Genomic DNA, 72089 nt, shown 5'->3' with positions numbered 1-72089 from the left:
TACACAATCTAGGTGCAGCTGAGAAAAGCTGCGCTCCTGGCTGGTGGGTCTTACCAAAACCCTGGTAAAGGTCTGGCTGCTGGAGCAGGGAGTATTGGTGTCTGTACTCCATTCAGCTACTCCAGGTTTTGGGATATGTGGGGTTAAATCTTTGCACCATACTTGTCTGGATTGAACTTTCATTTTGCGCCAAAAAGTGGTCAAGACAGCGATCCCTGAGCTAATCCCGTTACACCGTCCATTGCCAACTGCAGCACTGAAGTTACCATCTCTGGAAGTGGTACACCTTCTTTCTCTGCATTTAGCCAGGCTCGATGCTATGGTAGTTGGCTACAGTTGGTTGCTCCAGGGTTCTCTTAACGCTAATTGCCAAGGGAACTCAGATGCGTTTTTCAGAACTGAGGCCACCTCCTCTGAGATCCCAAGGGAACTTCACAGGATTTGTGTATTGCGGAAAAACTGATGAGAAAATAAGTGTAGGCCACAGAGGGATCAGAGAGGACAGAGCTGGGGTCAGCAGGTACTCCCACAACACTGGTGACAGTAGGCCCCTCAGTGGCAGTAATTTGGCCGGGGGGGCCATTAACGTGTCCCTCCTGGTGACAGTAGGCCCCTCAGTGGCGGTAATTTGGCCAGGGGGACCATTAACGTGTCCCTCCTGGTGATAGTAGGCCCCTCAGTGGCAGTAATTTGGGCAGGGGGGCCATTAACGTTTCCCAGACCTAGGAATAAGTCTTGAAACAGGGTAGAGTTTTGCATGCCTTTGCCTCTACCCACCCTTTTTGCTGCTTAGCTTCCCTCCACATCTACACTGCTTTTGCCCCTAGACATCACCCCAGTTTATGCCTCTGCTTCTAGCCACCTTATTGGTTGATTTAGCTTCCCTCCACATCTACACTGCTTTCGCCCCTAGACATCACCCCTGTTCATGTCGGGTCAGTGGCCTCGTCGTCCACCAACTCCTCTTCCAATTGCTCACTGTCCCCTTACTGCAAACCGCACATGACCACAGCTCGGGCCTGGTCTGCGTTGTACCCTGCACTCTGCTTAACACAGCTGCCATATCCGGAGTTGTGATGAGCGCATGCTTGCATGTATTAGACGTTATTGTATTATTCTCTGTATTAGACATTATTGTATTATTCTCTGTGTTAGACATTATTGGATTATTCTCTGTATTAGAAATTACTGTATTCTCTGTATTAGACATTACTGTATTATTCTCTGTATTAGACATTATTGGATTATTCTCTGTATTAGACATTATTGGATTATTCTCTGTGTAAGGGTGCATTCACACTGAGTAAACGCTAGCTTATTCTGAACGTAAAACACGTTCAGAATAAGCGGCGTCTAAAGCAGCTCCATTCATTTCTATGGGAGCGGGGATACGAGCGCTCCCCATAGAAATGAATGGGCTGCTTCTTTCACTCCGTGCAGTCCCATTGAAGTGAATGGGATGTGCCGGCGTGTACGCTCCGGCATGAGCAGAGCTTGCCGTACACGCCGGCACTCCCCATTCACTTCAATGGGACTGCACGGAGTGAAAGAAGCAGCCCATTCATTTCTATGGGGAGCGCTCGTATCCCCGCTCCCATAGAAATGAATGGAGCTGCTTTAGACGCCGCTTATTCTGAACGTGTTTTACGTTCAGAATAAGCTAGCGTTTACTCAGTGTGAATTCACCCTTAGACATTATTGTATTATTCTCTGTATTAGAAATTACTGTATTATTCTCTGTATTAGACATTATTGGATTATTCTCTGTATTAGACATTATTGGATTATTCTCTGTATTAGACGTTATTGTATTATTCCCTGTATTAGACATTATTGTATCATTCTCTGTATTAGACATTATTGTATTATTCTCTGTATTAGACATTATTGGATTATTCTCTGTATTAGACATTATTGTATTCTCTGTATTAGACATTATTGGATTATTCTCTGTATTAGACATTATTGTATTCTCTGTATTAGACATTATTGGATTATTCTCTGTATTAGACATTATTGTATTATTCTCTGTATTAGACATTATTGTATTATTCTCTGTATTAGACATTATTGTATTATTCTCTGTATTAGACATTATTGTATTCTCTGTATTAGACATTATTGTATTATTCTCTGTATTAGACATTATTGTATTATTCTCTGTATTAGACATTATTGTATTATTCTCTGTATTAGACATTATTGTATTATTCTCTGTATTAGACATTATTGGATTATTCTCTGTATTAGACATTATTGGATTATTCTCTGTATTAGATATTATTGTATTATTCTCTGTATTAGACATTATTGTATTATTCTCTGTATTAGACATTATCGTATTATTCCCAGCATTAGACATGACACTGAATCCTGGTGTATAACCAGATGACAGGTCAGACCTGCAGTCCCAGCTTTCGCCCTCCGCTCCCCCTCCCTCACTACATGGATAAATCTGTAATACATCTCGGAGTCAGTCACCTGGATACATAATTATACAGGAGCCACAAAGAATCAAAGTCTATAGTAAGAGTGACTGAGGTGAGAGGAGCGGCCCCCTCCTCACATCTCACAATGCCGCCCAGTGTAGAATTCCCCCGCCATATGCCGTCATTCACTATCATAATTACAGGGCAGGAACCGTATTGTCTCCGGGGTCAGGACTGGAGAGAACAACGAGAAACTTTTACTTATTTACAACTTTCTGCAGATCGGGAATTACAGACTGAAATATATCTGAGTGTATTAATGTTACAGGAGAGAAATTCATCATTGAAAAATGTTCAGAGTCATGTCATGTATCCGATATCACATCTATGTAATGGACTGCTAATACAATATACTGTAATGTAATGTATAATATAGCATTGGAATGAATATAATGTAATACAATAATAAATTATACAACATTATTACTACTAGCATAATAATAATAATAATAATAATAAATAGCAGTAATTGTATTTTTGTTATTATTTTATAATCATATATAACAAAGTACACATCTTGGTTAACCCTTTAGTCAATGAATAGTTTTGTTTTATTTTTATTGTTTTTAAACGAATTGTTGAAAAAAAAATTGAAATGAATATAATAAATAAAATTATAATAATGAAGTACACATCCTTACTAATACTACCATAATAATAATAATAATAATAATAATAATAATAATAATAATAATAATAATAATAATTATTAGAGATAAGCAAACGCCGTTCGATCAAATAGGTATTCGATCGAATATCATGGCATTCGATTCACAATTGAATACAAGGCCGCATACGCAGTAAAAATTTGTATCCCCTCCCACCTTCCCTGGCACGTTTTTTGCACCAATAACTGTGCAGGGGAAATGGGACAGGAACTACGACAACGGAGGCAGTGAAAAAAATTGAAAAAACCCATTGGCTGCCGAAAACATGTGACCTCCCATTCATAAGAACGGCCGCTTGCATATTCGCCATTTTTGTGGTCAAACATAGGGAGAGAAACGTATCTGCTGAGGGCTAGATAGCGATTAGCTTCCGATAGGCAGGGAAGAACTAAAGAAGAAAACCAGCAGCTCTTCTCAGAGCTATACACTGTAGGGACATCAGTCCAGCTTTCCCTGGACGGTGGAAAACAGGGATACAGAACAGATACAACTTCATATATAGCGGAGAAGCAGCGTTCATTCTTGGCTGTCCGCATACAGAATAGCCAGAATACACAGCAGTGACTAGATCATATAGAGCTGGAAAAATCCTTGAATTTTGGGGGGGCCTGAGACATAGCATTAAGACAGCGATCCCTCAGCTAATCCCGTTACACTGTCCATTGCCAACTTCAGCACTGAAGTTACCATCTCTGGAAGTGGTCCAAAATCTTTCTCTGCATTTAGCCAAGCTCGATGCTATGGTAGCTGGCTAGAGTTGGTTGCTCCAGGGTTCTCTTACTGGTACTTGCCAAGGGGACTCAAATGTGTTTTTCAGCACTGAGGACACCACCTCTGAGATCCCAAAGGAAGTTGACAAGAGATGTGTAGTACAGAAAAAAAGATGAGAACATAAGTGTAGGCTGTAGAGCACAGAGGGATCGGAGAGGACACTGCTGGGGTCAGCTAGGTATTCCCACAACATGCGCCTATACTTGTCCCTCCTGGTGACACTAGGTCCCTAAGTGGCGGTAATTTGGCCAGGGGGGCCATTAAAGTGCCCCAGACCTAGGAATAAGTCTTGTAACATGCCTTTGCATGCCTTTGCCTCTAGCCACAGTTTTTGCTGCTTAGCTTGCCTCCACATCTATACTGCTTTCGCCCCTAGACATCATCCCAGTCTATGCCTCTGCTTCTAGCCACTTTTTTTTGCTGCTTAGCTTGAGTGTACATCTACACTGATTTTTTTCCCCTAGACATCATCCCAGTCTATGCCTCTGCTTCTAGCCACCTTTTTTGCTGTTTAGCTTGCCTCCACATCTACACTGCTTTCGCCCCTAGACATCATCCCAGTCTATGCCTCTGCTTCTAGCCACTTTTTTTTGCTGCTTAGCTTGAGTCTACATCTACACTGATTTTTCCCCTAGACATCAGCCCAGTCTATGCCTCTGCTTCTAGCCACCTTTTTTGTTGATTAGCTTGCCTCGACATCTACACTGCTTTACCCGCTAGACATCACCCCTGTGCATGTCGGGTCGGTGGCCTCATCGTCCACCAACTCCTCTTCCAATTGCTCACTGTCCCCTTACTACAAACCGCACATAATCACAGCTCGGGCCTGGTCTGCGTTGTACCCTGCACCCTGCTTAACACAGCTGTCATATCCAGAATTGTGATGAGTGCATGCAAATTTTTCGTGTCCAGTGGAAAGGATGGGATAGGATTTCACATAACTCTGCCACCTATGGAAACTAATGGTGCTGAAACTGAGTGAGCTGACTTTGATGAACCCTTGGGTTTTGGAGATGGAACTCCATCAATGGTCTCTGCAACTCACACACCCTGCTCAACATATGGTATCTAGGGTTTCAGCGTGTGGGGACATCACACAACAGCCGGTGTTCGGGCAGATGGAGGCAGGTGGAGGCGTTGCTGGAGTGTTTTGAGGCTAGCAGCGGCTCCTGTAGACTTGCGAAAGTTGGCACACAAGTGCCACACTTTCACCAGTAGCTTGTGTACATTTGGGTATGTTTTCAAAAACGTTGCACCACCAACTTAGACGTGGGCCAGGCATGAAACATGTTGGAGGCTGGCAAGCTCCAGAGCCGCTACCAGGTTCCTGCCATTATCACACATGACAAACATGCCTGGCCCCAGGTACAGCAGGAAAAAAACACATTGCCATCTCAGCCAGAATGGCATCCCTGTCCTCGGAGGCAGTGTGCTGTCTGTCCCCCAAGCTGATGAGCTTCATCGCGGCCTGCTGACGTCTCCCCATGCCAATATATGGGGTTGATTCAACGGCGGAGGAGGAGGAGGGTGGTGTTTCAGCACTCCTTCCAGGAATATTGGGCGGGGAGACAAAGCAGGCCGCCAAATAATCTTGTGTCTTGCTTGAAGAAGAGACCATCTTAGTCTGACTGCTGGTTGCTTGTGCTGCAGCATTTGGAGTTGGGTCTGTCAGCCTTGTGATGAACTCCTCATTCTGGATCCCATTACTTTCAACAGTCTCTAAAGTCTTTTGACACTTTGAATTTTGTTCAGTTCCAAAGGACTCTGTGCTTAGATTTGGCTCAGTCGCAGCTCCAGGACAGGCCTTGGAAGGCAAGGTTTACTTTAGTGGCTCCATCTCAGCAGGATGATGATGGTGAAGCTTGGTTAAATCTGGAGTCGGAAGGGAAAGTGGTTTCTGATCTACATCTAAAGTACTGGAGCATGTTGTTTGGACTATTAACACCTGATCAGAACCCTGTAGAGGTAATGTAGAGTCCGATATTAGAGGACCATTACCGCTAGTAGTGGCTGCAGCCAATTCTCCCCCTTTGCGGCCCTCTAAAAAAAGTTACCCCCAGGACTTGATGCCAAAATGTTATCAATTTCACAATCAAAATCAAGGTCAATGTCTGGGTCCTCAGTCCAATCCACTGCATCAATCCCACACAATGAGAGTGATGGTTCTGGAACCACTGTTTTAGGGGCTAAGAAATTTAAAGGGGCTAACACTCTGCTGGTGCAAGGCTGTACTCACTCCAAGGGCCAAAAGCACTGTATTTTAAAGGCTCTACTCACTCCAAGGGTCAAAAACTAAATCTCTGCTGTTTAAAGGCTCAACTCACCCAAAGGACCAAAAAATCTCTGCTGGTGCAAGGCTGAACTAAGTTAAAGGGCCTAAAACTCTGCAGGTAGAGGCTGAAGTCACCTAAAGGGCCTCAATCTCTGCTGGGAGCTCAGCTTAGGGACCTGTAACTTCATTTGTACGGGCTCATGTTAAGGGCCATAAAAGTGAATTTTAGAAGGTCTTATCACATCACACACACACACACACACACACACACACACACACACACACACACATCCACAATAACAGGTCAGGGTGGGAACTGAAGGATTTCCCATTGCCTACTCCATCTGTGGTTGTCATGGGCAACTTGATTTAAAGGGGTGCTTGGTAATGTTTGTTGAGCTTTAATTGGGGTTTGTGTCCATCCATTTGGAGAGTAAAGAAGGTTTCCAGGTATTTTCCCAATTTGATAGAGGTTGTAGTGAGTGTGTATAGTGTGTAGTTGTTAGGCTGTGATGTTGGGGTAATAGAGGGGCTTTGGTGTGTTAGATGCCCCCAGACATGCGCCCCCTGCTGTCCCAGTTGCATTCCAGGGTGTTGGCATCATTTCCTGGGGTGTCATAGTGGACTTGGTGAACCTCCTGAGTGGAATGGTGGGATCCCCTGAAACAAAGCATTTTCTTCCATAGACTATAATGGGGTTCCATATTCGTTCGAATAGTCGAATATTGAGCGGCTATTCGAAACTAATAACAAATATTGAATATTTTATTGTTCGCTCATCTCTAGAGGTCACCTGATTTCAGCAGCCAACGGGGTTTTTAATTTTTTTTTACTACCTCCATTGTCGTAGTTCCTTTTCCCACCTCCCCTGCACATTGGTGCAAAAAACGCGCCAGGGAAGGTGTGTGTGTGTGTGTGGGGGAGGGATACGAATTTTAACTGCATGTGTGGCCTGGTATTCGATTGTGTACGAATACATCGAATGCCTTGATGTTCAATCGAATACCTATTCAAACAAACGGTGTTCGCTCATCTCTAAGTATATCTATAAGTGTTATGGTGACCAAGATATTTCCACACACGCGATTTAAGGGTGTGATTCATTCTTTCCACTAAGGCAGCTTTTACAGAATTTGTAGTAAAGATCTTCTCTATCACGTAAATTTTGCAGAGCTTCTTCAGGGCCGCATTCATAAATTCTCGGCCTCTGTCCATCTGTAATTTTCGTGGAACACGTCCGTCATTTTCCAAAATTAATTTGAACGCTTTTGCAAAAAGAATGACCCAACTTTTCATTCAAAGCTACACACAATGCGTAACGAGATAGAATGTCTATGACTGTCAATAAGAATTTTACCCCGTCATTGTCTTTTGAATAATTATTCATGCATACAAGATCCGCCTGCCATTGATGATCCACGTCCGACACGAACACCTTATTTCGCGGAAAAGATTTCCATACTGGTTTAAATAATGAATAATTATCTTCATTATTCAGATATTGAACAATTTCTTGGTAAGAAACGTTTGCGGCATTCCTATATAAAGCATCAATCCCGCCATAGGACCCCGCCAGCCTGGGGTTATAATAACGGTCCGATACTTCCATTTCAGTCAATTTAGGAATAGCATTACATCTATTAAGGCGTGGTTTGTGAGTGATGTGTGGTTACATTACAAAATTCTGTGCGGGGTATTCCGCCCCTACTATTCTTTGGGCGGGGTGTCCCGCCTGGCCAATCAAATGTGATGGTATTTATCAGAAGCATTGGCCATCTGCCGGTCACAGAAGCTACTCAACCTCAGAATCTGCCTTGCCAAAGAGCACACTTTAGTAACACGTTTCACTTCTTCACCATTTTCCTCTAATTGAACGTGGGTTTTATTATTAGAGCTCCTAGCTAGCTAATTTGTGCTCAGATACAATTTTTGGTCATTATATTGACACATTGTTTTTATTATTTGATGGAGAAGAAAAATGACGATAGTGCGAGTGCAGCAATATTCTTACTGCCATGTACGCAGTGCCGCACCTCCCATGAGGCGACCTAAAGCAACCGCTTCAGGCGGCGCTATGCCAGGGCCCCAGGGAGGGCGGCATTTTTGCTTACCTAAGCCAGTCCAGGGCAAGCAACGAGCAGTGGATTGGGGAGGCCGCTGGAGGAGCACTGCTCCAGCGGCCTCCACTCATGCTCAGGCAGAGAGGAGGTCCTCTCCCTGCCTGCTCTCTGCCTGCGAACGCTGCTTCGCCCCGCCCCTTCGCCCCACCCCCACTCACTCCGCCCCTCCACTCCACCCCCTCCTCCCGGGTTGGGGGTAGGGGGCGGCTTTCTGTCGTCCGCCTCGGGCGGCGAAAAGGGCAGGTTCACCCCTGCATGTACGGCTGATAACTTTTTTCTATTTCAGTGTATAAAAATGCAAAAATGCAATTCTTTTAACCCTAATTAGCTCAACTCTGTGACGCGTTGTCAGGGGACGTATTTCAGCAACCGTCGACAGTCAGTCGTTGTGACAGCCTCAACAAAAACTTAAGGAACGAACATAACGGTATTCTGTTTATTTAATCTCGGTTAATGCGAGCAATTACAAATAGAAAAATGTGGAAAAGACCAACGAGAATGTGTTCTACTAATGATGTATACTTTTTATTGAGACAAATAATGTGAATAACAACCCTTAATTTAGATTTACAGAACAAAATCAACAAAAATTAAAGAAAATGTACCGCTTACGAAAGTGAAGGAGACCTGCGAGTCGGCACCCTGCAGACCGGCTGTAATGACGAATGATGAACTCGAATCCATGTCCACCATTGTATATGGAGTCTGTAAGTAGAATAAGAGCTGTGCTGCTATTTTGAAAGGTAGAATTCCTGTAAAAGAGAGACAGAAGAATATACTGAAGAAATGGCGTAAGGCTATAAGACAGCTGGGGGATAAATGTATAGACGCAAAGAAAAAGAAGCACATAGTGAACCAGCGCGGTGGATTTATAGGACCTCTGCTGAGTTTTATTATACCGCTAATAGCGAGTCTCATAGCTAACAAGTAATGGAACACGCAGAGAAAATGTACCCGGTGCCTAAAAGTGACCTTAACAAACTAAAACAGCCTAATACACCAACCCCCACTATGCGCCAAAATACCCTGCACACTCTGGAGGAGGAGCTTAACAACATGTTACTGCATAGAGATCTCCCTGATGATGTGAAGATTAAGAAATACACAGAGGTGCTAGCGAGGTACTTGGATCTTGTAAAACAGGAGATGAGCGAGTTATCTAGTCTGAACCTGATTCTGCCAACTCTACCCGAGCACCAGCAATTGTCAAATACATTACCTGATAAAAAATGCCTCAATCCGTGAAATTGTGGACAGCGTCAGCCCGCGCTTTAAAAGGAGCGCCAAAATTATACTAAGCAAAATGGAGCAGAAATCTGATGTCACAGCCGGGAATGACAAAGGTGAATTTATTTACAGAGGTGAGCCGGTTCTCGGATCTAACATACTGGACCTCATTAAACACGTCACGCAGAGTCATGGCTTGGTGAAAATGAATACGCCTCCGGGATGGGACGTATTCTTCAGCTCGATGGTAGAATTAAATATACCGTCCACTGTGGTAGGTAATCCTATGAGGAGAGAAATTCTGGACAGTTTAAAAATGAAACTGATTCACCCCTCAACTTCAGAGCCTCCTCGGGCCAGAGTGCCCATTTTTCCCTCATCTCCCTCAGTGTTGACCCACGGGACTTTATTGCCTAAAGTGAGAACTATTCCAAAATTACAGCAAGCGCGGTTAACATTGTAATAATATCTATTGTATTTTGGCGTTCTGAATAAAAACTTTTAAATAATTGTCTGTGTGTGCGGTTCGCTCTGGAAAACAGAGGTTTGCAGCATCACCTGTGCTATACATGTCGGAGCATGGTTTTTTCGTAGTTTGCATATGCTATGCATGTCGGGACATGTTTTGCCCGTACGGACATGCCCCAGCGCCCTCGCTGAGGACCCTGGATTGATCAAAAAGAAATTTAAAAAAGTATATTATTTTATCTTAACTATCCTATAGACACTTTGTGATGAAATAATTGATATTCCTTTCTATCAAAGAAATATCATTCATGCCAGCGCAAAAATAAATCTGGTTACCCTATATTACATCAGCTAAAGAATTGCTAGTAATATACTCCTGATAGAACATGAATCAGGACGGGAGGAGGGAGAAATCACAAAAGGGGCGTGGTCTCATCATAAAATGGGTGTGGTTACATCATAAAAGGGGCGGGGCACCTGTCACTTTCTAGTTTGACGAGAAGTGGGTCTGTATCACTACTGGCCTTCATGATATATCTTATAAAATGACGAGGGTTGAGCCAATCTTAAGATTTCAGGATAGTTTTTAAAATCCAATTTCGATCATTTTCCATCCGATCCCGATCGCTCAATCCTAAAAATAACTTGAAAAAGCAGGGAAAGGAAAAGGTTAAAGTAGTGGGAAGAAACAATGGTGCTACTGTTGGTGGTGGTGAAGGGAGTAGTGGAGGGGAATGGGCTACTGGTATCTGTCCTGCTATTAGGAATTTTGATGCCATGATGAGTCAATAAAAAGTGGAACAATAGGAATCCAATGATGATTCTATTGCAGCTAAGACCTGGTAACTGAGCTAGGATGACAGGGTGACATCAGAGGAACAGGCTGATTGCAGCTACAATAGTAACAATGTTATCCAAGGTCGCAACATCCAAAAACTGTTTGAGATACATCTATAGCAATCTCAGGTGGTGCAGACATCACTCAAATGGTGTTGGTGACAGCAGCTACACATGGTCATCTCTTTTATATTCATGACAAGGTGAAAGTTCTGCAAGCAGAAAATTAGTAATGGCCGTGCAGGAACACCCGTAGAAACTAGGACTCTCCATACTTACATGAAATGGCGTCACCAGCTCATAAAATAAGAATAGAATTGGCATTGGCAGCAATAGCCAAAGTGAGCGAGACTAATCCCACACAGGTTCAGTTACTGCTATCTCTCATATCTACAATCTCTTCCTGGGACTAAAAATTTGGCAATGAGCCAGCACTAGAGATGAGCGAACAGTGAAATGTTCAAAGTTCGATTCGAGTAGCCGCTCAATACTCGACTGTTCGATCGAACATCGAACCCCATTATAGTCTATGGGGAATAAATACTGGTTTAGGGGGAAACCACTATTCGACTCAGGAGTGTCACCAAGTCCACTATGACACCCTAGGAAATGATGCCAACACCCTGGAATGCAACTGGGACAGCAGGGGAAGCATGTCTGGGGGCATCTAACATGCCCAAGTCACTGTATTATGTCAGGATCCCTGTCAGCTTGCGGTATGCGAGAGCTGACTTTTTCCCATAGGAATGCAATAGGAGTCCAATAGGACTACAGCATTTGGCCAATCAACGCTAGTTCTGCCGGAGGCTCGTCTGTGAGGAGGCAGAGTCTAAGATCGGACCAGAATGGAGACTGCTGTGGACCGATCTTAGACTCCGCCTCCTCCGGCAGAACCAGCGTTGATTGGCCGAATGCTGTACTCTGTATGGCATTTGGCCAATCAACGCTGGTCAATGCTTTTCTATGCCGAGATGTAGCAGTGCTGGCCGTGAACTCAGCACTGCTACACCGGACATGAAGCAGAGCTGAGTGTGCGCTGAACCCTGCTGCACACTTAGCTCTGCTGCATTATGTCCCATAGTGGCCCCTGCACACAGTATTATGTCCCATAGTGTCCCCTGCACACAGTATTATCCCCATAGTGTCCTCTACACACAGTATTATCCCCCATAGTGACCCCTGCAAACAGTATTATGTCCCATAGTGGCCCCTGCACACAGTATTATGTCCCATAGTGGCCCCTGCACACAGTATTATGTCCCATAGTGACTCCTGCATACAGTATTATGTCCCATAGTGGCCCCTGCACACAGTATTATGTCCCATAGTGGCCCCTGCACACAGTATTATGTCCCATAGTGGCCCCTGCACACATAATTATCCCCCATAGTGGCCCCTGCACACAGTATTATCCCCCATAGTGGCCCCTGCACACAGAATTATCCCCCATAGTGCCCCCTGCACACAGAATTATCCGCCATAGTGTCCCCTGCACACACAATATTATCCCCAATAGTGTCCCCTGCACATTATGCCCAACTGTGGACACCCATAAACAATCATTATACTCTGGGGTCTTTTCAGAAACCGGGATATGAAGGTGTCTGGGGTCAGACGCCTATTTAGACAACCTGATAAGGCAGCTATGTGTACTTTCAGTGTACCTGGTGTAAGGCCTTTATCCAAGCCATCCTGCAGGAATTCCAAAATGGTCTGTATGGAAGGGCTATCCTGAGATACCCATTTCTTTGTACACCAGAACTTGAAGATATTCAAGATCCTGCGGTAGGCCTGGTTAGTGGCTGGAGCTCTAGAGTGAGGTATGGTATTCCTGATGGCTGTAGGTAGCAACTCTAGTCCAGGTATGGACCGGTCAACTTCCAGGCTGTCAAGTTGAACCTGTTGAGGTCTTGGCATACTCTGGCACCCTGAGTGACCAGGTTGTGCCGTGGGGGGAGCCTCCAATATATCCCTCGACTCATCTGAATGAGCTGGGTAAACCATGCCCTCTTTGGCCAAAATGGAGTTATTGCAATCACAGATGCCTGCTCCTGTCTGACGTTCATCAATACCCTTGGTATCATGGAAAGCGGAGAGAAGATGTACGCCAGCCTGAACCTCCATGGAATCGACAGGGCATCCACTGCCAAGGGATTGTCCTCCAGATAGAGGGAGCAAAATTTCTCTACCTTGGCATTGTATGTGGTGGCCATCAGGTCCACTTCCGGAGTTCCCCACATCTCGGTTATTTGGCGAAATACCTCTTTGTTCAGGGACCACTCGCCTGACACCGTCAGACCCTGGCTCATCTGGTCCGCTATCACATTCAAGGCTCCCTTGATGTGAACTGCCATGAGATGGGTAACATTCTTCTCTGCCCAGGAGAAAATGAGCTCTGTCTCTCAGAAAGGCGAATGACCGGGTACCTCCCTGCTTGTTCAGGTAGAGGACTGCGGTTGAATTGTCTGAACGTATCTTCACTGCCCTGCCCCGAAGGGAGGGAGCAAAATGTAGAAGTGCTAGGTAGATGGCTCTGATTTTGCGCCAATTGAAAGACCTGGTCCTTTCTGACCGATTCTAAACCCCTCTTGCATACATCTCACCTAGATGGGTTCCCCAACCGGTAAGAGATGCATCCGTTGTCAACAGGATCCAGACCGGCTGGATCGTGGACCTTCCGCCTTTCAGATGGGCCCAGCACCTGAGTGACTGACTGGTATTGAGGGATAGATGGATGTATGAATCCAGACGCAGAGGGCTGCGGTTCCACTTCTTGAGGACCTCGCTCTGAAGAGGGCGCATATGCCACATTGCCCATGGGACTGCCTCCGCAGAGACGGACATAAGCCTTTGCGGCCACCTTTACCTGATAAGTGGCTGCTTCAGCCAGGAACTCCTCTGAGTGCGCCTTTAGCAGCCAATCGCTCAAGTACGGGACTATAACCAGTATAACCAACCACATTCGGCTGTATTATTAACATCAATCCGCACAGAGAACTAAATGATCCTGCAGTGTGTCTGTGTTTCTTTCTTTTTTTAGTTGCTATTATTCCTAGGATTTCTCTATCTGCCATGAGCTTGTATGTGTTTTCTCTCTTGTTATATACTACTGTACCATCTATGAAACTGTATCACTGAAATTTCCCCATTGTGGGACTATTAAAGGAATATCTTATCTTATCTTATAAACAGCCCTTGGACCCTGAGACAGGCGGCGAGCGGAGCTATGACCTTCGTGAAGATATAGGGTGCCGTGGAGATACCAAACGGTAGAGCCGCAAACTAGAAGTGACACAGCCGGCTGTGTATTAAAACGGCTATCCTCAGATATTTCTTGTGAGGAGGAAAAATTGGGATGTGAAGGTAGGCATCTTTGAGGTCCAAAGTGGCGAAAACGTCGCCGGGCTGGAGAAAGGTGATCACAGACTTTATTGTTTCCATCCGGAAATATATATATACCTGGCGGGGGAGGCGACACAAAATCTATGTGATAACCGTGTTGAATTAGTTGTAGGACCCAAGGGTCCTGGATGTTTTGACGCCAGGCTGGAAGAAACTTTTGTAGGCGCCCTCCGACAGGTGGGTATCTCTCCCTTGGAGGGATATCATAATTGTCAAAAGGATGGCTTCTTTGGCCCCTCCTTGGAAAAACGGCGGCCAGATCCTCTGGACTGAAAGCCTGACCTTCTATATTGTGGCCTGGATGACGATTGGCGCTGGGAGCCTCTGCCATGAGATGATGTTGCTGGTCCATTCAGCTTTCATAGCTTTGGCCAGGGCGGGCTCCACTTGGAAGGTCCTGGACCTTCTATAGGTGGAGTCTGAGGCTTCCCCCTCGTCAACATCACACCCGCCTGGGTGGATGGACCTGAGGAGTTTTGGCATCTTCTCCACAGGAAAAGCAGTTCTGGGAGTGTCAGAATCTTCATCAGAAGAGGCATCCACGGTATTAGAACTTTCCTCCGAAGGATATGATAAGGGCTGTGGTTCTCTGCGAGTTCTCTTGGCAGAGCTGACAAAGGCCTCCTTCATCTCCAGCATGGACTCAGTGACAAATTCTTTCAACCACGCGACCATGTCGCGGAGAGCGGGTTCTTCAGGCGGAGGGGCACTCGTACCCATCAGGGAGTGGGATGTCGCAATCCCTGCAAGCAAGATGCCTGCATTTAGATGACCCCTTACGCCTGGGAGGCTCGTCCTCTTTGGGAGAGGAAGACATCTGTAAAAGAGAAGAAATAAACTAAGTATTTCAAGGAAAAAAACACCATAGCCTAGCTAGGGTTAATAGTACCGTAGTGAATAAGCACTAGTCCTTAGAACAAGGCAACAAGGCAACACAACAAGGAATGCTAGCAGCAGCGGAGCTTGGTCCAACAAACAGAGCAAGCACTGTCACCTTGTCTTGGCAAGGTTTAAATACCTAAGGAGGAAGAGGAGGGATCACAAACTCCTCCCACTCTTCCTCCCTTCCACTCCCCTTTTTTTTCGTTTTTTCTTCTCTCCCACTAGGGGAGCAAGAGCAACCCCTAATGCGGCCTAACCCTTTATATCTTTAAAATATTGGTAGTAATTCCACTCTCCCCCCAACAGGGAGAGAGAGGGTTAAGTGTTCGGCCAGGAAGCCAGGGAGGGACGCCTCCTCCTGGCCGAACACACACCAGCAGAAGCACCGGCCAGAGGAAATGCCGGCCCGGCTTGGAGCAGGAGCGAGGAACAATGAAGACTGTTCCCCACACCAAGGTAAGTAAAAAAGTAGGCAAGGCGGTAAGAGAAACCTCCTTCCACCTATCCTGCACACAGGACAGAAAAAAACACAAGGGGAGGAGGTTCCTCTTACCTTCTTATAGGGAGGGGTGGTCAGTGTGAAGTTAATTAATTAAAAATCCACCTATCCTAAACCACGCACAGGGGTAGGAATACCCCATTTATTGTGCCGCAGTTTGGACGTGGGGGAATTGCCATTTGCCATAGTAATTGCACCCTCCTGCTAATTGATCTTGTTATTTCAGCAGAGAGTGGAGGCTGAGGTCAAATGGCGAAGTCTAATTACCTGTTGCAAGTTGCTAGGATCAAAGCCTATTGTCATCTCCTGGCCAATGCATTAACCTACCTGTGCAAGCTCGTTAGCTCCACAGGGGGCTTTCCTGCAACCCAAGGGTTGAAAGGAATCCTCTTAGACTTTGCAGTTCCAAGCTTGAATCATAGGTAACTTCCAAGAGTTATGGTTTTATGGTGATATTGCGACAGGGGAAGATGTTACCATTATGACAATTAGTTCCTCAGGTGCGCAGTACCAAGACGCACGTTTTTAACCCAAAAACCGTATGGGCCTAGGAAGAGCCAAGACACTGATCTCATTACCCAAAGGGGTTTGGGGTATCAGGCTTGGTGTCTATGTGTTAGGGACCTCGCTGTGAACCCCATCATGCCCCTGGTTTGACAGTATGATCATGTGATGAGGGATTATGACCATTTATAGTTATTTGATGGTTAATATGGAGGGTAGGTCTGAAGCCCTGATGACATCACTCCAGGGTGGAGCCCGGGGGTCAATATATGGTTGACCTGGGGCGGAGCCTCGCTCTCCCTGGTCTGGCCTGTACACATGTGAGCGAGTCGGCTCTGTGTGTGTGGCCCCTTCCCCCCCCCCCCTGTGATGGGGGGCAGGGCGGGGTCAAAGAAGCTATATGGCTCTGGAAGAAGATGTGCTTACAGACTCTGATCATGGACTTATGGATTATGATGGAACCCTCTTGGATTTATGGATTATGAGGAGCTATAATGAACTGATCATGGACTGATGGACTGTTATACCAGTATGGATTAAAAACGCACTTTATTGCTATATGTTATGGGGTGGAGCTGTATGTCCCACTACCATGGACACTATTGGGCCGTAATCTCTTGCCTTATGGATATCGTGCGCTGGCTGCAGAAGTGTCATGTGCCTAAGGACTGTTTCTGTTTCTAATCTTTTATTCTTTTTATCTTACTGCACTGTATTATACCTTTCTGTAACCGTATAAGCTTGTATCCGCCAGTGTATATCTCTATGTATGCTGGCCAACTAGTATCGACCCCCTTGGGTTAATAAATAAGATAAGATAAGATAAGATAATCCTTTAATAGTCCCACCTTGGGGAAATTTCAGCGTGTTACAGCAGCATAGTAATACAGATACAGGATAATACAGAGTAATATGTTACAGACATAGACACAGATAAGCTGAGAAGAGAAGATATACTAGGAGTCCATGGCAGCTAAGGAAAAACAGAAGAGAAAGAGGAAGACCTCATGGTCATCCTCATAATCATTAGTTCTCTGTGCGGAGTGCTCTTCGTTTGGTCTGATGTAGATTATACAGCCTGGTCGCAGTTGGAAGGAAGGACCTGCGATAGCGCTCCTTCTCACACTTGGGGTGAAGCAGACGGTCGCTTACAGTGCTGCCAAGTCCCATCAGGGTCCCATACATGGGGTGGGATTTGTTCTCCCGCATGGAGGTCACCACAGACAGTATCCTTCTGTCACCCACCACCTGTACTGGGTCCAAGGGGCTCCCCATTACAGAGCTGGCCCTCCTGATCAGCCTGTCAAGTCTATTTCTGTCCCTGGTTGATATACTGCTTCCCCAGCAGGCCACACCGAAAAAGATGGCTGAGGCAACCACAGAGTTGAAGAAGGCCCTAAGAAGTGTCCCCCGGACTCCGAAGGCCCTCAGCCTCCTGAGCAGGTAGAGTCTGCTGTGGCCCTTTCTGTGCAGCGCCTCCAGGTGATCAGCCCAGTCTAGTTTATTATTGAGGAGCACACCCAGGTACTTATAGGTCCTGACTATCTCAATACATGTTCCTTGGATCTCCACCGGGGTCGGAGCACCTCTCCGTTTACTAAAGTCCACCACCATCTCCTTGGTCTTCCCAGCATTAATCCTGAGCTGGTTCTGCTGGCACCATTCAACAAAATCCCGGTTTAAGTCTCTGTATTCCCTATCATCGCCATCAGTGATAAGACCGACTATAGCAGAGTCATCGGAGTACTTCTGTAAGTAACAGCTGGATGAGTTGTGCCTGAAGTCAGCAGTGTACAGTGTGAAGAGGAATGGGGCAAGAACTGTACCTTGAGGTGCCCCCGTACTACAGATCACAGTGTCAGACACACAGTCCTGGGCTCTCACATACTGAGGGCGGTTTGTCAGGTAGTCTAGGATCCAGTTGGACAGGTGATGGTCCACACCACCAAGGTTCAGCTTCTCCCTCAGTAGCCCTGGCTGAATGGTGTTGAACGCACTGGAGAAATCAAAGAACATTATTCTCACAGTGTTCCCGGGTTTCTCCAGGTGAGAGAGAGCTCTATGAAGAAGGTGGATGATGGCATCATCTACCCCAATGCCTGGCCGGTAGGCAAACTGGAGGGGGTCCAGAGCGAAGCTCACTAGGGGGCGTAGGTGTGTCAGGACCAGTCTCTCTAGGACCTTCATCAGGTGGGATGTCAGTGCTACAGGTCAGTAGTCATTGTAGCCCATCGGGTTGAGTTTCTTTGGGACTGGTACCACGCAAGATGTTTTCCACAGTTGAGGTACTACCCCCAGCTTCAGGCTCATATTGCTCAATATAAAACTTTAGAAGGCTCGTCTCATATTAAAGGTTAGAAGGTGATCGCGGTTTTGCCTGGGAAGGCCAGGTAGGTCAGAGGCTGCGCCGAAGTGGCGTGGGCGGAGGCATGATCCTTCACACTAGAGTTTTGCAGGTTGTACTTATTATCTACCATTATCCTCTATCGATTGTAGATCAATGTGCCAACTGTTATCCCAGAGCATCTTGAGGTGTCTATAGGCCTGATTTTGAAGTTGTCACCTAGTCGATAAGGAGAAGCTTTCCATGCAGTAAAAGTAGCGGCTGCATTGCCACTTGTCCTACAGTGTCAACTTGGGAGCCCGTATAAATATCTATACACAAAGGACCAATCCGGATAAAACCGGCAAAAAAGGAACTGCGCTCTTCTTATTGGCAAATACAGATTTATTGGCATCAAACTCACACACAATGCGTTTCGGGCGTATAACCACGCCCTTCTTCAGGTGTAATAGTTTCTACAATCAAAATACATAAAATATAGTGTGACATCAACAAACAAACAAAAGAAGTATACCCAGCATCTATATGCGCCATAGAACACATTTGAACGTTCAAAAAATCATGATATACACACAGTAGTGTTAGGAGATGACAATCTCTATCTTTTAAGTTTTAAGTTTTAAGTCCATGTCCCAAATACACTGACCTTCAAAAAATTCTTTTATATACTAACCAGTCCCTTTTACTTATTCTATTAACGTTTGCCTGATATAATACTCCCCAATGCCCAAACAAGGGGGTTATGGAGGCCTCAAAAACAATGAATAGGTATGACCCATAATTCAGTTATTAATTATAATTATAATTATTATTATTATAATTATAAAAACGCGTTGTGTGTGAGTTTGATGCCAATAAATCTGTATTTGCCAATAAGAAGAGCGCAGTTCCTTTTTTGCCGGTTTTATCCGGATTGGTCCTTTGTGTATACGCTTATCCACCCATGTGGTGTTAGGAACATGCTGCCTCAACCCGAAGAATAACCCTTCGGCCTCCTTGTAGTGCGATTTCAGAGTTGTGACTTGGGCTCACAACCCTACAAGGTGAGCGTCTTTCATCTGTTTAAACGCTCTAAACGCTTGTAAAAATACTACACTACGGTCTGCTCGGTGTCTATATTCCCTTTTGTTTTTGAGGTATAAATATCTATGGACTTGTAGACACATTACGTAAGTAGCTTGAGCACCACCATTGGTGTCTGGTGAGAAGATGCAGCTTAGGGTAATTTCCAGCTTCCAGCCAGTGTTACCAGACTATATTACTTTAGAGGTCCCAAACTTACTGTCAAATGTAAATCTGTGTTCTCCAGTTAGACAAGTTGCACATCACCAAGGACCACTTCTGAATTTCTTCCACCAATCTCAAACAGGTGGATATTAGACTTTCCAGCCAGACAGTTCATAAGTCTACATCTTTCAAAATTGAAATACTACATATTCCTGAATTGATTTTGGAGCTGGATGTTACATCCACCAAATCTTCTTGAACTACCTGGTCTATACAAGCCACAAAAATTATCATCCTGTGAACCTGGAAAGACACAGACCCATCTATAATCCACCAATGGCGGAAAGACATTAAAGTAACGAGGAACTGATTGACTAGAAATCTAATATTCAAACACAAAGTCATTGTGTCAGGACACGGAGTCGCCGCAGTCTCCTTGCTGCGCGGTGTCTCCTTGGGAGACGTGTTAGGAGTTCTATTGGGTGTGCTTTGTTAGGAGTATTTAGGTTCTTTAATTTCTATTTTTCTTACCTGGGGAGTTTTTGGCTGCGCAGTGTCTGGGGTGGCATCCTGGCGCTGCGGGGTTGTCCTGTCGTGAGTATTGGTGCACACCTTCTGACTTGCACGTGCGCACTGATGGTAGGCAGCTTTATTTCCTGGTTGATTAGTCTGTCCTCCCATTTGCACCTGGGAGGAGTGGTCTCTACTCTGTATTTAAACCCATGCCTCCCATGGTTCTGTGCTGAGTGTCGCTTTTACAGAGCTAGGCCTTAGCAGGAGGAGTAGGTGGTTATCTGGGATAGAGGAAGTTCCGTGGTTGGTTTTTGGGAGGTTTGGGTGAACAAGTTGGTTTGTGTGTTTTCCCTTCTGTGTTCACCAATCCTCCCTCTGTGTATAATTGACTGTGTGAGTGAATTGCCTTATCCTTTGATTTCTACTCAGTTTCCCTGTGTTTGTTTCCTAGTGTATGGTTCCTTCCCATATTGGTTTGGGCGAATCCTTTCCCACATTTTTCCTGTGTGCTGCTTGTGTTGTTAGTCAGCGCACACCCTTGTCAGTCCCTGTCAGTAGCAGCTTCACTTGTTCGTTAGGGGTGACCCCCTTTAGTCTCCAGTCCCTAGAGGTCTTATAGGGCATTCCTTCTCCCACTTCCCTCTAGGCCTACGGAATCAGTGAGAGAGGAGCTGTCGGGGTCAGGCTTAGCCTGAGTACAGCCGACCCACACCCGTGAGGCAGGGACCGGGATAGCTAGTGGGAGTAGTGCAGGGCGAGATTCCCTACTGCTATCCCTTAGCCCCGTTGCAGCTACCTGGACTGACATAACAGTACACTCAGCCGGTAAAAAAAAAAAAAAAAAAAAGGTTCGTTTGCATTATGACGGACCTGAAACAGTTGTACCAGGCGGTGCAGCAGATCTCCACTGAGATGGAGGGGATCAAGCTACGAATGGATGTCATCCAAGCTTCTGGCGTATCTCAAGTACAGCAGTTGGCTCAACACACAGCCTCTCAGGTGGAGGGCATACAGAGGCAGGTGAGTAGCGCCCCTGTGGGTCGGCCTCTGGAGCCAAAAGTCAGCTTACCTGAACCCTTCCGAGGTAAGAGGTCAGATTTTTTCCGATTTCAAAAGGACTGTCTTTTGTATTTCCGGCTACGGCCGTTTTCCTCCGGTTCTGAGGTACAGAGAGTTGGGATTATTATTACTTTATTGACAGATGATCCCCTCATCTGGGCACATTCGTTACTAGCCGACTCAGCTTGCTTACTAACTGTAGAGGCGTTTTTCTCCACAATGGGGTTACTGTATGACGACCCAGACAGGGTACGCACGGCTGAGTATAACCTACGACGTGTGGTGCAAGGGGATCACGCTATAGAGAAATATTGCACAGAGTTTCGTAGGTGGGCAGCAGAAGTACATTGGAATGACCCCGCTCTACTTAGTCAGTTTGAGACAGGGCTCTCGGACCAGGTTAAAGACCATCTAGTTTCTCACCCTGTTCCGGGAGATCTAGATGAGGCCATGCAGCTGGCAATTAGAGTTAGACGGCGCCTCCGGGAGCGTGGAGACAAGAGTCCTGGGGGGCTTAGCCCTCCTCAATTCTCTGTTTTTAGAGAGGACCCGGGGGACCAACCCATGCAGATTGGGGCCACTGTGCGAAGTGCTAGACCCAAGAGTGAAGGGTCCCGCACAGTACGCTGTTTTGTGTGTGGAGGGATGGGACATGTAGCAAGGGTATGCCCCTCCAGAGAATGATTCGCCAAGGAGAGTAATAACCCCAGGTCTATTGAGGGTAAAGGGAGAAAACCTACTAAGGAGGGAGGTGTGCATATTTCCTGTACTCAGACTGCCGGGTTGACCCTTGATGGATGGGTAAATGGGCAGAAGTGCCGGATTTTGGTTGATTGTGGTTCGGCAGTCAACCTTATTGACTCAGAGTTTTGTGAGCAATTAAGGGTGTGTCCTTTGGTCTTGGAGTCTCAGATACCGGTGTGGGCTATTGATAAGACCCCTCTACAGCAAGCTGTCATCTCCAAACAGGTGGAGGGTCTGGAGTTTATTGTGGGTGGCCACAGGGAAGAGATTGACTTGTTCTTGTTGTCTAAATTACCAGCACAAGTAGTTTTGGAGTGGCCCTGGCTGAAGCAGCATAACCCTATTATCAACTGGGAGACCGAGTCAGTAGTTTCTTGGGGGCAGGGGTGTAATGGTCGATGTCTGCCCATATCCGTTATGTCTTTGTCTATAGGCAATTTGCCTCAAGAAATATGTGAGTTCAGGGAGGTCTTTGAGGAAAGGGCAGCCAAGACATTACCACCACATCGCACCTATGATTGCTCAATTAAATTTATACCTAATGCAGTGTTACCCAAGACAAGGTTGTACAATCTCACTATTCCGGAGAGGGAGGCGCTCAAAGAGTATATTGAGGGGAGTCTAGAGGTGGGGCATATTCGCCCATCTAAGTCCCCAGTAGCAGTGGGGTTTTTCTTTGTAAAGAAGAAAGATGGAGGGTTGCGCCCTTGTTTGGATTTTAGGGAGATTAACAAAATCACGGTGCGGAATCCCTATCCCATTCCGTTGATCTCGGATCTATTCAGCCAGATTACGGGAGCCCGCTGGTTTAGTAAAATAGATTTACGTGGGGCGTATAACTTGCTGAGAATCAAGAAGGGGGATGAGTGGAAAACAGCGTTTAACACACCCCTAGGACACTTTGAGAATCTTGTGATGCCTTTCGGTCTAACCAATGCGCCTGCGTTTTTTCAGAATTTTATTAATGATGTACTAAGTGCCGTCATAGGGAGGGGGGTTGTGGTCTATCTGGACGATATACTCATTTACACCCCGGATTTGGAGACTCATTGGGAGAGAGTGAGAGAGGTTTTAGATCTCCTGAGGGTTAACCAATTAAGTGCTAAGCTGGAGAAATGTGTGTTCGCGGTCAATAAATTATGTTTCCTTGGCTATATCCTATCGGACAAGGGGTTCGAGATGGATCCTGAGAAGGTCAGGGCAGTCTTGGAGTGGCCGCGACCCGAGAACCTAAAGGCGGTCCAACGGTTCTTGGGGTTCTCCAACTATTATCGCCAGTTTATCAAGGGATTTTCTGAGGTTGTGAAACCTATCTCGGACTTGACTAAGAAGGGGGCTGACTGTGCTAAGTGGTCGCCAGAGGCGCTAGCTGCGTTTGAAGAACTGAAGAAGCGATTCTCGTCCGCTCCCATTTTGAGACAGCCAGATGAGAGGTTGGCCTTCCGAGTGGAGGTGGATGCCTCCTCGGTGGGGGTGGGAGCAGTACTTTCTCAGGAGTTCGAGGAGGGTACGCATCCCTGTGCCTTCTTTTCTAAGAAATTCTCTGCCTCTGAACGGAATTATGACATCGGAGATAGGGAACTACTAGCAATAAAACTAGCGTTCGAACATTGGCGTCATTTCCTGGAGGGGGCCAGAAGGCCAGTCCAGGTATTTACTGACCACAAGAATTTGATTTATCTTGGGTCGGCGAAGAGATTAAATGCACAGCAGGCCAGATGGGCTCTATTTTTTGCGCGGTTCCATTTTAACGAGACTTATGTGCCGGGTTCAAAGAATGTTAAGGCTGATGCTTTATCCCGGTATATGTCGACTGAGGAGGAACGAGAGGCGCCTGCCACTATTCTTGGGGATGGAGTGGTGGTAGCAGTATTGGGCGCAAAATTGGAGAAGGCCTTGATCGAAGCGCAACACGCTGCACCTTCCAAGATACCTAGAAACAAGCTTTTTGTCCCAACTACTCTCCGACAAAGTCTCCTGAGGGAGTGTCATGAGTCGGTTCTTGCTGGTCACCCGGGGGTTTCAGAGACCATGAGATTGGTGTCTAGGAATTTTTGGTGGCCAGGGTGGAGTAAGGAGGTCTTGCAGTTTTTTCAAAATTGTTCGGTCTGTGCAAGAGCCAAGGCGTCGCATACCCGTCCCCACGGTCTTCTACATCCATTGGAACCTCCTAAGGCACCTTGGACTCATCTGTCTATGGATTTCATCACGGGCCTTCCGGTGTCTAAGGGTTTCACGGTCATTTGGGTAGTCGTTGACCGCTTCACGAAAATGTGCCATTTGATCCCGTTTTCCAGGCTGCCATGTGCCAAGACACTATCTGAGGCGTTTATTAAAGAGATTGTAAGGTTGCATGGTCTTCCTGAGGAGATCATTTCGGACAGGGGACCGCAATTTGTGGCTAAATTCTGGCGGGCTTTTTGCAGCAGGTTGGGAGTTACACTGTCGTTTTCCTCCGGGTTTCACCCAGAGTCTAACGGACAAACAGAGAGGAAGAATCAGGATGTGGAACAGTTTTTGAGGTGTTTTGTTCGCGAGAACCAGAATAATTGGGCTGCCTTTCTCCCCCTGGCAGAATTTTCCCTAAACAACCATGATTCCAATGCCACAGGTACCACACCTTTTTTTTGCTCCGGTGGTAGGCATCCTGTTTTCGGAGTATTTTCTTCCATTTCTTCCCCAGTTCCGGAGGAGGAGCTATTTTCTAAAAAGCTGCAAGGGGTATGGTCCCGTATCCGAGAGAATCTGGTGCGGGCGTCGCACCAGGCTAAGGTCCAGGCGGATCGGAAGAGAGGAGAGTTGCAGTTCTTCCCTGGTGAGATGGTTTGGTTGTCCACCAAGAATATCAGGTTGAAGGTTCCTAGCAAGAAGCTGGGTCCCAGATTTGTGGGTCCTTTTAAGATCATCAAGATGGTAAATGAAGTGGCGGCGCAGCTGCAACTACCTAAAAGGTGGAAGATAAACCGGGTCTTCCATGTCTCCTTGTTAAAGAAGGCCAAGAAGGGAACGTCTCCAGTTAAGGTTCCACCAGTTTCTGAGTCCGGGGAGTATGAGATATCCCGAGTTCTGGATAGCAAATATGTTCGGGGGAAGCTATGGTATCTGGTGGCATGGAAGGGATACGGTCCTGAGGATAATTCTTGGGTCCTGGAGTCGGATGTGTCAGCTCCCAGACTCGTGGAGAAATTCCACAAGGAGTTCCCGAAGAAGGATGCTCCTAGAGAATCCGGAGTCTTCTCCTTGAGGGGAGGATCCTGTTGGAGTATTTAGGTTCTTTAATTTCTATTTTTCTTACCTGGGGAGTTTTTGGCTGCGCAGTGTCTGAGGTGGCATCCTGGCGCTGCGGGGTTGTCCTGTCGTGAGTATTGGTGCACACCTTCTGACTTGCATGCGCGCACTGCTGGTAGGCAGCTTTATCTCCTGGTTGATTAGTCTGTCCTCCCATTTGCACCTGGGAGGAGTGGTCTCTACTCTGTATTTATACCCATGCCTCCCATGGTTCTGTGCTGAGTGTCGCTTTTACAGAGCTAGGCCTTAGCAGGAGGAGTAGGTGGTGTTCTGGGATAGAGGAAGTTCCGTGGTTGATTTTTGGGAGGTTTGGGTGAACGAGTTGGTTTGTGTGTTTTCCCTTCTGTGTTCACCAATCCTCCCTCTGTGTGTTATTGACTGTGTGAGTGAATTGCCTTATCCTTTGATTTCTACTTAGTTTCCCTGTGTTTGTTTCCTAGTGTATGGTTCCTTCCCATATTGGTTTGGGGGAATCCTTTCCCACATTTTTCCTGTGTGCTGCTTGTGTTGTTAGTCAGCGCACACCCTTGTCAGTCCCTGTCAGTAGCAGCTTCACTTGTTCGTTAGGGGTGACCCCCTTTAGTCTCCAGTCCCTAGAGGTCTTATAGGGCATTCCTTCTCCCACTTCCCTCTAGGCCTACGGAATCAGTGAGAGAGGAGCTGTCGGGGTCAGGCTTAGCCTGAGTACAGCCGACCCACACCCGTGAGGCAGGGACCGGGATAGCTAGTGGGAGTAGTGCAGGGCGAGATTCCCTACTGCTATCCCTTAGCCCCGTTGCAGCTACCTGGACTGACATAACATGCTTAGGTCATTAAGGGTTAATCTTTTTACAGAATCAGATAAGCCTTGTCTAAAAAGGGTTAACAAAGGTCTGTCTGTCCACCCTGACTGAGAGCTCCACTGACGAAACTCCGTACAATAGTCCTCGGCAGTTCTAACTCCCTGCTGAATAGACAACAGATGGGACTCGGCCAAGGCAACTCTATTAGGGTCATCATAAATCTGACCTAATGTTTGAAAAAACTTATTTAATGAATTCCATTCAGGAGCTCCAGCAGGTAGAGCCAAGGCCCAGTCTTGTGGTGATCCTCGTAGAAGGGACACCACCAGCGCCACCTGCTCTGCTTCAGAAGAAAGGAAATTAAAACGAAAAAATAAATGGCAAGATTCCTGAAATGTTCGGAATCTGTCTGGTTTACCGTCAAAACGGTCAGGCAAGAGCATTTTAGGATCCTGATGGGTATTCAATATAGGAAGAACTGGCGTTTGAATAGAAGAACCTGCAGCGGCTGATGCTGGATCAGGCAAAGCCTCCAGACGCTGCGAGACTTGGTGAATTAACCCAGCCATGCCCTGCACCTGCCTTGACAGTTCGTCCAGGCGGTCAGTTACAGAGTGTTCGGCATCCACACTAAACCGCCGGGCGGTCTGCCTAGGGTAAGGGCCAGCCATTATGTAAGGATTGGAGTCAGGGTCAGGCAGTGCAAAGTGACACAGCTGGAAAGCAACACTGTGCAACTAATGACAAAAGGGGTCGTAGGCCCTGCAGCTATAGCTATGCTGTAATATCTGAGATGAGACAGACCAATGCACTTCCTAATTGAAGTGCGCCTACCACGGCTCCTAACCTTCTATCCGGCGGCTAGGATAAGGGGAGAGGAGGCCCTGAAAGTGCTAGGGACTGGAGTCACGGGGTCACACCTAAACAGAAAGCACAGTGTAACTGCACTGCAAAATAAAAGACTAAACAGCATGGAACCAGGGAGGACCAGAAGTCCCAGCAAGAAACAGAAGAGAAGGCGAGGTCAGACGAGCAAGAGGTCAAGCCAGGAGATATAATAAAGGTACCAAATCAAAAGACAAGGGATAGTCAAAAATACAAGCCGGGCATACAAACCAAGGAACAGACCGAATACAAACAGACAGGGAATCAGACTGAGCAGGGGGACCAGGAAACACAAAGTGAATGGCTGGCAAGGATCCATGCCTGGGTGGGGTTTAAATAGCAGCAGAGAACACACCTGATGGCTAACGGCATGGAGACTGAAGGCAAGGAAAAGATTAACCCTTAATGACCTAAGCACACCCAATAGAACTCCTAACACGTCTCCCAGGGAGGCGCCGCGCAGCAAGGAGACCGCGGCGACTCCGTATCCTGACACATTGAATCACTTCTCATGTCTCCAGAACAAACCCATGACCTTACCGGCCTCGCACTGAGCTCACGTATTCCTGGACCTGACAAATAATAATAAAGACTTATTCTATTCCAAGAAATAACAATGTCACAGAGACGATTCATTATAAACTATCAGGAACAAAGAGGAAACTGGACAAACCGGACATTGACAGTGGTTTTGTTATGTTTTATTCTCAGGTTTTGGTTGAAAAAAAAAAAACATTTCTGATGGTGTTAAATACAGATTTTACCTAAGTGTTACAATATATAAAAATTACATTAAGACACTCGAAGAAAAAAACCAAACACTAGAGATAACATTCCTGCAATTGTAGCCTCAGCAGTGTCAGGGGTTAATGTGAGTGATGGCAATCTTTGTACAGGGCGGTGGAATATGTCTGTGGTATATTCTGTATAACACAAGGACGACTGGGACCGGTTATTTCTTCTACAAGTCTCTATAGTAAGGACGGTTCAGAGCACAATCCTCGGAGAGCAGATCCAGAATGATGTGCGGTGAGAGCAGAGAATGTAACATCTATCCCATCATACTGTATAAAAGGAGGGGAGATGAGAGCAGTCACCATATAGCATGTCCTGATCCTGGGGGCCGTGCTGTCTGTGTCACTGCTTCTATCCATCAAGTCTTACTGATGACAGGAGATACGTCATCTCATCATCATCATCATCATCATCATCATCATCATCATCATCATCCTACTCTTATAAGGAGATGTGCAGTTTCCTTACTACGTTCCTTCTTCTTTGGTTTCCTGTAACACAATTAGTCTGTGATCTCAGGATAAAAGAAGTTCATGAGCATCTACAGAAATGTTCCCAGGATGGAGATCTCATTATTGGGGGGTTATTGACGCTGTATAAATCTGCATATTATCATCAACCTCCACTCTTCAATTACACATGTTTTCGGTGTTATGAGTAAGTCCTTAATTAGAAGGCTAGCGCAGAGACCCGGACAGGCAGTGACGTTACATATAGCAGAGCCCTAGGAGCCCTGACAGTGCCATACACTATGTATTATAGATATATAGTCCTAGGAGCCCTGACAGTGTCATACACTATGTATTATAGATATATATAGTCCTAGAAGTCCTGACAGTGTCATACACTATGTATTATAGATATATAGTCCTAGGAGCCCTGGCAGTGTCATACACTATGTATTATAGATATATAGTCCTAGGAGTCCTGACAGTGTCATACACTATGTATTATAGATATATAGTCCTAGGAGTTCTGACAGTGTCATACACTATGTATCATAGATATATATATATATATATATATATATATAGTCCTAGGAGTCCTGACAGTGTCATACACTATGTATTATAGATATATATAGTCCTAGGAGCCCTGACAGTGTCATACACTATGTATTATAGATATATAGTCCTAGGAGTGTCATACACTATGTATTATAGATATATATATATATATATATATATATAGTCCTAGGAGCCCTGACAGTGTCATACACTATGTATTATAGATATATAGTCCTAGGAGCCCTGACAGTGTCATACACTATGTATTATAGATATATATAGTCCTGGGAGCCCTGCCAGTGTCATACACTATGTATTATAGATATATATATAGTCCTGGGAGCCCTGCCAGTGTCATACAGTCACAGAATAAGCTTTCTAGGGCCCCCGGTAGAGTTTATTTTGAGGGCCCACTATACAGCTATAAGTACAAATATTATTTTCCTCCCATTCACTTTCCAATTCATTAAGCAGCACCCGCACACTATTTTCCAGTATAAGCCTTGTACCCAGTCCATACCTTGTACTGTTTCTCTCCTGTGGCCCTCACAGTAACCTCCTGGCCCATAGTTACCTCAGACTTGAGCCCCTTTACCTCTGTTATGAATATTATTGGCAATATGGCCCCCACACAGTGACAATAAGGAAACAGGAGCCAGAAGGAGGATAATGAGCGGCCGCCTCTAGTCAGGGGAAGGCTATTAGCAAATCAGTAAGGGGGCAAATACTGTTACCCTCAATGTATGAGAAGAAGGGAGGAAAAACTCAACAGGTCTCTCTCATATTACTGAGGTTATGAAGTGAGTAAATGGAGTCCAGATCTCTGGTCAGTTCCTCATCTTCATATATTTTTGTCTATTTACAGGTTGAATTTTGAGGGATTTGTGTATTCTCTGATTTTTCTCTTTGCCATTGATAATATTAACCAGAATCCTGTCATTTTACCCAATATTACACTGGGATATGATATTTATGACACATGTATGGATGAGCGTCTGGCAGTATACCGTGTATTACATCTTCTATCTGGCCGGGGTAATGTAATACCTAATTACTCCTGTAGGGGGCATGGCCAGCTGGCCGGTATCATTGGAGACCACCACTCATCTACCACTATTCCTGCAGCACAAATCCTTGGACTATATGGATATCCTCAGGTATTGGACACTCTAGACATTGTCTATTAGTGTAATATGAGTGAGATGGGATATATGTGAGTGTATACCTGACCTATAGAAAGCCACAAATCTACAACAATCACAAAGTGTCTTAGATAATGGAGAGATATTACTAGATGTATAGTGAATACTAGAGATGAGAGAACTGATTCGTATTGAGCCGGATTCAACACAAATTTTCCAAAAGTTTTTTTATTGAAAACAAATCCTTTGTGTTTCATTTTCTGCAAACTAAAGTGGCCGCAGTGACATTCATTGCAGATCACATCTGTGCTGTGACGTTGGCCGGCTTCTGGCATCACCTGACAGACTCTCAGCCAATAGTGTAAGGTAGATGGCGGCTTTACAGTCACATACACAATATCAGATGCTGCAGGCAGCGAGGAGAAGAGCCATTGTGTCATATTGTAGCGGCCAGTCTCATCTATCAGTCTAGACGCTACAGCGATGCCTCGGGTCTGTGCCGGTCACTAAAGCGAGGCCTCTGCTCTGTGCCGGTCACTACAGCGATGCCTCAGGTCTGTGCCAGTCATTACATTGGCTCCAATTCATTATAGAATAAAATATAAAGTTCTCCCCCTCCCCCACAAGGCTCTCCACAATGCCGCACCTCCGTTCATTTCCTCCCTCATCTCTGTCTACCACCCAACCCGTGCCCTCCGTTCACTCAATGACCTAACACTTATATCCTCTATTATCAGAACCTCCCCCGCTCGTATACAAGACTTCTCCCGAGCTGCACCACTTCTCTGGAATGCTCTTCCCCAGACAATCAGATTAACTCCCAATTTCTGCAACTTCAAACACAAACTAAAGAAGCATCTTATCAGACAGGCCGATCACAATGTCTAACGTAAACTCTTAACCCTCCTCTGTCCCCGTTCCCACATTTCCCCACATGATATGACGCCATCTCATGATAACTTTATAGGTCCAAGCTCCATCCACATGTTACAGGACACGACTAGTGACGGCTCATAAAGTCTTATGTTTGTGTAATGACAGTCACCTCTATTACAGAAGTGTCTGACCTCTGTATAAGCAATATCGCCCCTGCTACCTCCAATGCCGCCCCTGCTACCTCTTGTGTCACCCCCTTTAACTCATAGATTGTAAGCTCTTGCGAGCAGGGCCCTCAGTCCCATTGTGTGAAATGACTTTCTTTGTAATGTATCTTTCTGTCTGTATTTATACCCTACAAATTGTACAGCGCTGCAGAATATGTTGGCGCTATAGAAATAACATTTATTATTATTATTATTATTATTATTATTATTATTATTATTAGGGGAAGCCTTGTTATCATCACTGCATGATCCAGAGCAATAGCTGCAGTTTGTACTGGATTATGTCTCTGCACCACATTGTTCTTGCCTGACATTTCTCATTTTAACAAAGGGTTAAAGAATAAAAGACACCCCCCAGTTTATTACACAGAAACCCCCCATATGTGATGGTGAACACCTGTACGGGCACATAACAGGCCTGGAGCATAAAAGAGCTTTATTTGGCTTTTGGAGGGCACATTTACTGGAATAGTTTTCAGGTAGCGGGGGCGGAGCCTGACTGCGCGCAGTGATGGACGCTTATTAATAGAGCTCCTCCACACTTAGCCCAAAAGAAGCCGTTATTGCTGTCTTATGTAAGCTGCCATGGTCAGAGCTAGTAGAGAGTGGACGGGAGACTCACCGGGCACACCAAGAGGTGCTCATCAGCAAGGAGACATGCAGAGATTTCTGTTTGAAAACAATTTTTATTGAAAAGTACAGAGGATAAAATAGCAAACACAATTCACAATCAAATATACAAAGCACAATGTACAACATTTTTGTTTTTTTATAACACAATACGCAAACAGACCATGTATAACACAAATAAGATGTCAATTTGGCTCTAATGAAATGGTGAGTTCTACAGATGAGCGAACAGTAAAATATTCGATGTTCGTTATTTGTTCCAAATAGCCCCTCAATATTCGACTATTCGAACGGATATCGAACCCCATTATAGTCTATGGGAGAAAATGCTTCGTTTCAGGGGATCCCACTATTCGACTCAGGAGGGGTCACCAAGTCCACTATGACACCTCAGCAAATGATGCCAACACCTCTAAAATGCAACTGGGACAGCAGGGGGCGCATGTCTGGGGGCATCTAACACATCAAAGTCCCTCTATTACCCCAGTATCACAGCCTAACAACTACACACTTTCCACATTCAAAAAAACCTCTATCAAAGAGGGAAAATACTTGGAAACCTTCTTTACTCCCCAATTGGATGGACACAAACCCCAATTTTAAGCTAAAGAAACATTATCAAGCACCCCTTTAAATCATGTTGTCCATGACAACCACAGATGGAATAGACAATGGGAAATCCTTCACTCCCCACCCTGACCTGTCATTGTAGATGTGTGTGATGTGGTAAGACCTTCCAAAATTCACTTTTATGGCCCTTATTGTGAGCCTGGCTGAATGTAGTTAAGGCTGGGACCGGGTCGCAAACTGTGGTGGCCTGCTTTGTCTCCCCCGCCCAATATTCCTGGCAGGAGTGCTGAGACACCACCCTCCTCCTCCTCCTCCACCATTGAATCGACCCCAGCTACTGGCGTGGGGAGATGTCAGCAGGCCGCACTGAAGCTCATCAGCTTGGAGGACAGACAGCACACTGCCTCTGAGGTCGGGGATGCCATCCTGGCTGAGATGGCAATGTGTTTTTCCCTCCTACACCTGGGGCCTGGCATGCTTGTCTTGTGTGGGGCCAGTCTCCAACACGTTACATGCCTGACCCATGTCTAACTTAGTGGTGCAATGTTTTTTGAAAACATACCCCAATGTACACAAGCTACTGGTGAAAGTGCGGCGACTTTCGCAAGTGTACAGGAGCCGCTGCTAGCCTCTGAAGCCTCCAGCAATGCCTCCATCTGCCAGAACACCGGCTGATATGCGATGTCCCCACACGCTGGAACTCGACGTACCACATGTTGAGTAGAGTGTGTGAGCAGCAGAGACCCTTCTGCTCCTGCAGATTCTGCACCGTGTGTTTCCATGGGTGGCAGACTTATGTGAAATCCTATCCCATCCTTTCCACTGCACATGAAACATTAGCATGCGCTTATCACAACTCTGGATATGGCAGCTGCGTTAAGCAGAGCGCAGGGTACAACGCAGACCAGGCCCAAGCTGTAGTTATGTGCGGTTTGCAGTAAGGGGACAGTGAGCAATTGGAAGAGGAGTTGGTGGACGACGAGGCCACTGACCCGACATGAACAGGGGTAATGTCTAGGGGCAAAAGCAGTGTAGGTGTGGAGGGAAGCTAAATCAACAAAAAAGGTGGCTAGAAGCAGAGGCCTATCTCCTCTCCCAGCCCAAAATTCATGGCAGGAGTTAACTGAAAATGCTGTAACACTGGCATGAGGAGATGTCAGCAGAACGTGCTGAAGCTCATCAACTAGGGGGACAGACAGCACACTGCCTCCGAGGTCAGGGATGCCATCCTGGCTGAGATGGCAATGTGTTTTTCCCTCCTACACCTGGGGCCAGGCATGTTTGTCTTGTGTGATAATGGCCGGAACCTGGTAGCAGATCTGGAGCTTGCCAGACTCAAACAAGGTCCACACATGGCCCACATTTTCAACTTGTTGGTGCAAAGGTTCTTTGAAACCTACACCATTGTGCCTGATATACTGGTCAAAGTGGGGCCATTTTCGTAAGTGAGAAGTAGCCTCTGCTAGGCAGAAAACATTCAGAGCACACTCCTGTCATCTTTGCACCGTTGGCTGGCGGAGGAAGACGAGGGGGATGGAATGGCATTTGATGTCACTGTCCCACACGAGGCTTGAGGGTGCACTTCAGTGCATCCCATTGCTTCACCAGAGATGGTGTGAAGGGGAGTGGAAAATGGAGAGTGACCCTTAGAAATTGGATTGAGCTGATATAGCTTGACTGAATTTTTGGGTCTTCCACTGAGCTTTAGGTGGTAGACCCTTAAAAATTGGATTGAGCTGATATAGCCTGACTGAATTGCTGTGTATCACACTTAGCTTTAGGGGGGAGACCCTTAAAAATTGGAATGAGCTGATATAGCCTGACTGAATTTCTCGGTCTCCCACCTAAGTTTTGGGGTTACACACCCTGGATATCTGGATTGACCGGACATAGCCTGACCTAATTGCTCTGTATCCTTGTTTTGGGGTTACAAAGTCTGAAAAGCTGCTTTGCATGTATATAGCAAGAAGTAACTGCAGTGGATTGATGCAATTTTTCAAGAAACAACAAAATTCAACGTTTCTTTTCAGCTATATGGACTTGTAAATGCAGTGGATTGCTGCTATTTTTCTGGCTCCCCCAAAATTCAAGCACGCCCCCTTGCTTTTCCAGCAGCCGGTCAGCCACTACCTGCAGTCGTGTTCATACCCAAGAGTCTGCCCCTCCTTCCTCCCAACATGCCCAATCTTCCCAACAGAGTCATCCCACCCTTGCCCCCTCTCAACCTTTCACCCTCACAAGTTTCTTTCCTAAAGTATAAGGAAACTTTAATGAAGGACAATCCGAACATCTGGTGTGACCATCCATTGGCAACTGCAGCACTGAAGTTACTATCTCTGGAAGTGGTACACCTTTTTTCTCTGCGTTTAGCCATGCTCGCTGCTATGCTAGCTGACTACACTTGGTTGGTCGATGGTTCTCTTAATGCATATCGCCAAGGGACATCTTATGTGTTTCTCAGCACTGAGGCCACCTCCTCTGAGCTCCCAAAGGAACTTCAGCAGATTTGTGTATTACAGCAAGAGAAGAGAAAAAGCCTTGAAAATATATCAAGTGAATGGTGCGGGTTTCCTCAAAAGGGCAGAGAAGTAATGGCTGCAGTTGTACTACATTTATAGAGCAGTTTTCATTGTTCTAGTACCAGTGTCCGGTGCTTGTACTGCTTGAGTTATTGGTTGAAATAATGTCACAGGAATAAATGAAAAATACAAGGGGTAGACCCTTAAAATTGGATTGAATTGATATAGCCTGACTGACTTTCGGTGTCTCCCACCTAGGTTTTGGGGTTACACACCCTGGATATCTGGATTGAGCGGACATAGTCTGACTGAATTTCTGTCTCTCCCACCTAGGTTTTGGGGTTATACACTGTGAACAACTGTATTGAGCGGACATAACCTGACTGAATTTTGGTGTCTCCCACCTAGGTTTTGGGGTTGCATACCCTGGATATCTGGATTGACCGGACATAGTCTGACCTAATTTCTCTGTATCCTTGTTTTGGGGTTACACAGCCTGAAAAGCTGCTTTGCATGTATATAGCAAGAAGTAACTGCAGTGGATTGATGCAATTTTTCAAGAAACAACAAAATTCAAGGTTTTTTTTCAGCTATATGGACTTGTAAATGCTGTGGATTGATGTTATGTTTCAGGCCCCCCCAAATTCAAGTTTTTTTCCTCAGCTATATGGACTTGTAAATGCTGTGGATTGATGTTATGTTTCAGGCCCCCCCAAATTCAAGGCTTTTTCCAGCTATATGAACTTGTAATTGCTGTGGATTCTGGCTATTCTGTGTGCGCACAGCCAACAATGAAACCTGTTTCTCTGCTATATATGAAGTTGTAACTGTTCTGTATCCGTTTTCCACCGTCCGGGGAAAGCTGGACTGATGTCACTACAGTGTGTTAGGAGCACAAGACCCCTGAGTTATGTTGTCTGTACTTAGATATCAGGCCTGGAGAAGTCACCCCCATCATCAGGCCTGGAGAAGTCACACACACACACACACACACACACACAGCTGATAGTGTATTAAGTGAGTTCTAATTTTAATGAAAGGAAAAGGTAGCTTAAATACAATACAGACAAGAGCAGGTTGGACTATAACATAACATGATTGGTTGTAGAGTTGTAACATAAACCTAGCATGTGACTATTGGCTAAAGCCTGATGTAATCTCCATCTCATTATTACATGGCAAGAGAGATAATGATCACATGCTGGTCAGACCACTCCAGCCTTGGAGCTAACGATCAATAGGCTATAGAACCTGTTTCTACACACCCAGTACATCTTCAATGGTGAGGCTTTAAAGACAAACAGAGTGATAAGGATTCATAGCCCATTCACTCATCTTGGACTCTCTTCTTTGATCTTTTGTATTCTGCAACACAAACCCAGCCTAACTGGCTCCTTGTGTAACAGATTGCTCATCTCTGAGAGACAGAGAGAGATCGAGAGAGATAGAGCCAGATAGAGCAGTCTCGGCCACCACCCGTGTTCATACATAATTTTTCAAGAGATATTATTGGCCCCCCACAGTGTATAGCTCTGAGAAGAGCTGCTGGTTTTCTTCATTACTTCTTCCCTGCCTATCTGAATCTAATCACTATCTAGCCCTCAGCAGATATGTTTCTCTCCCTATGTCTGACCGCAAAAATGGCGAATAGGGCGGCGGCCGTTCTTATGAATGGGAGGTCACATGTTTTCGGCAGCCAATGCGTTTTTTCAATTTTTTTTCACTGCCTCCGTTGTCGTAGTTCCTGTCCCACCTCCCCTGCCCAGTTATTCGTGCAAAAAACGTGCCAGGGAAGGTGGGAGGGGACACAAATTTTTACTGCGTATGCGGCCTGGTATTCGATTGTGAACGAATACATTGAACGCCATGATATTCGATCAAATACCTATTCGATCGAACGGCGTTCACTCATCTCTACTCCTAATTTATTTACTGTAGATGTAAGCTGGTGTTAGAGAACACGGTAGAACTTAGAAGGGACAGAATTATATTTGGAGGGAAGATTTGCTGTTTTTCAGTGTGCCATGTGATATTGTCAGAAACCTTGAGGTACCAAAACAGGAAAAAAAAAAAATTAAGGAAAAAAAGGATTCTTCCCTTCTTTTCAGATTGGGGAACTTCACCAGAGAATTGTTGCCCTGGAATAATACAGGGGCCCTCACTCCAAAAGTGCCAGGTCCTTCCCCTTCTTGCCCTCCAAAAATTAGGATCTTGCTGACCAACACAATGAAGGAATGTTCCTGTCCTGTCTGCACATCGGAATAGCACATAAGGGCTCGTTCACAAGGAGTAAACGTGCCGCGCAATGTGGCGCATTTACGGCGCGTGTACGCCGCATTTTTTTTTACGGTGCGCGATTACGTCGCGTTAACGCTGCGTAAACGCGGCGTAATCGCGCACCGTAAAAAACGCGGCGTACACGCGCCGTAAACGCGCCACATTGCGCGACACGTTTACTCCGTGTGAATGCACCCTAAGAGTTCTACATCGCCATCCGTACAATGTGCATAGCCAGGATTTTCTACCATATCTTCATTTTTTTTCATGGCACTGTCTGACAGATCAACCTCTCCCATGTCCATATTGTAGGCCAGGGTGCAGTCTGTCTTGTATCAATACCACTTACAGGGATAGGGGTGCTGATGTTACCACACGTTGTGGTCAGTATAACAACATATCTCTTGTCTTTACACTTGACAAGTAATATGTTCTCACTACATAGTGCCCAGATTTCACCCCTTCTGAGCGGTTGCCCAAGCAGGGACCGAGGGAGGCCGTTCAGTGTTTTGTGCACAGTGCCGCATGCTACAGTAGCTCTGGCAGAGGGTTATAGAGTGCAATGCCGGTGCAGAAGATATCCACATAGAGGTGGTGACTCTGGGAACTGCCTGGTCTAAGGTCACACTGTGTGAATATTCCATAGGATTAGTAAATCTGCCCCAATGCTTTCTGTTCTCTTGTGTCTTGTACAGATCAGCTATGGAGCCACCGACCCCTCATTATCTGATAGACTCCTCTATCCACATGTTTTCCAGTCAGTCCAAAATAGCCACATCCACTATATGGTGGTCACCGAACTGTTGGAGCACTTTGGCTGGACCTGGGTTGGGATTTTAGTATCAGATGATGAAAATGGAGAGAAAGAACTTCAGATACTGAGAAAGTCCATGAGAGAGCACGGGATCTGTGTGGCCTATACCATAAAATATACAGATTATGCACATAAGACTATAGAATATAATGATCAGATATTACAGGTATTAGACAATCCACAAGTCCGGGTCATTATACTGTGTGGTCCCTTCACCCATACATTAACTAATATGATACGAGACCCTGCACTTGTAGTTCTGGATAAGACTTTCATCCTTCCACCATCCTTTGCCTTTAGTTCTCTCATTTCTGACAATTGGTATCCAGAATTTAATAGAAGTCTAGTCGTGGACTTTTCATCACAATCTTTTCAAGGAATGGAAGATTTTTTGAAAAGCTACAGGAAATTGCCCAATATATTGAAGGAAGAGATCTACTGGGAGGAATTGGATAAATTGGCAAAGGCTGAGGAGAAAAATTTCTTTGTTTGTATTAATTTGATAAGTGAAGAAGATAATTCTAGTTATCAGTATATTATGCCAAGTCTAAGATATTACCTCACATCGGGAGTCTCTCCAAGACTGTACGAGTCCATAGAAGTCCTGGCAAAAGCTCTCCATGAAATGTTCTTATATATAAAAGACAAATCTCCAGAAAATCCAATAACCGGACTTACACAATACACACAGAAGTTACAGCGCCACCTACAGAGGATGAAGAGTCCACTGGATCCAATGGGACCTTCCTATTACTTTAATGAGCGGGGGGAAGCCATACATGGATATAAGATAATATACAGGATATATATAGAAGAGGGCACATATAAGGACATACGTGAGGACATAGTAGGAAATGTTACCCCATGGGCTGTCAGTGGTCAGAAGCTTTATATAAATACCTCGTCTATAACCTGGAGACACACACAGGAGGTGAGAAGCCTTCCATTATACATGTGACTATGTAACGCTTCTGTCTGCCCTTATACATCATTATATAGGTTACATATAGGATTCCTCTACATCAGCTCTTCTCTTACTTTGCATTTACATTATTGGACATTACTTACATTTTTCAGTTTCTTTTTTGTGAATTACATTCTAATAAAGTCATTACGGTAAAAAAACAAACAAAAAAACTGGTTACACTAAAACAGATAGAAGAACTATAAGTATATAAATCCCCAAAACATCATCTATAGTTCTGTATATACAAAAGAGGAACAATAATCTGCAGTGGAGATGAGCGATTCAACATGACACCAACCAAATTCAGTCCAAAATTCCCAATTTTTGGAATAAATAATTTTTGGAATTCATTTTGTGTAGAGATGAGCGAACAGTGTCCTATCGAACACATGTTCGATCGGATATCACACTGTTCGCCATGTTCGAATCGAATCGAACACCGCGTGGTAAAGTGCGCCATTACTCGATTCCCCTCCCACCTTCCCTGGTGCTTTTTCTGCTCCAATAACAGCGCAGGGTAGGTGGGACAGGAACTACGACACCGGTGACGTTGAAAAAAATAGGAAAAACCCATTGGCTGCCGAAAACATGTGACCTCTGATTTAAAAGAACAGCGCCGCCCAGCTTCGCGTCATTCTGAGCTTGCAATTCACCGGAGACGGAAGTTTCCGTCCAGTTAGCTATGGCTTAGATTCTGGGTAGGCAGGGACAGGCTAGGATAGGAAGGAGAAGACAACCAACAGCTCTTGTAAGAGCTAAATTCCAGGGAGAAGCTTGTCAGTGTAACGTGGCACTGACAGGCTCAATCGCCGCAACTCAGCTTTCCCAGGATCCTGAATGGAATACACTGACAGTGTATTCCCGTATACCCTATATACCCCCGATCCACGTTCCGACGGTGTGCCCCCCCACCTCCACCCCAGAAACTAACTTGAATACACTGGAAGTCCCCTAACAATAGAATTGGGGCTATATACACCCTCAATCCTTGCTACTGGTATATAGTGCCATTTTCTGACTGGGAATTCAAAGAATATATTGGGGTTACATACACCCTAATTTCCTCCATTTTTCACTCCCCTTCACACCATCTGTGGTGAAGCAATGGGATGCACTGAAGTGCACCCTCTAGCCTTGTGTGGGACAGGGACATCAGATGCCACTCCATTCCCCTCGTCTTCCTCCGCCAGCCAACGGTGCGAAGATGAGAGCTGAGAGCTCTGAGAGCTCTGAATGTTTTCTGCCTAGCAGAGGCTAGTTCTCACTTACGAAAATGTCCCCACTTTGACCTGTATATCAGTCACAATGGTGTAGGTTTCAAAGAAACATGGCACCAACAAGTTGAAAATGTGGGCCATGTGTGGACCGTGTTTGAGTCTGGCAAGCTCCAGATCTGCTACCAGGTTCCAGCCATTATCACAGGCCCAAAAATGCCAGGCCCCAGGTGTAGCAGGGAAAAAAACATTGCCATCTCAGCCAGGATGGCATCCCTGACCTCGGAGGCAGTGTGCTGTCTGTCCCCCAAGCTGATGAGCTTCAGTACATCCTGCTGACATCTCCCCACGCCAGTGTTACAGCATTTGCCGCTAGTAGCTGGGGTGGAGGTTGCAGCGTAGTAGGCTTTCAGTTAACTCCTGCCATGAATTTTGGGCTGGGAGAGGAGATAGACCACCCCAGTTTGCACCCGGGGACCAGACTCCACCACATTCACCCTTCCTGTCATTAAAGATACGCAGCATCCCTGACCACAGGCGCTTGTCCATGTGTCGGTGGTCAAGTGGACCTTGCAACAAAGCGCAGAGCTCTGGGCCTGACTGATGTTATGGTGCAAGGTGCAAGGCAGGGACAGCACACCAAGAGAAGTAGTAACGGCTATGCCCAGCATAGGGAGGTGCCCCAGCTGCCATCTGCTGACGAAAGGCCTGGGTATCCAGAAGCCTAAACACCAACATCTAAAGGGCCAGCAGTTTATCGATGAGGCCATTAAAGGCTTGGGGGAATCAGATGTGTTTCTCAGAACGCAGAACACCTCTTCTGAGATCACAAAGGAAGTTGGCAAGAGATGTGCAGTGCAGAAAAAAAGATGAGAAAATAAGTGTAGGCTGTAGAGCACAGAGGGATCGGAGAGGACAAAGCTGGTGTCGGCCAGGTATTCCCACAACATGCGCCTATACTTGTCCCTCCTGGTGACACTAGGCCCCTGAGTGGCAGTAATTTGTCCAGGGGGGCCATTAACGTGTTCCAGACCTAGGAATAAGTCTTCCAACAGGGTAGAGTTTTGCATGCTTTTGCTTCTATCCACTGTTTTTGCTGCTTAGCTTCACTGCTTTTGCCCCTAAAACTCACCCCAGTTTATGCCTCAGCTTCTACCCTGTTTTTTTGTTGAATTAGCTTCCTTCCACATCTACACTGCTTTCGCCCCTAAACATCACCCCAGTTTATGCATCTGCTTCTACCCTATTTTTTTTGTTGAATTAGCTTCCCTCCACATCTACACTGCTTTCTCCCCTAAACATCACCCCAGTTTATGCCTTTACTTCTACCCAGGTTTTTTGTTGATTTAGCTTCCCTCCACATCTACACTGCTTTAGCCCCTAGACATCACCCCTGTCCATGTGGGGTGGGTGGCCTCATCATCCACCAACTCCTCTTCCAATTGCGCACTGTCCCCTTACTGCAAACCACACATGACCACAGCTTTCCCTGATGGCAACTGTGTCTCATCATCCTCACTGAGGTCCAGAAACGTCAGTGGCGGGTCCACAACCACAACATTGGAAGGAAATGGTGGATGCTGCAGTATTTCTAACACCTGTTCCTGGTGCTCGGGCCTGGTCTGTGTTGTACCCTGCACCCTGCTGAACGCAGCTGCCATATCCGGAGTTGTGATGAGCGCATGCTAATGTTTTGTGTCCACTGCTATGGATGGGATAGGATTTCACATAAGTCTGCCACCCATGGCCACTCATGGTTGAGCAACTGAGGGAGCTGACTTTGACAAATCCTAGGGTTTTGCAGTTGGAACTCCATCAAAGGTCTGTGCTGCTCAGACACTCTGCTCAAGAGATGATATGTTTAGTTCCAGCAGTGTGGAGACGTCGCACAACAGCCATTGTTTGGGGCAGATACCGGCATTGTAGGAGTGCATAGAGGCTAGCGGCAGCAACTATAGACTTTCAAAACTATCCGCACAAGCGCAGCACTTTCACCAGTAGCTCAGGAACATTGGGGTACTTTTTTAAAAAGATTAGCAGCAATGAGTTAAAAACGTGGCCCAGGCATGGAACATGTTGCAGGCTGCCAAGCTACAGAGCCGATCCCAGGTTACGGCTTTTATTATCACACATGACAACATGCCTGGGCCCAGGTGCAGTGGCAAAAACCACATTGCCGTCTCATCGAGGATGTCATGACTCACTTTGTAGGCAGTGTGCTGTCTGTCCCCCAAGCTGATGAGCTTCAGCACGGCCTGCTGACGTCTCCCCACAGCAGTGTTGCAGCGTTTCCAGCTCGTAGCTGGGGTCCACTTAACGGCGGAGGAGGAGGAGGAGGAGGGTGGTGTTTCAGCCCTCCTCCCAGGAATGTTGTGTGGGGAGACAAGTCAGTCCACCATGGTAGTTTGCCCAGGGGGTGCCATTAACGTGTCCTATACCTAGGGAAAATTCTTGAAACAGGGGAGAGTTTTGCATCTTTGCCCTTGCTGCCTCTGGACATCCCTTTGCCTCTAGCTACCTTTTTTCCCTGCTTAGCTTGCCTCCACATCCACACTGCTTTTGCCCCTAGACATCATCCCTATCCATGCCTCTGCCTCTAGCCATAACTCTGCCACCTCTGGAAATTCATGGTGCAGAAACTTTGGGAGCTGACTTTGAGGAACCCTTGGGTTTTGTAGACGGAACTCCATCAAAGGTCTGTGCAGCTCACATACTCTGGTCAAGATATGGTATGTAGGGTTTCAGCGTGTGTGGACATCAGGCAGATGTAGGCCTTGTTGGAGTGTTTTGAGGCTAGCAGCTGCTCCTGTACACTTGCAAAAGTGGGCGCACAAGCGCCGCATTTTCACCAGTAGCTTCGGTACATTTGGGTATGTTTTCAAAAAAACGTTGCACCACTAAGTTAGACGTGGGCCAAACAAGGAACGTGTTGGAGGCTGGCAAGCTCCAGAGCCACTACCAGGTTCCAGCCATTTACACAGGCGCAAAAATGCCAGGCCCCAGGTGTAGCAGGGAAAAAAACATTGCCATCTCAGCCAGGATGGCATCCCTGACCTCGGAGGCACTGTGCTGTCTGTCCCCCAAGCTGATGAGCTTCAGCACGGCCTGCTGATGTCTCCCCACGCCAGTGTTATAGCGTTTGCCGCTAGTAGCTGGGGTGGAGGTTACAGCGTAGTAGGGTTTCAGTCTACTCTTGCCATGAATTTTGGCCCGGGAAAGGAGATAGGGTACCCCAGTTTGCACCCCGGGACAAGACTTCACCACATTCACCCTTCCTGTCATTAAAGATAAGCAGCATCCCTGACCACAGACGCTTGTCCATGTGTCAGTGGTCAAGTGGACCTTGCAACAAAGCACGGAACTAAGGGCCCACCTGATGTTGAGTGACACGTGCTGGTGCAAGGCGGGGACGCCACACCAGGAGAAGTTGTGACGGCTAGGGACGGCATAGTGAGGTGCCACAGTTGCCATCAGGTCCAGGAAGGTCGGAGTTTCAACAAGCCGGAACGCCAACATCTCCTAGGCCAGCAGTTTAGCGATGTTGGCGTTCAAGGCTTGCGTGGGTGGGTGGTTAGCGGTGTATTTCTGCCGCCGCTCCAATGTCTGAGAGATGGTGGGTTGTTGTAAAGAAGCGCCTGATGGTGCCTTTGATGGTGCAGGAGAAGGAGATAAGACAGGAACAGGGGAGGATGAGGGAGAAGTCAACAAAGTGGCGGAGGCAGATGAAGTGATGTCCTGGCTCATCCTCTGGAGTGCATCGCCAGCACTGTGAGCAGAGGCAGTGGCATGAACGGCGGGCGACGTTTGTCCTGCCGTTGCTGCCTGCCATGATTCCAGTGCTTGGATTCCAAATGACGGTGCACTGAAGTGGTGGACAGGTTGCTCTTCTCAGAGCCCCTACTCGATTTCGAGAGGCAAATTGTGCAGACAACACTATATCTGTCCTCGGCGCATTCCTTGAAAAAACTCCACACCTTCGAGAAATGTGCCCTCGAGGTGGGAGTTTTTCGGGGCTGGGTACAAACTGGAACATCTTGGGAGATTCCGGGTGTGGCCTGGCTTCGCCTAAGCTGCTGACCTCTGCCTCTGCCTCTAGCTACCCTTTTTGGTGCTGCACCTGCCTCAACATCCACACTACTTTCCCCGCTTGACATCCGCCCTGTCCAGGTGAGGTCAGTGTCCTTGTCGTCCACCACCTCCTCTTCCAACTCCTGTCTCACCTCCTCCTCCTGCACAATGCGCATGTCAACTGGCTGCCCTGACAGCAACTGCGTCTCATCCTCGTCGATGAAGGTGGGTTGCTGGTCATCCGCCACCAAATCGACCGGAGATGGAGGAGACTCTAGTGTTTGAGCATCTGGACACAGATACTCGTCTGTTAGGTCTGTGGAATCGCGAAATGGAGGGGCAGGTTGCGGTACAGTCAAAGGAAGGGAGAACAGCTCTGGGGAGCAGGGACAGTTGGGGTTATTGTTCTGGGAAGATTGGGAATTTTGGGTGAAAGGAGGACAAGACTGTTGGGTAAGAGGAGGAGAGGAGGTAGAGGCTGACTGGCTGGTGGACAATGTGCTTTAAGCGTTATCTGACAGCCATTGCAAGACCTGTTCCTGGTTCTCGGGCCTACTAAGGTTTGTACCATTCAGCCTAGTTAATGTTAAACTTTTGTGCAAAGCGCAGAACTGATGTTAACCGCCTGATGTTAAGGGACACACGCTGGTACAAGGCTCAACTCACCCTAAGGGCCAAAAACACTGCTGGTGCAAGGCTCTACTCATGCCAAGGGCCTCAATCTCTGCTGGTAGCTCAGCTTAAGGTCCTGTAACTTTGTTTGGAAGGGCTCATGTTAAGGGCTAGAAAAGTGAATTTTGGAAGGTCTTACCACATCACACAGACATACACACACACACACACACACACACACACACACTCAAAATGACAGTTAAGGGTGAGGGCTTTTGGAATTCCCATTGCCTATTCCATCCGTGGTTGTCATGGGGAACGTGATATAAAGGGGTGGTTGTTACTGTTTGTTGAGCTTAAATTGGGGTTTGTGTCCATCCATTTGGGGAGTAAAGAAGGTTTCCAGGTATTTTCCCACTTTGATAGAAGTTTTTTGGAAAGTGTAAAGTGTGTAGTTGTTAGGCTGTGATGTTGGGGTAATAGAGGGTCTTTGGTGTGTTAGATGCCCCCAGACATGCTTCCCCTGCTGTCCCAGTGTCATTCCAGAGGTGCTGGCATAATTTCCTGGGGTGTCATAGTGGACTTGGTGACCCTCCTGAGACGGATTTGGGTTTCCCCCTTAACGAGTATATGTTCCCCATAGACTATAATGGGGATCGAAACCCGTTCAAACACTCGAACAGTGAGCGGCTGTTCGAATCGGATTTCGAACCTCGAACATTTTAGTGTTCGTGCATCTCTAATTTTGTGCAATTCTAATAAAATGACGTCTGCCAGAGAGAGAGGAGCCCATGACCTGGAGCGGAGACCGGGCTGGATTCCCCATAATGCTACGAGGGCAACCAAGAGAATTTATGGAGACAGAAAGACAATGTCATTGCTGTCAGAGCTGCCGCATCACTATCACATGTCTCACATTCTATCACATTGTATTCAAGTGAAGTGACAATTAGTGACACAGACATCTCATTATCTTACAGAGATTCCCCTGGATTCCCCTTTTATACCATTTCTTATATTTCAGCTCAGTCTGTGTCACAGTGACAAGTTAATGACACATAAATCTCATTTTGTTGCATAGCGCTCCCCAGAAATTGCCGCAGTTCTCATTTATACATCATTACTAATAATACAGATTTACTATTGTGTAGGGGGGAGTTTGGGGAACATTTTGGTTATATAGTTTAATAAACTGTTTTACTTCATTTTAGTTCTCCCTAGTAAAGCTCTACCTAAGCTAGTCATGAGGGACTATAGGAGTGTGAGGTCACTGATGATGTCATAGTCATGGCTATTATGGAAGAAATCCAAACATGAATGCTGCCATTTAGTGAGGACGGAGATCACATCAGACCGGATATATTGGAGCAAACACTCACACTGATGTAACAAGGGATGGAGAAAAACAAGAGACTCCATATCTCACTGACCTGGGGACACCTCATGGGACAATTCACCTTCTGTACTTAACCCTTTGATGTCATATATGAAAAATCTGCTTGTGATATATCCAGTAAAGGTTCTTGTCTTCTCCTTCAGGTCCCAGTATCCCGCTGCTCAGAGCCATGTTTACCTGGAAGCAGGAAGAAGGCAAGAGAAACAATTCACACCTGCTGCTATGACTGCGCGCCATGTTCAGAGGGAGAGATCTCCAATATAACCGGTATATGATAGTAGGAGTAGTAGTACTGTCTTACCAGTGTGATGGTGTTCTAGTAGGAGTAGTAGTACTGTCTTACCAGTGTGATTATGTTCTAGTAGGAGTAGTAGTACTGTCTTACCAGTGTGATTATGTTCTAGTAGGAGTAGTAGTACTGTCTTACCAGTGTGATTATGTTCTAGTAGGAGTAGAAGTACTGTCTTACCAGTGTGATGATGTTCTAGTAGGAGTAGTAGTACTGTCTTACCAGTGTGATTATGTTCTAGTAGGAGTAGTAGTGTTGTCTTACCAGTGTGATGATGTTCTAGTAGGAGTCGTAGTACTGTCTTACCAGTGTGATGATGTTCTAGTAGGAGTAGTAGTACTGTCTTACCAGTGTGATGAGGTTCTAGTAGGAGTAGAAGTACTGTCTTACCAGTGTGATGATGCTCTAGTAGGAGTAGTAGTACTGTCTTACCAGTGTGATGATGTTCTAGTAGAAGTAGTAGTACTGTCTTACCAGTGTGATGATGATCTAGTAGGAGTAGTAGTACTGTCTTACCAGTGTGATGATGTTCTAGTAGGAGTAGTAGTACTGGCATACCAGTGTGATGATGATCTAGTAGGAGTAGTAGTACTGTCTTACCAGTGTGATGATGATCTAGTAGGAGTAGTAGTACTGTCTTACCAGTGTGATGATGTTCTAGTAGGAGTAGTAGCACTGTCTTACCAGTGTGATGATGTTCTAGTAGGAGTAGTAGTACTGTCTTACCAGTGTGATGATGTTCTAGTAGGAGTAGTAGTACTGTCTTACCAGTGTGATGATTGTCTAGTAGGAGTAGTAGTACTGTCTTACCAGTGTGATGATGATCTAGTAGGAGTAGTAGTACTGTCTTACCAGTGTGATGATGTTCTAGTAGGAGTAGTAGTACTGTCTTACCAGTGTGATGATGTTCTAGTAGGAGTAGTAGTACTGTCTTACCAGTGTGATGATGTTCTAGTAGGAGTAATATTACTGTCTTACCAGTGTGTTGATGTTCTAGTAGGAGTAGTAGAACTGTCTTACCAGTGTGATGATGATCTAGTAGGAGTAGTAGTACTGTCTTACCAGTGTGATGATGTTCTAGTAGGAGTAGTAGTACTGTCTTACCAGTGTGATGATGTTCTAGTAGGAGTAGTAGTACTGTCTTACCAGTGTGATGATGTTCTAGTAGGAGTAGTAGTACTGTCTTACCAGTGTGATGATGTTCTAGTAGGAGTATTATTACTGTCTTACCAGTGTGATGATGATCTAGTAGGAGTAGTAGTACTGTCTTACCAGTGTGATGATGTTCTAGTAGGAGTAGTAGTACTGTCTTACCAGTGTGATGATGTTCTAGTAGGAGTAGTAGTACTGTCTTACCAGTGTGATGATGTTCTAGTAGGAGTAGTAGTACTGTCTTACCAGTGTGATGATGTTCTAGTAGGAGTAGTAGTACTGTCTTACCAGTGTGATGATGTTCTAGTAGGAGTAGTATTACTGTCTTACCAGTGTGATGATGATCTAGTAGGAGTAGTAGTACTGTCTTACCAGTGTGATGATGTTCTAGTAGGAGTAGTAGTACTGTCTTACCAGTGTGATGATGTTCTAGTAGGAGTAGTAGTACTGTCTTACCAGTGTGATGATGTTCTAGTAGGAGTAGTAGTACTGTCTTACCAGTGTGATGATGTTCTAGTAGGAGTAGTAGTACTGTCTTACCAGTGTGATGATGTTCTAGTAGGAGTAGTAGTACTGTCTTACCAGTGTGATGATGTTCTAGTAGGAGTAGTATTACTGTCTTACCAGTGTGATGATGATCTAGTAGGAGTAGTAGTACTGTCTTACCAGTGTGATGATGTTCTAGTAGGAGTAGTAGTACTGTCTTACCAGTGTGATGATGTTCTAGTAGGAGTAGTAGTACTGTCTTACCAGTGTGATGATGTTCTAGTAGGAGTAGTATTACTGTCTTACCAGTGTGATGATATTCTAGTAGGAGTAGTAGTACTGTATTACCAGTGTGATGATGTTCTAGTAGGAGTAGTAGTACTGTATTACCAGTGTGATGATGTTCTAGTGTTAACGTCAAAATATTGACTATATCATGGATCAATCAGTCAGTCCAAATTAAATGAGCATGTTTGTGCACAAATTGCTAATAATGAGACAGACACAGAGTTCCGTATCAAACCAGCCATGCTCTTCGCCCACCTCAGCATTACTGGCTCTTTATTGAAAGTACACACACTTTAGAGACAAAGAAAGGAGGGGTCACTGCCCCCTTGGCATTCCTGAGTTGTCCAGCTTCTATTGGTTTCAGTCCTTTGATGTCCAGCCTTCCTTCGTCCACCCAGACGACCCCCCTTGCTGTAATTTGAAGACTTCTTCTACGAGGCATGGCAAACAAGTTCCCTCTTGGAAATTCCTTTGTCTCAGAGTTGTAGGAAAAATTAGTATTTCCAAAACACATCATACATATAAAGTATATGAAACTTGATTCATGTTCTCAGACTTGACACTAGTAGGAGTAGTAGTACTGTCTTACCAGTGTGATGATGCTCTAGTAGGAGTAGTAGTACTGTCTTACCAGTGTGATGATGTTCTAGTAGGAGTAGTAGTACTGTCTTACCAGTGTGATTATGTTCTAGTAGGAGTAGTAGTACTGTCTTACCAGTGTGATGATGCTCTAGTCGGAGTAGTAGTACTGTCTTACCAGTGTGACGATGCTCTAGTAGGAGTAGTAGTACTGTCTTACCAGTGTGATGATGTTCTAGTAGGAGTAGTAGTACTGTCTTACCAGTGTGATGATGTTCTAGTAGGAGTAGTAGTACTGTCTTACCAGTGTGATGATGCTCTAGTAGGAGTAGTAGTACTGTCTTACCAGTGTGATGATGTTCTAGTAGGAGTAGTAGTACTGTCTTACCAGTGTGATGATGTTCTAGTAGGAGTAGTAGTACTGTCTTACCAGTGTGATGATGCTCTAGTAGGAGTAGTAGTACTGTCTTACCAGTGTGATGATGTTCTAGTAGGAGTAGTAGTACTGTCTTACCAGTGTGATGATGTTCTAGTAGGAGTAGTAGTACTGTCTTACCAGTGTGATGATGCTCTAGTAGGAGTAGTAGTACTGTCTTACCAGTGTGATGATGCTCTAGTAGGAGTAGTAGTACTGTCTTACCAGTGTGATGATGTTCTAGTAGGAGTAGTAGTACTGTCTTACCAGTGTGATGATGTTCTAGTAGGAGTAGTAGTACTGTCTTACCAGTGTGATTATGTTCTAGTAGGAGTAGTAGTACTGTCTTACCAGTGTGATGATGCTCTAGTCGGAGTAGTAGTACTGTCTTACCAGTGTGACGATGCTCTAGTAGGAGTAGTAGTACTGTCTTACCAGTGTGATGATGGTCTAGTCGGAGTAGTAGTACTGTCTTACCAGTGTGACGATGCTCTAGTAGGAGTAGTAGTACTGTCTTACCAGTGTGATGATGTTCTATCTGGTCATCTCATGTTACACATATCTGATCATCATAAAGCTACAAGAACAAAGCCAATCATTACAGAAAGTGACAGAATCTCAATAGAATAAAAGGATCTCAGTCCAAAATCAATACAAAAATACAATCCTTATATACATGAAGACCACAGCAGTTATTTGAAAACACCCCCAGAATATATATACATTACAATATATAACATAACAAACCAGGAGATGGCTGGTGATTAGAGATGAGCAAACACTAAAATGTTCGAAGTTCGAAATCCGATTCAAACAGCCGCTCACTGTTCGAGTGTTTGAATGGGTTTCGAACCCCATTATAGTCTATGTGGAACAGATACTCGTTAAGTGGGAAACCCAAATCCGTCTTAGGAGGGTCACCAAGTCCACTATGACACCCCAGGAAATTATGCCAGCACCTCTGGAATGACACTGGGACAGCAGGGGAAGCATGTCTGGGGGCATCTAACACCAAAGACCCTCTATTACTCCAACATCACAGCCTAACAACTACACACTTTACACACTCAATACCACCTCTCAGACAGAGCAAAAACACGTTGAAACATGTGTATTTGGGCCTTGGAGTGAGGAGAGCTTGTCACCAGCAGTGAATTTGGCCCTTGTAGTGAGATAAGGTTGGCACCAACATTGTTTTTGAAAATCAGGGTGGATTGAGCCTCTAACCAGCCAAGTTTGGGGAAATTCATGGTGGTAGGAGCCTCTAACTAGCCCAGTTTGGGGAAATTCATGGTGGTAGGAGCCTCTAACCAGCCCAGTTTGGGGAAATTCATGGTGGAGGGAGCCTCTAACCAGCACAGTTTGGGTAAATTCATGGTGGAAGGAGCCTCTAACCAGCCAAGTTTGGGGAAATTCATGGTGGAACGAGCCTCTAACCAGCCCAGTTTGGGGAAATTCATGGTGGAGGGAGCCTCTAACCAGCACAGTTTGGGTAAATTCATGGTGGAAGGAGCCTCTAACCAGCCAAGTTTTGGGAAATTCATGGTGGAGGGAGCCTCTAACCAGCCCAGTTTGGGGAAATTCATGGTGGAGGGAGCCTCTAACCAGCACAGTTTGGGGAAATTCATGGTGGAGGGAGCCTCTAACCAGCACAGTTTGGGGAAATTCATGGTGGAGGGAGCCTCTAACCAGCACAGTTTGGGGAAATTCATGGTGGAGGGATCATCTAACCAGCACAGTTTGGGGAAATTCATGGTGGAAGGAGCCTCTAACTAGCACAGTTTGGGTAAATTCATGGTGGAGGGAGCCTCTAACCAGACCAGTTTGGGGAAATTCATGGTGGAAGGAGCCTCTAACCATCCCAGTGTTAGGATGGGGTCCCGCAGATTTGCCTTCCGGCGCACAGCGCCACCTGCGGGCCAATCCATCCCTCATTCCCGGTGGCATGCGGTGAAGTCTCTGGAGACTAAGACTCAGTTTTCTCCGACTGAGCATGCTCGGTCTTTTTGGAGTCGCTCACAGCCTAAGTGCCAGTTCTCTCTGACTGAGCATGAGCGGCGAGGTCATGGCCACCGCCCTTATTGGGCGGGGACTTTCCTTTAAAAGGAGTGAGTCGACGCCCGCCCGGCACTCACACTTTATCTGATACTACCAGTCCTAAAGACAGTAGTCCCAGGGAGAGTCTCCAATGTTTAGGCAGGTTGCAGTCTAGGGTGCTAGTAGATAGACCTGTAAATCCTGAAGGACTGTCAGCTCTACACCAAGGCCTGGAGCAATAGACATTGTTCCAGCCTGTGGAGCTGCAGCAGGTGTGGTTTCCAAGTTAGCCGTGCCCGCCCTGTCTAACACCGTTGGTAGCTCCTAGCTGTGTGCAGGAGCACCCCTAGCTACTGCAGGGGATTATGTTTGTCGCTGACCTGGGGTGAGTGTTAACCCTGGGCAGCTAGCTTGTGTTTGTTTCCAACCTGTTCACATTGGGAGCTGCACTGTCCATTCACTCAGTGAGACTAACTGGTGAACTTGTGTTGCTCCCAATTCACACTGTGCTGTACCTCCGTACTGTCGCATTTTGACATACAGCCGCCCATAGGGCCTGTGGACCTCGCTGCAGTGCCTTGCAGCCCAAGAGGTTCTGCGGTTTAAAAATATTATTTTTATATAAATACCCAGAACCATAACATAAATGTGAGCCAAGGTCTTGCTGCTATGTCTGAGCACGCGCAGTTGCAGCGCTATGTGCAGCAATTAGAAGCTCGTCTGCAGTCGCTGGAGCAGCGAGCACCAGCAACAGGGTATGCCCCTCTCACTGCACAGTCGCTGGCACAAGCCTTAGCCCAAACACCATCGGCTACTGGCGCAACCCTCCGTCTGGCTCTCCCCAATAAATTCTCAGGAGAGTCGAGGGAGTGTAGGGGTTTTATAAGCCAGTGTACAATCCATTTTGAGGTACAGCCAGCTGCATTCCCCACTGAAAAAAGTAAGGTGGGGTTTGTAATCTCCCTCCTGGCAGGTCAGGCCTTGGAGTGGGCTACGCCATTGTGGGAGCGGGGCGACCCTGTCACTACACGCGCCGTAACATTCCTAGGGTCCCTGAAACAGGTCTTCCTGGGTCCACGGGTCACCTTTGAATCGGCCCTGCAGCTACTCGACCTAAGCCAGGGTTCGGGCCCCGTTAGTACATATGCAGTACAATTTAGGACACTGGCATCCGAAATCGATTGGCCGGATAAGGCTTTGGTGCCAGTGTTCTGGAAAGGATTGGCCTCCCATGTCAAGGATGCTTTGGCAACCCGGGAGGTTCCCCTGACCCTAGAAGCGCTAATCGCCCTGGCCACCCGCATTGACTTGCAGCACAGCGTACGGAAACTGGAGGTGGCGACCAACAGAGCCCGTATCCGTTTGGCTCCCATATTCCCCTCTTCCAGTCCTCCCGCACGGCCAATAAAGGGTACCCCTGAGTCTATGGACATTTCTCGCGCCAGAGCCACGCCCCGGCGTCCAAGGCGAGATTATGTATGCTTCTCCTGCCGCCTGCCAGGGCATCTCTCCTCTCACTGTCCTAAGGGCAGGGAAACGCCAGCCGCTAGTATCCATTGGTGGGGGATCACTAGCGATGTCTATACCGCCCACCAAACTAGTTTTCACTGTTCTTCTAGTGGAAGGTACCCGCACGATATCTGCCAAGGCGTGTATAGACTCAGGAGCAGATGGGGTGTTTATGTCTTCTGAGTTCGCACGCAAAAAAGGCATTCCGTTGGTGTTTCTTCCTCAGCCAATTAAGGTGCGAGTCGTGAATGGCTCCATCTTACCCGTTGAAATCACACAACGAACGGTACCGCTAAGCATGTCCCTTCCATCTAGACATAAGGAGACCATTTCATTCTTGTCCCTGCATGAGGGTATGGATGATCTTCTCCTGGGGCTCCCGTGGCTTCGCCAACACTCTCCGCAGATTAATTGGGTCACTGGGGAAATATTGTCCTGGGGAGAGCACTGTCACCAGCATTGCCTGTTACCATCAGAGCAGGTCACTCTCCAACCTGTGACGCCCGACCTCTCGGGTCTGCCACCCCAATATTCTGCCTTTGCGGATGTGTTCTCTAAGAGGGCAGCGGAGAGTCTGCCACCTCACCGCCCCTATGACTGACCCATAGAGTTGATCTCTGGAGCTGTACCTCCTAGAGGTCATGTGTATCCATTATCGGTACCTGAGACTGAGGCCATGTCAGAATACATCAGGGATAACCTAGCCAGGGGGTTTATCAGGAAATCAGCGTCACCAGCTGGCGCCGGGTTCTTCTTTGTAGCCAAGAAGGACGATTCTCTACGCCCCTGCATTGACTATCGGGGTCTAAACGCTGTCACAGTGAAGAATAAATACCCTCTTCCCCTGATCTCTGAGCTGTTTGACAGGTTACGTGGGGCTACCGTCTTTACTAAATTGGATCTGAGGGGGGCGTATAACCTGATCCGCATCCGTGAGGGGGACGAATGGAAGACCGCATTTAACACCCGCGACGGCCATTACGAGTATCTTGTGATGCCTTTTGGCCTGTGCAATGCCCCTGCTGTCTTCCAAGATTTTATGAATGATATTTTCCGGGATCTACTCCAGATCTCAGTCGTTGTATATTTGGACGACATACTTATTTTTTCTGTGGATCTCCGCACACATAGAGCCACTGTCGCTGAGGTGCTAAAACGCCTCCGTACAAACCGGCTATACGCCAAGTTAGAAAAATGCTTGTTTGAACAGTCCTCTTTGCCTTTTCTGGGTTACATCATATCTGGCACAGGTCTAGCCATGGACCCCTCCAAGATGTCCGCAGTCCAAGAATGGCCGGAACCCCGCTCTCTGAAGGCCATCCAGCGGTTTATGGGGTTTATTAATTACTACCGTCAGTTTATTCCCCATTTTTCTACTTTGGCGGCACCGCTGGTGGCTCTTACCCGTAAAGGCATGAACCCTAAGGTTTGGACTCAAGAGGTGTCGGACGCGTTCTCCACCCTTAAGTCTCATTTTTCACGCTCTCCTATTCTGCACCAACCAGACTTGGATAAGCCCTTCTATGTGGAGGTGGATGCCTCCTCGGTCGGTGCGGGAGCGGTTCTGTCACAGAAAGACACACAGGGAAGAAGGCGCCCCTGTTTCTTCTTTTCCAAGTCATTCTCCCCCGCAGAAAGGAATTATTCGATAGGGGATCGTGAGCTCCTTGCTATGAAGTTGGCTTTTCAGGAATGGCGACACCTCTTAGAGGGATCCAGACACCCTTTCGAGGTTTATACCGATCACAAGAACTTGTTGTACCTCCAGACCGCCCAGCGATTAAATCCTCGCCAGGCTAGGTGGTCACTTTTCTTTTCTAGGTTTAATTTCACCCTTCATTTTTTGCCTGGGGAAAAGAATGTGCGAGCGGATGCTCTCTCCCGCTCGTCTGATCCTCTCGATGAGGCCACTGAAACGGAGCGTCTCATCATTCCCTCCGAGAAGGTTCAAGTGGCCTCTCCTCTCTCCCAAGAACGAGGGCCGCCTGACAAAACTTTTGTGCCATCTGATAGGCGTCGGGAGATGCTCGCCTGGGCGCACTCCTCACGTATTGGGGGACACTTCGGTAGCAGGAGAACGCAGGAACTCCTGGGCAGATCCTATTTCTGGCCTGGAATGGCTCGGGATGTCAGGGAGTTTGTGCGGGCATGTGTGCCCTGCGCTCGTAATAAGCCCTCTAGGGAGTTGCCCGCAGGTCTGCTTCAGCCCCTTCCAGTCCCTGATAGACCATGGGATACAGTGGGGATGGATTTCATTGTGGACCTGCCCCTCTCATCTGGCCATAGGGTCATTTTGGTCATTACGGACCACTTCTCCAAGATGTCCCATCTAGTGGCTTTACCCAAGTTGCCCACAGCTAGGGAGTTGGCACAGCTCTTTGTCACACATGTCTTCCGCCTGCATGGCATGCCCGACAGAGTGGTGACTGACCGGGGTACCCAGTTCTCAGCACCGTTCTGGCGAGAACTGTGCCGATTGATGGAGGTCGAGCTCTGTTTCTCTTCGGCCTATCACCCACAGACTAATGGTCTGGTGGAGCGCACCAACCAATCACTGGCGACGTATCTTCACCACTTCGTCTCCGCTCACCATGACAACTGGGCATCTTTGCTCCCCTGGGCAGAGTTTGCTCTCAACAATGCCCTTGTGGATGCCACAGGGAAGACCCCGTTCCTCCTAAACAACGGGCAACATCCACGGGTACCGGTGCCCTTCCCTGCAGAGTCCCCGTTGCCCGCGGTGAGGGAATGGGCCACGGAGGCTCGATTAGTATGGGACTCCACGCAGGAGGCTCTGTCGGCTGCTAAGGAGAGGATGCGAACCACGGCTGACACTCGCCGCCGTCCCGGTCCCTCTTTCCAGCCTGGGGATCGAGTGTGGCTCTCAGCCAGACATATTAGGTTGAAGGAAGCCTCAGCTAAATTCGCCACACGCTATGTGGGTCCTTTTGAGATTGTCGCTCAGGTGAATGCGGTCACTTATCGCCTTAAACTGCCTCCTAGTTGGCGCATTGCAGACACTTTCCACGTCTCCTTATTGAAGCCCGTGCACACTAACGCCTTCTCCCCTCCTATACCCTCGGAACCTGAATCAGCAGAGAGCGACTTCGAGATCGACTCCATTCTCGATTCCAGGGAAGTCCGGGGACATAAATTCTACCTGGTCGACTGGACAGGTTTCGGGCCGGAGGACCGGGTTTGGGTGCGTGCGGAGGATGTTGACGCACCAGACCTTATTGCGGCTTTTGGGGGGGGGGGGCGCTAGAGGGGGGGGTAATGTTAGGATGGGGTCCCGCAGATTTGCCTTCCGGCGCACAGCGCCACCTGCGGGCCAATCCAACCCTCGTTCCCGGCGGCGTGCGGTGAAGTCTCTGGAGACTAAGACTCAGTTTTCTCCAACTGAGCATGCTCGGTCTTTTTGGAGTCGCTCATAGCCTAAGTGCCAGTTCTCTCTGACTGAGCATGAGCGGTGAGGTCATGGCCACCGCCCTTATTGGGCGGGGACTGTCCTTTAAAAGTAGTGAGTCGACGCCCGCCCGGCGCTCACACTTTATCTGATACTACCAGTCCTAAAGACAGTAGTCCCAGGGAGAGTCTCCAATGTTTAGGCAGGTGGCAGTCTAGGGTGCTAGTAGATAGACCTGTAAATCCTGAAGGACTGTCAGCTCTACACCAAGGCCTGGAGCAATAGACATTGTTCCAGCCTGTGGAGCTGCAGCAGGTGTGGTTTCCAAGTTATCCGTGCCCGCCCTGTCTAACACCGTTGGTAGCTCCTAGCTGTGTGCAGGAGCACCCCTAGCTACTGCAGGGGATTATGTTTGTTGCTGACCTGGGGTGAGTGTTAACCCTGGGCAGCTAGCTTGTGTTTGTTTCCAACCTGTTCACATTGGGAGCTGCACTGTCCATTCACTCAGTGAGTCTAACTGGTGAACTTGTGTTGCTCCCAATTCACACTGTGCTGTACCGATGTACTGTCGCATTTTGACATACAGCCGCCCATAGGGCCTGTGGACCTCGCTGCAGTGCCTTGCAGCCCAAGAGGTTCTGCGGTTTAAAAATATTATTTTTATATAAATACCCAGAACCATAACACCCAGTTTGGGGAAATTCATGGTGAAAGGAGCCTCTAACCAGCACAGTTTTGGGAAATTCATGGTGGAAGGAGCCTCTAACCAGCACAGTTTGGGGAAATTCATGGTGCAGCGAGCCTCTAACCAGCACAGTTTGGGGAAATTCATGGTGGAAGGAGCCTCTAACCAGCACAGTTTGGGGAAATTCATGGAAAAGGAGCCTCTAACCAGCCCAGTTTGGGGAAATTCATGGTGCAGGGAGCCTCTAACCAGCACAGTTTGGGGAAAATCATGGTGGAAGGAGCCTCTAACCAGCACAGTTTGGGGAAATTCATGGTGGAAGGAGCCTCTAACCAGCCCAGTTTGGGGAAATTCATGGTGGAAGGAGCCTCTAACCAGCACAGTTTGGGGAAATTCATGGTGGAGGGAGCCTCTAACCAGAACAGTTTGGGGAAATTCATGGTGGAGGGAGCCTCTAACTAGCCCAGTTTAGGAAAATTCATGGTGGAAGGAGCCTCTAACCAGCCCAGTTTGGGAAAATTCATGGTGGAGGGAGCCTCTAACCAGCCCAGTTTGTGGAAATTCATGATGGAAGGAGCCTCTAACCAGCACAGTTTGGGGAAAATCATGGTGGAAAGAGCCTCTAACCAGCCCAGTTTGGCAAAATTCATGGTGGAAGGAGCCTCTAACCAGCACAGTTTGGGGAAAATCATGGTGGAGGGAGCCTCTAACCAGCACAGTTTGGGGAAATTCATGGTGGATGGAGCCTCTAACCAGCACACTTTGGGGAAATTCATGGTGGAGGGTGCCTCTAACCAGCCCAGTTTGTGGAAATTCATGGTGGAGGGAGCCTCTAACCAGCACAGTTTGGGGAAATTCATGGTGGAAGGAGCCTCTAACCAGCACAGTTTAGGGAAAATCATGGTGGAGGGACCCTCTAACCAGAACAGTTTGGGGAAATTCATGGTGGAGGGAGCCTCTAACCAGCACAGTTTGGGGAAATTCATGGAGGAAGGAGCCTCTAACCAGCCCAGTTTGGGGAAATCATGGTGGAGGGAGTCTCTAACCAGCACAGTTTGTGGAAATTCATGGTGGAAGGAGCCTCTAACCAGCCAAGTTTGGGGAAATTAATGGTGGAAGGAGCCTCTAACCAGCACAGTTTGGGGAAATTCATGGTGGAAGGAGCCTCTAACCAGCACAGTTGTGGGAAATCAGGGTGGAGGGAGCCTCTAACCAGCAGAGTTGTGGGAAATCAGGGTGGAGGGAGCCTCTAACCAGCAGAGTTGTTGGAAATCAGGGGTGCAGGTTTTCCTAAATCATCCCAGCTATATGTTTATCCAGATTCCGCTTGAAGATTTCCATTGATGGAGCGCCCACCACCTCCCGTGGCAGCCTATTCCACTCTCACTACCCTCACTGTCAGAAAGTTTTTCCTAATGTCTAATCTGTATCTCTTTCCCTTTAGTTTCATCCCATTGCTTCTTGTACTCCCTTGTGCTAATGAGAATAGGGTAGATCCCTCTGCACTGTGACTACCTTTCAGATATTTGTAGACTGCTATTAAATCTCCCCTCAGCCTTCTCTTCTGCAAACTATCAGGATGGAGGGAGCCTCTAACCAGCAGAGTTTGGGTAAATCAGGGTGGAGGGAGCCTCTAACCAGCAGAGTTTGGGGAAATCATGGTGGAGGGAGCCTCTAACCAGCAGAGTTGTGGGAAATCAGGGTGGAGGGAGCCTAGTAGGAGCAGAATTGTGCAACGCTTATGGTGGATGAGTATGAGGATGCGGAGGAGGAATTGGAGAGGTTGAGCACAGACATCGACTTTCATGTTGGGGTGCTTTACACAGGTGGGCACGAAAATGAAGGCTCTATCCAGTGGTGGTTCATTTTTATCAAAGTGAGCCGGTCGGCACTCTCAGCTGACAGGCGGGTGCGCTTGTCAGTGATGAACTGACACTGAACTGAACACCCTCTCAGATAGGATGCTGGCGGCAGGACAGGACAGCACCTCCAAGGCATATAGGGCAAGTTCAAGCCACAGGTCCAACTTCGACACCCAATACATGTAGGGCGCAGAGGGATCGGAGAGGACAGGGCTGTGGTCGGAAAGGTAGTCCCGCAACATGCGCCTATACTTCTCACGCCTGGTGACACTAGGACCCTCAGTGGCGGTACTTTGGCGAGGGGGTGCCATCAAGGTATCCCAGAGCTTAGACAGTGTGCCCCTTGTTTGTGTGGACCGGTGAGCACTTGGTCGCCTACTGGAGGAACTGCCCTCCCTGCCGCCAACGTCACATGCTGGAAACATCTCCATCATATTCTGCACTAATTGCTTGTGGCAAGCATTGATGCGATTGGCCCTCCCCTCTACCGGAATAAAAGATGAGATGTTGTTTTTATACCGGGGGTCAAGGATAGCAAAGATCCAGTACTGGTTGTCCTCCATGATTTTGACAATACGCTTGTCAGTTGTAAAGCACCACCATCACATCATCGGACAACTCTTCTTCCTCCTCTTCCTCCTCCTCTTCCTCCATTAAACGCGATGAAGCGGACAGATGTGTGGACCTACTCTCCAGCTGTGACGGATCGGATGCTATTCCTGACTCCTCTGTGTGATCTGAGTTATCCCTGATGTCAATGAGGGATTCTCTCAGCACACACAAGAGCGGGATTGTAAGGCTCACCATCGCATCTTCAGAGCTCACCCTCCTTGTGGACTCCTCAAACACCCGTAGGATGTCACAAAGGTCTCTCATCCATGGCCACTCATGGCTGAGAAACTGAGGCAGCTGACTTTGTGGCACCCTAGGGTTTTGTAGCTGGTATTCCATCAAAGGTCTCTGCTGCTCAACCACTCTACTCAACATCTGAAACGTTGAGTTCCAGCGTGTGAGGATGTCGCACAAAAGCCGGTGTTGTGGCACATGCAGGCGTTGCTGGAGAGATTTTAAGCTAGCAGCGGCTACTGTCGACTTGCGAAAGTGGGCGCACATGCGCCGTACTTTCACCAGTAGCTTGCTGCCCCACAGGAGTAGGCACGGGACGCCCTGTGGCTTCACCGCTAACTTGCTCCCCAGAACCATTCCCCCGACCTCGCCCACGGCCTCGTCCACGTCCCTTTCCGGGAGCCTTGCGCATTTTAATATGCTTTCCTTGCTTAAACACACTCAGAACCTGGGTGTATATGCCAAAACCAATAAATTGAGAGTGTATGCAGGCCCCAATTTATTTGGTGGGATTAACACTCAGAACCTGTGTGTTTATGCGAATATCAACAACTTAAGGAGGGATGCAGCCCCCAATATATTAGGGGAATTCACACTCCAAAACTGGCACTATACGCCTATAGCAACAATTGAGGGTTGTATGAAGGCCCCAATATATTTTGGGAATTAACAGTCAGAAAGTGGCACTATATGCCAATAGAAGGAATTGAGGGTGGTATGAAAGGCAAGCCCCAATATCTTTTTGAATTTACAGTCAGACACTATATGCCAACAGCGCCGCACCTCTCATGAGGCGACCTGAAGCGACCGCTCCGGAGAGGGCGGCATTTTTGCTGTCCTAAGCCAGTCCAGGACAAGCTGTCCTGGACTGGCTTAGCATCACCGTTACTGAGCGGTGGATTGGGGCAGCCTTGTGGACGCAACGCTGCTGCAGCGGCCGCCCCTCACACTTAGCAGAGAGCAGGTCCTCTCCCTGCCTGCTCACACCGCCCGCGCCACCCCCTCCACTCCGATCTGGCCCCTCCGCTCAACCGAATTGAGGTTGTATGTAGCCCCAATATATTCTTTGAATTTCCAGTCAGACCCTGGCACTATATATCAGTAGCAAGAATTGAGGGTGTATGTCGGCCCAGTCCTATTGTTAGGGAACTTACTGTGTATTCAAGTTAGTTTCTGGGGTGGAGGTGGGGGGGCACACCTTTGGTACGTGGATCAGGGGTATATATCGGGTATACGGGAATACACTGTCAGTGTATTCCATTCAGGATCCTGGGAAAGCTGGGTTGCGGCGATTGAGCCCGTCAGTGCCACGTTACACTGACAAGCTTCTCCCTGGAATTTAGCTCTTATAAGAGCTGTTGGTTGTCTTCTCCTTCCTATCCTAGCCTGTCCCTGCCTACCCAGAATCTAAGCCCTAGCTAACTGGACGGAAACCTCCGTCCCCGGTGAATTGCAAGCTCAGAATGACGCGAACCTGGGCGGTGCTGGGCTTCGATAGAACACTGTTCGCTCATCTCTACTAGTGATGAGATAAGTCCAATAAGCAATGACATGGTGTATGTATAATAACTAATCTCAGAGCCGCCCTCATATTGTCATGTATATCTATTCTGGGGGTGGTGACAAGAAACCGCTGTGGTCTCATGTTTATAAGCATAGGTATTATTTGTTTGGAGTAAAATGGGTGAGCTCCTTGTTTTCTATTGGGATTACAGGTTCGGCCAATAGTAAAGGTAAGGCAGGACACATCTGTAAGACCATGTCATCCATCTAACCTCCTCAATGTTATAAGGCCATAATGGCTAAGTGTTCTTTGCCTTGTCTTGTCATTGTAACATTCTAGGAATTATAATTTTTTCATTTTTCTCATTGTTCCCATATTGGGACGTTTCCTTCACACTGAGTTGTATGAACTTACTTATTAGCTTGTAGTAACTATTTCTGCACCAAGTCTTCCATTATCTTTCTCTACATTTCCCCATGGGACATAGATAAGATATGTTACCTTTATACGATGTGTCACAGGATTCCATTGATACTAAATATCTAGTTTGGTACATTTACTATTTGTTCCCGCAGGTCCTGAGAGTCCTGACTTGTGTTGTTATCAGACAGATTGGTCCTTTATAATATCTAATATGTAATGAAATCTCCCTACAGATGCCGACAGCTGCAGTAAGTGCCAAAGTGACAAATGGCCGAATGAGAAGAGAGACCGATGTCTGCCCAAAGTAATGGAATTCATCTCTTACCATAATGACACCATTGCTTCTGTATCTTCCTCCGTCTCGCTCTTCGGATGTCTTGTGACCGGCTCCATATTTAGAATATTTATTTCCTATCGGGACACTCCTATTGTTAGAGCTAATAACCGGAACCTGAGTTATCTCCTCCTGGCCTCCATCATCCTCAGCTTCCTCTCTGTCTTCTTGTTTCTTGGTCGTCCCAGTGATGTCACTTGTAGATTACGTGAAACCAGTTTTGGAGTCTTCTTCTCAGTGGCCGTCTCTTCACTTCTGGCCAAGACTGTTATGGTCTGTGTTGCATTTAAGTCCACCAAGCCTGGAAGCCCCTGGAGACAATGGCTGAGTGTGAAGCTGCCCTATACCATAGTGTTGTTGTGTTCCTCCTTCCAGGTTGTCATCTGTGTTCTGTGGTTGTCTATTTCTCCCCCATTCCAGGACCTGGACACTCAGTCTTATCCTGAGAAGATCATCATTCAGTGTAATGAGGGCTCAGATCTCTGGTTCTACTCCATGTTGGGTTATATGGGGCTCCTGGCCGCTGTCAGCTTTCTTCTGGCTTTCATGGTGAGGACATTACCGGACAGTTTTAATGAGGCCAAGTACATCACCTTCAGCATGCTGCTGTTCTGTAGTGTCTGGATGGCCATGATCCCGGCTTATCTGAGCACCAGAGGGAAATACATGGTGGCCGTGGAGATATTTGCAGTAATGGCTTCCAGTGCTGGACTTTTAGCTTGTGTGTTTTTCCCAAAATGTTTTATTATTTTATTTAGATCAGAAATGAACAGAAAAACTGATCTGCTGGGGAGAAGAAAGGAATGACTGTAATAATAGTAATAAATGATGGTGTGTAATGTGCCATGTGGTAACATAATGCCCCTCCCCCACACCACTATTATACACTGTGCTAGGCAGAATATCTCTGTATTATATTCTATTATAAAGCTTTTGCCCCTATACCCCTCTAGATGCTGCTGCAGTGATACATATGGGGGGGGGGGGGTAATAGTGACTTTTGTGTTGTTGCACTGCGGTGGTCACAATCCTTAGTGCTGACCGTCCTGCAGATGATCGCACTACATGTGACGTCACACATTACACAGCCGCCAATATGTCAGGACTGAATGAATATACAATATACATAGACAATGTAGCGTTCAGGCTCAGCAGATTCCTACAGAATACAAGAGATATATAGCTACATATAGGTAATAATAGTGTGGGGGGAGGCTCATTATTTTACCATGTGACATGTTAATAAAGACCAATAATCCTCCCGGCCACCACTAGGGGCAGCTTTATACAATCTCTAATAAGTGATGTCACCTATAACACTTTCCTGACATCCGCCATAATAGTACAGCACTACCAGGAAGGCAATGCCACGGCGATCCTCAGGGGGTTACTATATATTGGGGTCACAATCACTTTGTCATTCACTTTTGGTTAAAAGGTTAAAAAAAATAGTTTGAACATGGTAAAAAAAAAATATATATATATGAATAAAGCCCCTAAAATTACATTTTCCCATGTAAAAAATTTATGTAAATAATAAAAATAAAACCCCTGCGGTATTTGGCATCACCGCATCAGTAACAACCTGAACAATAAAACTAAAACATTATTTATTCCACACTGGAGACTGATACTTTCTTCCAGACTTCCACGATCCCCTGGCACACAGTGACATAACTCACCCGGCGTTGGCTCCCTGTGTTGGTGAATGTGTGGTCACCTTTAACCGTCATTTCACTTTAACCCCTTTCCGACATGCGCCGTAATAGTACGGCGCATGTCGGGTCTGTAACTATGGCGACCGCCTGGGAGCCGGGCGGCCGCCATAGCCGCCGGGTGTCTACTGCTTTAAGCAGTAGACACCCGGCTCTAATGCCTCCGATCGGTCCCCGGACCGATCGGAGGCATTAACCCCTCCGGCGCCGCGGTCAAAGGCGCCAGAGGCGCCATTTTCTCGGCGGCGCATGGGCGCCGCCATTTTGTCCGGGATCGTCGGCTCCTGGAGCATGCTCCAGGGCTGACGTCATGTTGCCATGACAGCCGGGAGCCTGTACAAGGCTCTCAGGCTTGTCTGCAAATTCTCTTTTGCAGGCTGGTCTATACAGCCTGCAAAAGAAAGGATGATTTTTTGCATTGCAATGCACTAGCATTGTAATGCATTGCATTAGTGATCAGACCGCCTGGGGTTCAACACCCCTAGGGGGGTCTAATAAATGCAAAAAAAAAGTAAAAAAAAAATATAAAAGGTTTTAAAAGTTCAAATCCCCCCCTTTCCCTAGAACACATATAAAAGTAGTTAAACACTGTGAAACACATACATGTTAGCTATCCCCGCGTCCGAAATCGCCCGCTCTACAAATCTATAAAAATATTTTTCCTGTTCGGTAAACACTGTAGCGGGAAAAATAGTCAAAAGTGCCAAACCGCCGTTTTTTCACTGTTTTGATTCTGATAAAAATTTGAATAAAAAGTGATCAAAGCAATAATATTTCCCGAAAATGGTAGAACTAAAAAGTACACCCAGTCCCGCAAAAAAAGACGCCCTATGCATCCCCGTACACGCACGTATAAAAAAGTTACAACCGTCGGAATATGGCAACTTTTAGAAAAAAATTTTTTAACACAGTTTTGGATTTTTTTTAAGGGGTCAAAATGTAAATAAAACCATATAAATTTGGTAACCCTGGAACCGTACCAAAACACAGAATATAGCGGACATGTCATTTTGGCTGCACAGTGAACGCCGTAAAACCAAAGCCCGTAAGAAAGTCGCAGAAATGCATTTTTTCTTCAAATCCACCCCATTCTGAATTTTTTTCCTTCTTCCCAGTACATTATATAGAATAATTAATGGTGGCATCATGAAGAAAAATTTATCCCGCAAAAATTAAGACCTCATATGGCTCTGGGAGCGGAGAAATAAAAAGTTATGGGGTTTAGAAGGAGGGGAGTCAAAAACGAAAAACGAAATTCAAAAAATGCCATCGGCGGGAAGGGGTAAAATGACCTGTTGACACCGATATCTGGCGGCTGCAGCTCTTTGGGTAATTCACCCGGAATGACGGCAAGCTCTGAATTAGTTTTCTTCACTTGGGCTTGGACAGTATCGGTCACATGGGCGCGCATGGAGTCACAGACCAATAGGGATGAGGATTTGTGAAAAAAGCCATCCGGTCTCTTGGCGTAGACCTCCCTCAGCCACTCACTCATCTTCTCCTCGTCCATCCAGCCCTTTGGGTTAGCCTTGACAATGACACCAGCAGGAAACGTTTCTTTTGGCAAAGTCTTACTCTTGAAAATGACCATGGGTGGTAGTTTCTGTCCATTAGCCTGACAGGCGAGAACTACAGTGAAAGATGACTTCTCGTTTCCTGTGGTACATACAGATACCGCACTGGTCCCTGTTTTCTCAACAGTACGTGTTACAGAGATATCGAAAGTGAGGGGGGTTTCATCCATGTTAGTGATGTGTTCTGGCTGGATATTCTTTTCATTTATCTTGGTTATGCAGTAGGTGCGGACAATGGCCGGCTTCTCTTCATAAACCTTTGGCAGTTGCTGACAGAAGTGGGGAAACGTCTCCATTTCACCCCAATAGAACCGTACCCTACAGATGGAGAGCCAAGTGCTAAGGCCAGACGAAGTGTCCGGAGTCGCCTTCAGAGCTTCCTCTGTTTTATCACTCATGACATGCTTCGTAGCATTCAAGAATGGACTACGCAACATGCACGTCACACGGAGCAGGTGGATTGGTTCATGGGTCTCCCGGAACTAATGGCATTTATTTCAGTCATTATCCTGCGAGGGGTGACCAAGGTTCCATCACTACGTGACAGCTGGTCAGAAAACCTGGGAAACCCAAGGATCATTGCAATTATGACCCGAAACCGCTTCCAAGACATCATGCAACACCTACGCTTTGATGACATGTTCACACGCAGTGAGCGAGTGGAGACCGATAAGTTTGCTGCAATCTCCGATGTGTGGAAATCGTTTGTCACCAACTGCATCGCATCCTACAACCCTGGTCGACACATCACTATTGATGAACAGCTTTTCCCGTCAAAGACTCACTGCTGTTTTCTGCAATACATTGCAACAAAACCAGACAAGTTTGGCATCAAGTTTTGGGTGGCTTGCGACTTGAAATCAAAGTACATCTGTAATGTCCTCCCATATCTTGGCAAGGACCCCAGTCGTCTCAGCGGGGAGAGACTTTCAGAAACTGTAGTGATGAGGCTGATGGAACCATTCATGGACAAGGGCAGAACTGTAACCACGGACAATTTCTTTACATCATTGTCACTTGCACGACGACTGCTTAGCCGGAAAACCACTATCCTCGGCACAGTCAACAAGAATCGCCGGGAAATTCCTGAATCTGCTAGACAGATGGACAGCACTGAATTCACCACTCAGGTGTTTTCAACCACTGGTGCCACACTGACAGTGTATGCACCCGAACGAAAGAAGGCCGTCTACATTCTCAGCAGCATGCACAGCGTGGTTGAGACTGAGGATACCAGCAAAAGGAAGCCAAACACGGTCACACAATACAACCACACAAAGTGCGGTGTGGATGTAATGGACCAAATGGTGCGGGAGTACAGAGTGCGTGCAGGAACACGGAGATGGCCAGTCGCCGTGTTCTACAACATGATTGACATGGCAGCACTGAATGCTTATGTTCTTTATCAGGCATGCACTGGGGTGCAGGAGAGACGGGTGGACTTCCTGGTTGAGCTTGCAAAAGAGTTAGGTGGCTTTCATGTGACTGAAAAGAAGGCATGCAAGGAGAAACTCCTTCGGCAACAACCTTACACACCCAGCCATGGCAAAAGGGCGAAGTGTCAGGTCAACCATCGATGCACGAACAATTGTGCAACTGAGAGATGTGTTGACTGCTACAAATACATGTGTGGCAAATGTACCAGGGACATACCCAGGCAGTGCCAGGTATGTTCCGACAGTGCAGACAGACTGCTGAGTGAGTGCTGAAATGCTAGTCACACAAGAAGGACATGCCACTCACACACACACACGCAGCCCCCCACAGCAGCCTATTGTAAATGTGTGGAATTGTTTTATTCCTTGTATTTTTTTTTATTATTTTCATAGCAAAAATAAAAGCATGGAAACAAATAACAGTTGTTCTTTTGTATATTTACATTTTTGTATATTTAGATTTGAGACAATGGGTGCAGAAAAAAAAAATCGCAGCTACTTGTGCTACTTTTGCGATCAGTCCCATTGGTCATTTAGATCACTCCTCTGGGATGCTTCCACACGAAAAATTTGCACAAAAAAAAAAAAAACGCTGGAAAATCGCTAGTGTGCTTGAGGCCTTACACCAGGGGTAGGGAACGTATGGCTCTCCAGCTTTTGCAAAACTACAACTCCCAGCATGCATACTTGCTCTGCTGTTCTGGGAACTCCCATGGAAGTGAATGGAGCATGCTGGGAGTTGTAGTTTCACAGCAGCTGGAGAGCCAAAGGTTCCCTAGCCCTGATCTAAGGGAGCATTCACACGGTGTAACGTCCCGCGAGATTTGGCACGTGTACGCCGCGTGACCCTTTGCGTGCCGTACACGCTCCCGTTGAATAAATGCACGGCCGCAAACTAGCGCGGCGCATACGCTCCCCGCTCCCATTGAACTCAATGGGAGCGTGTACGGCACGCAAAGGGTCACGCGGCGTACATGTGCCAAATCTCGCGGGACGTTACACCGTGTGAATGCTCCCTAAGGTTTATGTGGTCCTCCTGCCTCCCCCCAAAGATGTGATAACAGAGGAGATAAGGATCAGACAGTTGGATTTCAACTGACTGATTCTTTTGTTCATGGAAAGAAGAGCCAATGGATACAATGTTTTGTTTCTTTTTGTTGCTGTAAGGCTACGTTCTCATTTGCGCTGAATAGTGTAAATCCATCACATATAAATAACAGTTGTTCTTTTGTATATTTACATTTTTGTATATTTAGATTTGAGACAATGGGTGCAGAAAAAAAAAATCGCAAAAAAAAATTGCAGCTATTTGCGCTACTTTTGCGATAAGTCCCATTGGTCATTTAGCTCACTCCTATGGGATTTTTTCGCACGAAAAAATGTGCACAAAAAAAACGCTGGAAAATTGCTAGTGTGCTTGAGGCCTTACACCAGGGGTAGGGAAAGTACGGCTCTCCAGCTGTTGCAAAACTACAACTCCCAGCATGCATACTGGCTCTGCTGTTCTGGGAACTCCCATGGAAGTGAATGGAGCATGCTGGGAGTTGTAGTTTCACAGCAGCTGGAGAGCCAAAGGTTCCCTACCCCTGCTCTAGACAAATGTTTTTGGTCATTACTCACAGCTGTACCTTGCTCTAAAATTTCTGATTCTATTTAAAATATCTAAAAAATGATTCATTGTTTCAGTGCTTTTTTGCTCAAATAAAACTAAACTATACAATATGTATAGTCTTTATATTATCAAATACAATAAACTGAATAGAACTAACTACTTTACTAGCTACACACTTTATTAGCTTTGGCAATGCCAAATGTCTATTCGGACGTGCCAATAAAGCTTGTTTGAATTGAATTGAACTAACTAGAAACTAAATGGCTAAACTCAATGGAAAACAACCTCCTGTGGTGTAACAGTAATGGCCTTAATTACAGAACAATAGACTGTGATTATAGGTGTTTGCTTAATGCCTTCAGGTCATTCGACCCTTCTCTGGGTTCCAAAGGTAGAAATGTCAAATGACCCCTCTCTGGGACTTCTAGTGTTAAGGAAAATCAAAATAGTGCATTAAAAAATAACTTTACAACAAAGTGTAAAAAAACTGACCAATTTCAGTCAATTTAGTTAGGGCTGAATCAAGGAATAGTGTGTGAACCGTAGCCACAGTTACCAATTAGGCTCGACCACTTTTGTTGTTCAGGTCTCAAACATAACCCCTTACTGAGCCCTCTCCCCCACATTGTACTGCTCCTATGTTAACCTAGGGACAGCACACTAAACAGGGACTAGAAGGTCTATAGGTATCTCAGCTGGTATTTGCAGACACACATAACACACACGGGTAGGAGCCTGCAGGTCTTCTACCTGCAGGTCTCTGTTCGATAACCCACTCTTCTATTTTGTCCTCCAACTGTGGCCATCTTGCTTTGTTTCCTCGGAAGCTCAGTTTGGTCTTCTTTACCTGGCGTAGGGCATCTTCATGTTTCCTCCACTTACCATAGATTTGTTAATGTTGAATTCTCTCGCAGCTGCTCTATTTCCTTGCTCTTCTGCATGACTTATAGCTTTAAGCTTAAAACCTGCATCATAAGCATGTCTCTTATCAGGGGCATTTCTGGGGTAGTGGGTATAAACAATGATTGAATGCTGCACATTAATGCTGAAACACAGATATCCGCGGGGGTCCTGCGCACAGAGCTGTACGTATCACCACACTCAGGGAGGTTCCTGACTATGGTGGCTGTAATGGTCAATCCATTTGTGGTGACTGATAATGTAAAAACCCAAGTGAAGAATTAATTCATATATAAGGCACATTGCATTATAAGGCGCACTATCGATTCATAGGATTTTATGTGCCTTATAGCCTGAAAAATACTTTACTCCGCTTGTGCGTGAAGCTATACGTGAAGTGTTGTGTTTGCCAGCTCTGCATGAAAAGGCGCTGGTTGTGAGTCGCTCTCTTCCATCGGGGCGCCATTGTATAGATGTGTCAGTGGGTGATGGTATGCCGCTCATTTACCTATTCTAGATCTTTGCATTCCCTTGTTAGATATTTATGTACATTTATGAAAATGACTTAGCGTTGAGGCTCCAATATAATGTCCCTTATGGACAGTCTAATAGAATCGCAGAAATGTTACTGATAAAATAAGACAAGATAAGACAACAAGCAGCCTGAAACCTCACAACAAGCACAACAACAATCCCTACAAACACAACCTCCTCACCACAGATGATGGGGACCACAACAGGATACAATGTATTAGACAAAAATTCTGCACAATTCTTTTGAATGACCAGAACGTAACAAACAACCTCCCCAAAAAAACAGGGATCACATGTAGACGGGCAAAAAAAACCCCTCAAAAGTGTCATAGCTCCCAGTATACTAAGACCCAAAGTCCTCAGACAGTTCTTTGGTCTTCTTTCTTTTCTCCATGCTCAGTGTGGTCACACAAGGACACAGGACAGAGGTGGAGTCAACTTTAATCCTTTTCAGCTGGCTGCAAGTGTGATTTAGTTATTGCCACCACCTGTTAGGTGCCTCAGGTAAGTAACAGGTGCTGTTAATTACACAAATTAGAGAAGCATCACATGATTTTTTAAACAGTGCCAATACTTTTGTCCACCCCCTTTTTTATGTTTGCTGTGGAATTATATCCAATTTGCCTTTTTGACAATTCTTTTTGTGGTTTTCCATTGAAAACAAATTAAATGAAGATAATAATACCAAAGAATTTGTGATTGCAATCATTATCTGGAAGAAAATGAGTATTATTGTTAGGGAATTGCTAGGACAGCAATTCCCCGGTAACTGCTGAACCCTGGGACGGGACACAAGAGACAGTGAGCCCTAAGCTGAAGCCCCCAACTGTCCCTTCCTATTGCCAGGCCCTATCCTATGTAATTGGCGGCAACCACGAAGACAGTCCCTTCCTGTATATGTGAGACACAAAACGCAGACAAGACGGACAACAAAGAGAAGTCAGCTAGCCAAGGGTCAGTAAACAGTCAAGCGATGCAGTGCCAAATCGGAGTCCAAAGAATAGTGAGTAGGGAAAGCCAGGGGTCAAGGATTAGAATGGAAGCAAAAATAGTGACAGTAATGAGCAAGTATGCACAAGGCAATAGCAAGCACTGGTGTGAATGAGAGCCAAGGCTAAATAGGGAGGAAGAACCCGCCCATGGAGTTGAAAGGAAGGCGGCTATCAATCACAGGCAAGACAAAATTAACCACTTAATGGACAGAGGCAACAAGGGCAGAAGACAGGTGTGGTGCAAATACAATCACAGAACTAGAACGGAGTTCACACAGTGCAACCAAAAACTTTAAGCCAAGAACCAAACTGCACCTGAGGGTGGTGCAGTGACCCGAACAGGCAGAGATGTTACAATTATCTGACAGAATTGCAGGGGTTCCAATACTTTTTGCCAACATTGTATCTATCTATCTATCTATCTATCTATCTATCTATCTATCTATCTAATCATCCATGTAGAGATGTAGCCACGTCCAACATTCCACATAACAAGTTACCTAGACATTACCCGCCGTCCTCAGCTTTATATTATTAATGTTTTCTGCGATGTTTCCTTTGAGATCTCACAAAGCAGCAAGTTCTCCGATTCCAGGTAACGAAGGCTACACCGGTATCTATGGATTGTTAGGAAGGAAACACAGAAGACTTTGCAATGAGAAATCCTTTATTCTTGTGGATGAAACAGTTACACTGACATGATAAGTTTTTCTTCTTTCTTCCTTTATTAGATGTTTGGGGAAATATTAGAACATTCCAGAACAGATTCAGCAATTCTTATATGGAAATACAAATCTAGGGCACAAGCCCCCGTGTCTGTAGCTGCCGCTGCATATTCCATAGAGAGCTGAGGATGTGCGGAGCTGTCAGGGGCAGAATTACCTGCCATCACCCTGTCTATTCCTCACCTGCTCGCTGCAGCCTCCGGAGGTTTCACTGCTTACACTCATTGTACACTTCATTGTTTTGTGTTCATCATTTTGTAGTAACCTGATACAGAATTTCTCTGCACAATGTAAACTCTTATCCACTGATGTTGCATGACATTCCCTATATGTTGTGTAAGGAGATCCCATAATTGTAGAGCAGGGTCTGTGCGTCATGTCATAGACTGATGGGATCTCCTCCACTGTGTATAGTACAGGTGGCTTCACTAGAAAAGATAGAACAAGATGAGAAATTATCTCATTACTAACCAATACTCACATAGCAAATAACAGAGAACATTCCCTATGGACAGGAGTAGGACAGGTCCGGATAGAGAGGAGGGAAGACAAGAATATCCGTCCGGAAACAAGTTACACCTCAGCAAGTCGTGAAAATATAAGGGCAAGGGAAATATAAGGGCAGGAAAACACCCGCAATGTGTCACACAGAAGTCTTCTCCAGCTGTGAGGAGATATATAGGAGATATAT

General features: G+C 46.4%; 1 protein-coding gene across 1 annotated transcript; it reads left to right on the top strand.

Annotated features, from left to right (window-relative positions):
- Positions 1-14927: 14927 nt before the first annotated feature.
- LOC142188656 (vomeronasal type-2 receptor 26-like) lies at positions 14928-66273 on the top strand. The gene is made up of 6 exons (XM_075261932.1): positions 14928-14966; positions 15443-15592; positions 37720-38769; positions 46239-46362; positions 61810-62701; positions 65805-66273. Exons 1-6 carry the CDS (start codon positions 14928-14930, stop codon positions 66055-66057), a joined length of 2508 nt encoding a protein of 835 aa, XP_075118033.1. The 3' UTR covers positions 66058-66273.
- Positions 66274-72089: the final 5816 nt, after the last annotated feature.

Source organism: Leptodactylus fuscus, chromosome 1 (assembly GCF_031893055.1).
Source record: "Leptodactylus fuscus isolate aLepFus1 chromosome 1, aLepFus1.hap2, whole genome shotgun sequence".
NCBI lineage: Eukaryota > Metazoa > Chordata > Amphibia > Anura > Leptodactylidae > Leptodactylus > Leptodactylus fuscus.
The sequence above is the reverse complement of the archived record's forward strand: the minus strand, read 5'-3'. Positions and strand labels throughout refer to the sequence as shown.

Bases quoted from the DNA above. Each gene is read 5' to 3' on its own strand.
- LOC142188656 (XM_075261932.1), top strand. From the start codon at position 14,928: ATGTCGCGGAGAGCGGGTTCTTCAGGCGGAGGGGCACTC. The intron at 15,593-37,719 runs GTAAGTAAAAAA...TGTCTTGTACAG, and splicing joins AGACTGTTCCCCACACCAAG to ATCAGCTATGGAGCCACCGA. The intron at 38,770-46,238 runs GTGAGAAGCCTT...CTTCTCCTTCAG, and splicing joins CCTGGAGACACACACAGGAG to GTCCCAGTATCCCGCTGCTC.